Source organism: Populus alba, chromosome 18, assembly GCF_005239225.2.
Source record: "Populus alba chromosome 18, ASM523922v2, whole genome shotgun sequence".
Taxonomy (NCBI): Eukaryota; Viridiplantae; Streptophyta; class Magnoliopsida; order Malpighiales; family Salicaceae; genus Populus; species Populus alba.
The window spans coordinates 11,095,831-11,167,919 of record NC_133301.1 but is presented as its reverse complement, the minus strand read 5'-3'; the positions used below and the strand labels follow the sequence as shown (position 1 = coordinate 11,167,919).

Below are 72,089 nucleotides of genomic sequence, written 5' to 3'. Positions count from 1 at the left end.
GGTAACTCAGATTATGGATGTGGAAGAGTTCCCTCGTCAATTTACCTCTCTTCCATTTGAACTTTGAATTCATACAGGTGGACAATAAAATCCCACGGAGTGGCATGCAATGAGGCAACGTTTATATAATATTTGTCGTATCATCATCATCATTTTATTGGATTCAAGGCTCCCAGCTACTCATTATCATTCAAGAAACAGTATTTTTTTAAAAAAAAAAAAACAATATTTTGAGGAATGGAAATAACTAATGGGGGGAATTCCCTAATTGAAATTGAAAATTAAAAAAAAAAAAAAGAAAAAAAAAAGAGAAATTGATAACCTCCACATCATTCAATTGGAAAACAGCAGTGCTTCCGGGGCCTTCAACAAAATTGAGTTAATTAGACCCAGGAAATTTTTTTTGTTGGACATCATAAACATAATCTTTTCCAGATAATAATTGAAGATTGGTACAAGTTCAAGCTTAGGTTTTGTCCTCATCTTGCTTTAACTTGATCCTTTCATTAGTTTAAGAAACAACACGATAACACGAACTCTTTAGGGTATTGTAGCCAAAAGCAAAACATATGCCATAGCCCATCATTGGTGCGGTAGTGCGGTACAATAGGTGACATGGCTTCTTTATCCTCTTGTCACAAGGAAAGAATTTGAACTCGAGACGAGTACACTCGTTTGCTTGCGACATTATGGCTTCCTTTTCTTTTTATCTTGAAGGAATAATTTTTTATTCTTTGATAGGAGGTATAGACTTGAGACATTTTTTTAGCTGAAAAGCATGTATAAATGCTGTTCATCCAGTGAAATATGAGATATTTAACATATAACTAGATGATGTACTACAACACAACATGAAGAAATCATTTTCCAACAGTAAAATAACTGTTTTGCCCTTTAAGCTAATAAAATATAGCCTTGCTTAAGAGGGTAGTGGAGTCTTTTTTTTTTTTTTATGAACAATCAAAATACTATAATGACCTTGGAACCAAAAATTTATAAGCCTTTGGTTCATGGGTATTATCAATTTTTTCAATTTTAATGTACAAGTGGATTAGGGTTTTGATTTGTGAATAATGAAATTGTCACTAGTCATTGCTATAGAGTTTTGATTTGTGAATAATGAAATTGTCTAATATATTACTTTATTATATTCCAACTATTTTTATAATAACCTATTTTTAAAATATTGTGGTGTATTAATAGTTTATTATTGATACATATGTCTAAGATAAATTAACTGTTATTGGATATTATACTAGAGTGTTGATAAGTGAATAATGAAATTACTTCATAAATCATGTTATTGTGTTTCAAAATATCTTTAAAATGTTTTGTTTTTATAAAAGTTATATATTCCAAAAACAAAAAACAATGATCCTTTTGTTGTATGAATTTGATTTTTTTTTTCATGAGCATGTGTTTTGAATTTATATGTGTATCATTGTTTTAGAATATCTTTTTTTCGATAATGTGAGTTAATTTTTGTTGGGTCAATGTGATAATACATAGACCCATTAAAAGTGAGTGGTAGCCTTCAAGCTTGTCTCAATCGATGTAATCTTGAACATGTTTATACCTATTATTTGTTCTATTGAGGACTTTATCACTAGGCTTAAATTCTAAATCATTATATGAAATCATCATAGTTTTTTACCATTGATAACAAGCACACATATATCAACTGAGACAAACTTGTAACATATATGTAAGCATGTTAAACACTTTTTTTTTCCTTGGAAAACTTTTGATAGATCATTTTATTAGCTCCAGATCAAATTAATAAATATATTAACCAATACATGTACGCTACATGATTAAAAGATTTTTTTTTTTTTTGAAATAAGTGAGGGAAATTTGACTTGGATTCTTTATTATTATTATTATGATTTTTGAAGAAAAAACTTGATTTGCATGTGAGTTTTAACAAAAGATTGGGAGAAAATTGAAGAGGTTCTAACAAAAAGAGGCCATTATTTGGACAAAATTGAAAACCTTTATATTTATAATTTTTCAAAGTAGAAGATGGTGCTAATAAAAGAAAAAACGTATAATTTAGATTTGATATTGCAGTAGTGATTATTTTTTAAATTTTTTATTTTATTTGTAATTGCATTAAAATAATTTTTTCATTAAAATTTTTTTTTATTTTTTAAATTTTATTTTTTTACACTAATATATCAAAACAGTTTAAAAATATCAACAAAAATATAATTAATGTTTTGGCTGCGATGCGAACACTCTAAACAAATAATTATCCATCGCTAAGATTTGCACAACATTCAATTATATTAAGTAAACACATCCAGCTTTGTAGAAGCAAATGCAGAAATTTGAAAAAAAAGGAGGAGGAGGAGGAAACAGCGATACACAACTTCTTTGTCCTAATACTCTATCTGTCATGTAATTAAGTTGAAAGCAACATACATCATAGCCCTACCCTATATATATCTGGGTTTATAAATACAAAATATATTCATCAAATCACTTGCTAATTAATTAAAAAAGCAAAGCAAGAACAAGGGGGTGATGGAAAGTGCATGGCCCTTGTCACGATAATCCAAAACTCAAACTAGTAAGGCCACACCGGTTGTGCCTTATCTGTATTTGAGCTACAAAGGAGAGGGAGGGAGCTAGGGATGCAAAGGGGAAGGAATCTCGGATGCTTGGTAGGGTGCTAGCTAGGCCATTTGACAGCTCAAACTGATCAGAAGACATAAATTAAAGTGTGTTTTCTTGTCTGGTAGGAAAATCTTGAGGGTGGATGCATGGAAATTGCGATAATACTAATTTTGTAAGCAAATTTCTTGTCGATAGGTTTTTACTTTTAGACAAGTCGATCTTCATATGCGAGCATAAAACCTTGTTATAATTGTCTTTCTCAAACAAGATTATTTAAGCCGTTTAAACGGGTCCGAATAGTGTATATATATCCAAGTATTAAGGTAATTTATATTAAGAAAGATGAAGTAATCAGGGGGGAGGGGGGGGGGGTCCATCGTCCTCAATGGTACATATATAAAACCATAAAATTGTATATAGTGAGGCCAAAATAATTGTTCCAAAATCCTCAGTGCTCCGAGCACAGAAAAGGCAGTCTAAGCTCTTAATTAAAGGGAGACGAATACCTTGACCAAGAGGAAAAAAGGGCCGGTGAGATAACATAAAGTGAGATGACGAGCTTTAAGAAGAAAATAATTTACAAGAGGACAGAAACAAAAAACATAGCTATTGTCTACAAGCTTTTTGGATGCGTCCCTTCCCAAACTAAAAAAAAATAAAAAAAATAAATAATAAGAGGAGATTCAATTCAAAATTTTCTGTCCTTTCTTGTCTCTTACATTCTCTCTTAGATGATGCTCTGTCCTTTTGTACCTTTCGGCGCCTATTAGAACCTTACCCCCACCACCCTGCCCGTTTGACCACTGTTTTGACTGTATTATTTGTGGTGATAGTTATTTACTAGCTATGATTCTCACCAACTAGGAAGCCCCCTTAACGTTGATGCACTTTTTAGGTTTTGCTTAGTCTAAGTATTGCATTTTAAAAACTGTGAAAATATTCTTCAGCGATTTTTATTTTTTAAAGACAACTTTTTTGGTCATTTAAAAATCTTTTCCCCTGTAAAAAGACCATTAAAATGGTATTTTTCAAATAGTCTTTTAAGTGGGTATACTTTATTCTATAAGGAAATCATCTTGCAATCTGGTGTACTTTGTATAATGAACAAGATAATGTTTTTTTTTTAAATCATCTGATAGGTAATATAGTAGCAAGAAATTGAGAAAAATAATTTGCTTTCATTATTAAGTTCGAGCCATATGATTACTAATATAATGGTCACTGGAGGCTTACATGGTCGATAATTTTAGAACCCGTGAGATTAGTTGAGATATATACAAGCTAACTTAGACACTCACATTATTATTTTTTTTAATAAAAAAAATAATGTTTTCTTTCTTTCCATCTTCAGAGCTAAGCTTCAAATAGTTAATTAGGCTTAATCATGTGCTTATCTTCTAGAAACCATTATGCCTCATTTATCTCTAATAAGTGGGCAAATGATCCAATCATTTAATTGAGACTGCAACGTTATACAAGGTGGGCATGCAGTATAATGGTTCATCTTCTTTTTTTCTTTTGATAAATTAAATCATGATTGTTCATCTTTAAACGCAATGATATTGAGAATACACTAATTTTCTAAAGCTTTAAAGCATCGATGCATTATTTCAAGACATTTTTAGGAGATATATAGATGATTCTACGATGAACTTAATTATAGTAGTATGATTGAGTATTTTAGTGTTCATTCCTCCGAAATTCTCAACTACTAATATTATCTAATTATCGTAAAAAATAATGCAAATTATCAAATAATCATCTGTGCGCCAAGAAATCTGGCTCATCATAAGCTTTATCCCAACAAGTTGCAAGGCCCTTATAACAATTAAAATATATAAAGTTAATAAACTTTCCTCAATGTCGAAGTGATTCACACAGTCTCTTTCCTTTCGTTTTCCTAGAAAACATCAAGAAGGATACATAAGCATAAACGCACGTCAAGTGAAAATTGTCCAGTGAATATTTAGAAGTTTTTTGAAAGTTGAAGGTTTCAGATGAAAAAAATGAATATCTAGGGGATGGAAGAGCACGATCCATACATTGTGTAGTTCAGACTTCTTGCGTGAAACCTTCCCCCTTCCTCTTCCAGTGTTAAAGAGATTAAAGATAATTATAATATATAATATTTAAGACCAAGCAACTCTATTTAGCTGATTTTTCGTTTCTGACGAGGAGCTCGTAACCAGCTCAGGCCCATTATCAGTTGAAACGAAAACTATACGCAGAAATGCTTGTTTGGCTGATTTATATACAAAACCTTGGTCTGACCATGGAAAAACATAAAGAAACTCAAATCTCCTTGGTCCAAAACACACAAATCTCGTATCTGTTGGAAAGTGATGGTTGTACAGACATGCAAAGTAGAAAATAAGAAGATGTTAACAGAGTAGCTAGATTGTTTGCATTGTTGTTGTACCTAATTGAGCATGTGCCTGGGAACGGTAAACTAAGATATATAAGTAAAATGCATGTGATGCCAAATCTTCCTTCGACTTGGTCTTAGCTAGTGGCTGATCTCCCTGATGCGGCTTCCCTGCATTTCTAGTTAGGCAGATCCTGTCCCGTTCTACTGTTCTTGTCTCATACATCCACCCGTATAAAGTACTGTATATTGTAAATCTGTGCCTGCTATAGTGTTGATATTCTCACAGACATAAACTCCACGTTTCATGTGCGTGATATGTGAACAAGGTTCTTGACCAGAAAGACTAATATCTAAAAACATTCTCACTACTTTTTTAGCATAAAGATAATGTGATCTCTTGATCTAAATGTTTCCATCTGCGTCGATTATCCTTTTTGATGAAAACCAGAAACATGCTAACCTTAAAGTCAATGCATATGTGACTTGGATATACGCATAAAGCAAATGGATTTCACTTCACATATATAGAGAATTAAGACTCTTCGTCATCAGACATGATTAATTAATAAAGTTGTGTAAAAAAATGTGAACACAGAGACACATATGTATATATATGCGTAAAGTTGCTGTAAGAAAACGTGAACACGCGTGTATATGTGTGTGTGCTTGATGAATTTGCCATTTAAACTAACTGGGAAATACAATAAATTTATATATTTAGCTGAGAAAGATTTTCTGCATCATTTTGGATGTCTATCAGAGGGATTGCTGCATGGCCCTCAAATTGAGTTGCAATTGCACAAAGTACTAAATGCATTACTAGCTAAGCTAGCTGGCTAGGGTTTGTCTTCAAAGCAAGGTCAGCACAAGCACATGCCATTTGCTGAGAAGGCTAGGGTTCTAAAGTGAAAAACAAGTATTAGTCAAATGTGATTCTGCAAAAGTTCATTCCTTCGCCTTTTCTTTATCCTCTTTTAAAAACCGGTGGGGAACCCTAATTATTACTTCTTCTCTTTCAGTCTCAATCCATGCTTCCCTTTTGTTTTGCCTGCAAACAAGAGATGTCGGCCACACCACCATGCACCTATTATATAACTTTTTTTCTTGATGTATTGCTTTTTTTTGACTGGTGACTTTCTTAAATGCGCAAAGTGTATCTTAGCAAACAAAACCACGCACTTTTTTTGGCTTGTTATTTAATGATTATGGGATTAGGGCTCTGCTGTCCTGGATGTGAACAAGAAATCGTGATTCAAGGACGCACATTATGGCTTATCAGAAACTTTTGATTTCTTTATGCTTGTAGTTGTCATTATTAAAATCAATAGTGAAATAGTTGTATTTTCCATTAATCATATAGTAATGAGGCCGCACGTTCACGTTGACTGGAGTGACCCGGGAAGCGTGCGGTTGAACGTCTAGAATTTGATTCCCCCATATCTTCATTGTAAAAACTCTTGTTTTTTTTGCCTCCCCTTGATCATCTAAAGAACTTTGTTGTTATTCTAGAGTCAAGATGCTAATCATCTTTATAAAATGCCTTTGGAGCAAAACAGAGATTCTCATTTTTGCTGGCACCCAAGGAGAACAAGATTTTCCATTGGGCTATAGTCGAGAATACGTGTATCAGGGGCCAGTTTCCTTGACCTTGTAATTCGGGTTAAAGCCCCTTAATCGCTGAGATTCAAACCCATTCAGGGAAGGGAAAAAAAGGTGTGGACCAACCAAATTATGTGAGTTGTACATGTGAATTACGAACTGGGCTCATCTGAGACCTATAAACCAAGATCATGTCCATAGGGGGCCTTGCTGCTCGTTTTGTGGAGTGTTAAGCAGCTCCTGTATTCCCAAACTTGTGAGCAACTTAGTCGAGAACACTCAAATTCAGATGGTAATTAAACTAATGAAGTCTCAGCATCTCAGGCCTCCTATCTGTCAAAGAAGCTTGAGATTTAATGAATAAATTAAACTTGCCTGCTACGTTGTTACCTGGTTGGTATTCGAATGAGATGAGCCATTTCAAATGAATGCATTAGTCAAGCAAGTTGCAATCATATAATATAACTGGAAAGAACTTCCGTAAAAGAATCAATTTAATTCAAAAATTTAAATTATTAAATAAAGTCTCAAAACATGAATTTATATTATTTTTTAATGTATCCTCTCAAGTAATTTTTTAAATTTAAAATTTATATAGGCTCACACTACTTTTTATTTAATTTTTATCAAAAATAAAAATGATGAGATTCAAACTCATGAACGCTTGGTCATCAAGGCTGTGTTATTATATCAAAAAATTATTTCAACCCAAAAACTTAAACTATTAGGTAAAATTCTAAAATATAATTTATATTATTATATTACAACCTCAATATAAAATTTGTGGGACTCTAAAAAACATTGGTTCATAACAAATAATTTGCAGAGAATTTATTGAATTTCACAGGAAAAAACACAGCACATATTTGCACGAGAAAGCTAGTTAAAGTTTCCGAGAATCCGATGAGTTTGAGAGGAAAAATCACGATGATGGTTTAGTGGTTTTACCAGTTTCAAGCCCAGCAACCCAATAATATATAGCTCAGACCGTTTGAGATTGCCTAATGACATACAGAAGAAGGAACTATGCTGCTTTCTCAACATTGCACTCATTTAAGATTTTGAATGCTTATTTCTAACATGTATATCATACACACAATCAACTCTTCTTTTAACCCAACTCTCCTCAAACTTAGGAAATTATCTGTCTCTCTTTCTCCTATTTCCATTTCATTGTTTTCTTTTTTTTCAATTCAGATTTTACAAGTTTAAAGCAAAACTTCCGTTTGCTAGTTTTATGTTTTTTCTTTTAATCAATGCTATTTTTTTTTTCCTATAAAAATCTTATGATCTTAATTCTATACAATTATAAAGTGGATTACCTGATACAAAATTTTATTTTAAAAGCAGTCCTAGTCCAACATATTCCCTCCACTATTTCTTTTACTGTTTTCTCCCACTGAATTTGTATTCTTGTTTTACAATGACAAGAAAGAGTTAGATAAAAAGAAAAAGCACTTCATGAGTGAAACATTAGAGAAATAAGAAATTTCATAGTAAGGGATTATTGTCCATTTTTAAGTGCCTTCTTTCTCTCCACCACACTGATTACCAATCCAAATTGAGGTGGAAATACTGTTTATATGAATAAGGAATTATATCAACCTTTTTATTCATTTATATCTTTACTTTCTTCTTATTTGGTTTTTTTACGATATCCCATTTAATGACTAATAGGTGAAATTTATATTAAGAAAAAATAAAAATTAAAAAGAGAGAATTAAAAAATGGGGAAATAATATAGCCAAATTAAAATTCACACGAAAAGTTATTTTGGTCCCAAAATTAATTTTATTGTTTTTTTCAATTCCTAGTATGAAAAAAGAGAAAAACTAACATAAAAATAGCAAATGAAAGAAACAGTTATCAATTTGTCACATTTCAACAACTAAAATGGAAGATATCAATGGGTTCCTCTTCTTAAAAGCGAATCATTGGAGATGTTTTTCAGCCTTTAACTTGTTGAAAAACTTAGAAAAGGAGTGAAGAATAATTATTATTATTTTGTTTGTTTGATTGATTATATGCTTTTAAATGAGTTATAGGGTGTTTTGAGTTACTAAATTAGTTTATGGATATTATAAAAATGTTTGTTAAGTGTTTTAAGTGAAAATATATTAAAAAACCAGATTTTTAAATTAAAAAACCCCAGCTTAATTTTTAACTATTTTTTTAATATCTGAAAACTAGTTGCATCATTTGTCACAATAAACAACACACAATGTTTACCACAATAAATGACATTACATTTGCCTATTATTTTCTTAAACTAAAATGGGTGAATGATTGTCTTTTGTCGCAAAAGATTATACAACGTCTATGTATTTTTAAAAATAAAATAAAATAAAATGAGTATATAACAAGTCGTCCACCTCTTTAGTAAAAAAATAAAAAATAAAAAGGGTCTAGGCACACGATCCTGGCTTTGAAGGCATACACTGAAGGCCCTTATCTCATAATATAGTGCAGGCACAAGGCCATTTGAACATATTCCCTCCACTATCTCTTTTACTGTTTCCCAAATTGCATGTCAAGATACCCATTTGCTTATGCCAAGAATATTGTTCGTTGGTGTATTGCCGAAAGGTTGTTTTTCTTTATTGTTAAAGCTCTTTTAAATTATAATATTCTCTCTTTTTTACATGTCAACATTTATTAGATATGTCTCCTACGATTAAATTTGCTAAAATTACAAAAAAAAAAATTCAATTAAAGATTTCCTTTTGGATTATTTATTTTTGAAGTTTTAGCTTGGCTTCTCATATCATGCTTATTTCTTTTTAATGCACATTAAAACCCTCCATTTTTTCTCACTTACGATTTCTCTTGGTCTCTAATTATATTTACTTTCAAATTATTAATTTCTCTTATTCAACAATATTGGTTAAGGTGAACATTTTCAAATCGACTTAATTTTTATCAAAAAAAAATATCCAAACCAAAATTTTTTTTAAAAAAAAAACTAAACCAAAACAGTTCAAACTAACCAGTTTTGATTCAGTTCGATTTTTTAAGGCAAAAACGATTCAAACTGGTTTGGCTCAGTTTTCTCGGTTTGGTTTAATTTTGGCTCGATTGTGGCTTGATTTTTTCAGTTTGGCTTGGTTTTTTTCAATTCAGCTCGATTTTGTTTCTTGGTTTTTTTTTTAGGTTCAGTTTAGTTTTTTTCGATTTCAAATTTATAAAATCAAACCGATCAGTTTTTTTAAAATTTTAATCAATTTTTTTATGATTTAGTTTTTTTAATTTTATTTTTATTGTCTCAGTTTAATTAATTTTTTAATTTTTTTGATATGTTATTGGACGGCTTGAAGCCATACAACCAATGGAGAAGACACTGGTTCGAGGCCAGGCACTTGAGAATAAAATAGAATTCATTCTATAAAATATTAAGCCCAGCTCATAGTAAGCCCATGAACTGGGTCATTCCTTCCCTAGGCCATTCAAAAGCCCTCGGCCCAATAAAAAAGGATTAACATTTTCGACAAGATGGCCACTTCCTTTTCTTTCTTTCTTTCGTTGGCTAACTTATTAAATTGTTTAATTTAATTTATGAAAAACAAGCCATGAAATCCAGTCGATTCAGTCTCTAATGACCTAAATTAGTTCAAGTAAAACCACCGTTTTGCCTTCGGTTATTCGTGCCCTCGGCTTTTTATTTGTAAATTGTGTTTTACACCGGTGTAAGGTCCCCCACCACTCGACATCATGGGCCCATTCATTTAGCAGGTCTTTGCTTTACGATACTTTTTATCCTCAATATGGAACATTTATTTAGATACTTGATAAGGAATAACGTAGAAAAATATAGTAGTGATGAAATAATGATGGGATGTTACCATTAAAGCGATGATGAAAATGAAGGAGAAGAGGTGGTGATTGAATTGTAACGGTGATTGATGATTACTTGGTGATGATAATTGCACTGATAACGTTAAATATGTTGCCGAGAAATTTATGGGCAAATAAATAGTGTAAAGTTTGTAAAAAAACATCCAAAAGTTGTGACATATTAAACTCGTAATTTTATAAAACAATCATAATTTTATATTAGATAATTCTACAAGTCTAATTTTATAGGAGGGATGGCTCTTTATAAGTAGCTAAGATCTGAAAAACTCTGAAATTTGATTCGTTAGATGTTGTTTATGCTATTTAAATTACTCTACCTAGTTAATTTTGTATATTAATTACATTTTCTATGTAAATTTGGATTCCTTTTAATGAGATAAAAACTAACAAAACGATAATCCTGAAAAATATAATTTAATTGATAAGGTTTTAGGTGTGTTTCTTACAAATTACTAGTTTGAATCTCACAAATTTTAAGGCGATTTAAGATTTACATGGTTGTTAACTTCATAACTGTAAAATTAATTGTGATACGCGCTAACTAATTTAAATAATTATATTAATAATCATAAAAAAATAATATCCAGTTGCAATCTTTCCTTGGCAAGAATCGATAAATTTCCAAAAATTGAAAGCTTTGTTTTGAAAAAGCGGGCTTCTCGCTGTGTTTCAGTTATAAAAGCAAGTGGAGTACTCACGACTTTTCATGCTCCCTATGCGATTCCTTGCACAATAAAGACAACGAAAAGGATTCCTTCTATTTTTTTCAGCGGATGCGATGCATGGGGATGCTTCCTTTCTAAGTCGATTCCAACTTTTTTAGTGACTTCTTATTGATAGCCACGACAATTTCACCTCAGTGTCATCCATTTGTGAATTGCAAGTTTTTATCTTGATTTGACTGGTTAAATTATAGAGGAATAAAATCATATCTACTTTGATTAAAGTCTCCCGAGAGATTATTTGTTTTATGTTTTTAGAGTGTTTTTAAAATCAAATCTAGTAAAAACAATCATGATAAACATGTGAGATTTAAATAGAAAAAACAATTCATTTATAACAAGTAATGAAATTGTATTTCTTTTAAAAAAAAATTATAAGATAAAAGATGTATTAAAATAAGAAAATAATAGATTAGATGATATGATTTAACTCATCAAACTTGTAATTCATATTATAAATTTAATCGAGTTTAATATTTTTTTTAAAACCTATATCTAAAAAACTCAAAAAAAACAAAAAATAGATTATATTTGCGAGCCTTTAAAAAGGAACAACTCAGATCCACACACCCTTTTTTTTTCTCATTTAAAAGGGCAAATGACTTTTCATCCATTTCTTTTTTTTTAAAAAAAAAAAATAGATAGATGACATGTTGTCTACTAGCCTAGATTTTGTCATCATTATAATGGTTGAAAAATCAAAATTGTGAGTTTTAACTCAAAAAACAACTTTTTCAACCAATTTAAAGCTAAAAACACCCTACAAATACTCCTAAAACATGTACAAGCCAATTTAGCAGCGCAATAAACCTAAAAAACTGCTCAAATAAAAAAATCAAACTAAATAAATTTTCTCTTCTATATTGATATTAATTTCAATTATTTTAGTGATCGGAATAAGTGTCAATAATGATTTTCTTTCTCCATGTTGGAATCTAATAAACCTTTCTCCACTCTCATAAAAAATGACTGAAAAATAAAGAAAATGAACTTTGAAATCAAAATTAAATTCTTGAAAACTAAAGGGACCGGTCACCAACAAAATAAAAAAACATAGAAAACTAAAATAAACTTTTTGTATGAAGTTTAAAATTACCATCAATTTTCCCCCTTTTTTTTATTTTAGTCATTTATCTTTCAATTCAACCCTTATTTGAAGAAAAAAAATTAAGTAATTAAACACTAATTTTGATTCAAAATGTTCAATTGTGTAAACAAAATTTAAAAATTAAATTGAGAGTCTAGAAAAAATAAAGTATTCCAATTCATAATAATTGGTGAAAAAATACACTGTGCAAGATATTCAGTAAAATTATCACAGGACTTAGGTTTTGTTTAATTAAAAGTCGATGAATAACACTCTCGAAACAACAAGAAGTAAATTCATTCCACAAGTAAATAACACAAAATTTACCAAGTAAATAGCGATGGCAGTATGGCATCCTGAAGTTTGGACAATGGAAGGGTGCAATATAAACATTGCATAGGTTTAAAGACTTTTTGGTCATTTTTTTTAAGGGCAAAACATCTACGTAAAACGATCAAGAACATGTTTGGTCCCTGTTGTGTCTGATATACCGTGTTGGGCTGTTTTGTATTGCAATATAAGTTTAAATACATCAAATTATTTATTAACAAATTGATATGTTTTGATATGTCTATCAGGGATTGAATTTTATATTTTTTTAATTTAATTTTTATATAGTTATTTTAGTCTTATGACTCGGGCTACAAGTTTCATTGATAAACCAGCAAAAGAAGAAGCAGGATAGATTACGTGCTGCTGTTGCTGTTACCAGTAAAAGAAGAAGAACTGTTGCTGTTAATTATTCCCCCCAGCCTTGTAACAGAATTAGTTACTAATTAACTGATGTGTAACGACTATAACTGATTCTATAACTGATTTGAATCAGTTATAATAACTGTCATGACAGCTGTCATGACAGTTACAATACTTGTAACTATATATACGTGCATACGTATACCATGTGAATATAATTGTGAATACAATCATTCAGAGATACAAGAATTTCCATTTTCTATCTTGGTATCAGAGCCTCTTTCTCTCTTCAAATTCAGCCATGACTTCTGCGTCAAGTCACTCCTCCTTCTCTACCTCTGGCTCTCTTGAACCTCAACAAAATGCAACAATGGCACTCACTGCATCCTATCAACAACTAAATCACACATTACCAGTAAAGCTTGATCGAACCAACTATATTCTGTGGAAATCTCAAATTGATAACATTGTCTTTGCTAATGGATTTGAAGATTTCATAGATGGCTCCTCTGCCTGTCCAGAAAAGGAGCTGAGTGCAGGTGAAATCAATCCTGCATTCATTGCATGGAGAAGACAGGATCGCACAATCCTCAGCTGGATCTATTCATCCCTTACACCAGCTATAATGGCACAAATCATTGGACATACTACCTCCCAGTCTGCTTGGAATGCATTGGAAAAGACTTTCTCTTCGTCTTCAAGAGCCAGAATAATGCAATTAAGACTTGAACTACAGTCCACAAAGAAAGGATCCCTGCCTATAATAGATTATATCATGAAAGTGAAAGGAGCTGCAGACAGCCTGGCAGCCATTGGAGAACCTGTATCAGAACAGGATCAAATCATGAACCTTCTTGGAGGACTAGGCTCCGACTACAATGCAGTGGTTACAGCCATTAATATTAGAGATGATAAAATCTCAGTTGAAGCAATTCACAGCATGCTTCTAGCATTTGAAAATCGACTGGAGCAACAAAGCTCAGCAGATCAAATGTCTGCAATGACAGTCAATTATGCATCTTCCTCTAATAACAGAGGTGGTGGAAGGAGATACAATGGCAGTAGAGGGCATAGCTACTCAAACTTCAATCCAAACACCAACAATTACAACTATAGAAGCCGTGGTCGTAGGGGCAGATATACACAAAATGGAAGAAACAATTCAATCAATCCAGAAAAGCCACAATGCCAGTTGTGTGGCAAGTTTGGTCACACAGTGCATGTCTGTTATCACAGATTTGATATTTCGTATCAAAACTCTTCCAATAATGGTATTAACTCTGTGAATACAAGAAATCAAACCAATATACCTGTTATGGTTGCCTCCTCTAATAATATTGCAGATGACAATTGGTATCTTGACTCTGGAGCAAGCCACCACCTGACTCAGGATGCTGGAAATCTAAGCAACTCTACTCCATACACAGGGACAGACAAGGTGACAGTTGGGAATGGTAAGCACTTGTCTATTTCCAACATTGGCTCTTACCATCTAGTCTCTAACTCTCGGTCATTCCAACTCAAGAAGATTTTTCATGTTCCATTCATCTCAGCAAACTTGATTAGTGTTGCTAAATTCTGCTCAGACAACAATGTCTTGATTGAATTTCGATCTAATAGTTTCACTGTGAAGGATCTGCATACGAAGGAGAAACTAGTACAAGGCAGACTTGAGAATGGACTCTACAAATTTCCAGCACTGATGAACAAGAAGATGGCATATGTTGGCATCAAAGACTTTTCTGTTTTTCATTCCCCAGTCACCAGCTCTACTCAGAATAAAGTAGACATATGGCACCACAGATTAGGCCATGCTGCCACTGAAGTTGTAGCCCAAATATTACAGAGTTGTAATATCCCCTATGAAAAGAATAAAACTGCTCATTGTTCTGCTATATGTTCCTCCTGTCAGCTTGCCAAAAGTCACAGACTGCCAACTCATCTCTCTTCCTCTCGTGCATCCAAACCATTGGAATTAATTCATATGGATATATGGGGACCTGCTTATGAAAAGTCTATTTCTGGTGCTAAGTACTTCATTCTCTTCTTAGATGATTTCTCACGGTACACATGGCTGTATCCACTACATACAAAGGATCAAGCCCTCACCATGTTCCAACAATTCAAACTCCAAGTAGAAAATCAGTTTGATGATAATATAAAAAGCGTGCAGTCTGACAATGGAGGTGAGTTCAAGTCCTTTATCACCTTTCTTCGACAGGTTGGTATTCTGCACCGGTTCTCCTGCCCTTACAACTCATCTCAGAATGGGAGAGTGGAAAGGAAACATAGACATGTTGTGGAGACTGGATTGGCCTTACTAGCTCATGCATCTTTGCCTATGAAGTTCTGGCAATATGCCTTTCAATCGGCCACATTTCTCATCAACAAAATGCCTAGTAAGGTACTCAACAATGCCTCACCTTATCTCATTCTGTTTCAAAAAATGCCTGACTACAAGTCTCTAAGGGTGTTTGGCTGCTTATGTTACCCCTTCATTTGACCCTACAACACTCATAAGCTACAATATCGATCAGTTCAATGCATCTTTATTGGGTATACTGACAGCAACAAGGGTTACCTGTGTCTTGATTACATTACTGGCCGCATTTATATCACACCTCATGTGGTATTTGATGAAACACAATTTCCTCTCACCACTAAAGCTTCTTCTTCCCAACCTGATGACAACTCCTCTGACACTCTGGATTCTGTTTTAATATTTCCATCTAGTGAAATCCCTCACAATCCAACAGAAACACCAACCTCCACACATACTGATTCCATTCTGCCAACTACTGGTTCTGCTTCCTTAAATGAGTCTGCAACCTCTCCAAATTCACCTTCTTCTTCTGCATCAGCTACTGATGCTTTCATTCCTGAATCTAGTCAACTTCCACGAATGAAAACCAGATTAATGAGTGGCATCACTAAAAAGAAGGTTATCCTTAATCTCACTGCTGTAACAGAACCATATACACTCAGTCAGGCTCTAAAGGATCCACATTGGATAAAGGCAATGGATCAAGAGATTGCAGCACTTCATCACAATCACACTTGGGATCTCGTTGCAAAGCCTTCTGATGTCAACATCATAGGATGCAAGTGGGTATACAAATTAAAGCACAAACCAGACGGGAGCATTGACAGGTATAAGGCTAGGCTTGTGGCAAAAGGGTATCATCAAACGCTTGGCCTGGATTATTTTGAGACATTCAGCCCAGTGGTCAAAGCTGCAACTATCCGCATCATTCTCACCATTGCTCTTAGTTATCAATGGGAAGTAAGACAACTTGATGTCCACAATGCGTTTCTGAATGGGGAACTTGAGGAACAAGTTTTCATGACTCAACCTCCTGGCTACGTGGATACCAAATTTCCTGCCAAAGTCTGTCGCCTGAAGAAGGCCTTGTATGGCCTGAAACAAGCTCCACGAGCTTGGTTCCAACGCCTCAGTTCTACTCTTCTACAGTGGGGGTTCAGCAACTCCAGGACTGATAGCTCCATGTTCATCTCCTTTGGCCAATCTACAACCTTGATCGTGCTCATCTATGTCGATGATATTCTTGTAACAGGTAGCTCACATCTGCAAGTCACGTCCCTCATTGCAAAACTGAATTTTGAGTTTGCATTGCGTGACTTGGGAAGACTAACCTACTTCCTAGGGATTGAAGTCTCCTACCATGAAAATTCTATGCATCTCAGTCAGACCAAATACATCTCTGACTTACTGCATAGAACAACTATGTTTGACACGAAACCTGTCAACACTCCTGGTTCTGTTGGACAGAACTTATCCAAATTTGATGGGGAACCTATGGAAGATCCTTTAGTTTATCGCAGTATAGTGGGAGCCCTTCAATACCTCACGATTACTCGACCTGACATTGCCTTCTCTGTGAATAAAGCATGTCAGTTTATGCAACAACCGACATCAGCACATTGGCTATCCGTCAAGCGCATTCTTCGCTATCTACGTGGAACTATGCATGATGGCCTACTTCTCAATTCATCCCCTCAGCTGACAATTGAAGGATTCACCGATGCTGACTGGGCAGCTCAGCCTGATGATCGCAGAAGTGCCAGTGGCTACCTCATTTATCTAGGGGGAATCTCATCTCATGGTCTTCTACCAAACAAAAATTAGTTTCACGTAGCAGTGCAGAATCGGAGTATAGGGGACTGGTTTTAGCAACTGCAGAGATCATCTGGCTTCAAGCTTTGCTGCATGAACTATGTGTTCCTACCCCTGCTGTCCCTATCCTCTGGTATGACAACATCAGTGCCTATCATATGGCCAAACATTCAGTCTTTCACGCCCGAACCAAACATATAGAGATTGATCTACATTTCATTCGTGACCAAGTTCTGCAAGGGAAGATCGAATTGCAATTCGTTCCAACTGAAGACCAACCAGCCGATATCCTTACTAAACATCTTACAAGTTCAAGATTCTTGTTTCTCAAGTCACAGCTGTGTCTCGTACCAAGACCCTTTCACTTGCGGGGGGATGATAAACCAGCAAAAGAAGAAGCAGGATAGATTACGTGCTGTTGTTGCTGTTACCAGTAAAAGAAGAAGAACTGTTGCTGTTAATTATTCCCCCCAGCCTTGTAACAGAATTAGTTACTAATTAACTGATGTGTAACGACTATAACTGATTCTATAACTGATTTGAATCAGTTATAATAACTGTCATGACAGCTGTCATGACAGTTACAATACTTGTAACTATATATACGTGCATACGTATACCATGTGAATATAATTGTGAATACAATCATTCAGAGATACAAGAATTTCCATTTTCTATCTTTCATAAATTAACTTAGTTAATTTAAGTTTTTTTATCCTTTTCTAATTGTTTTTTTCCTTTAATTTTATTTTTTAATATTAGGTTGAATAAAAATTAGATTTTGTGGTATGTTTCAATTTAAATTCTATGAGATTAACTTCATCTCATGATTCGAGTCACAAGTTTAGTGGATTAAGATAAGTTAAATTAGTCATTTTATGTGTCATTTTTAATCATTTTTTTGTATTTCATCTTTCAACATTGAATTAATCGATAATTGAACTTCATAACTTGTTTCAACATGCTTTCTATTGGGTTATCCTGGTCTTATAACCTGAGATGCCGATTTGGTAGATTAATTTATGTTGATTCTAGTAATTTTTTCTAGGTCTTTTTTTATTATATATTTTTTAATTTTATCATGTAATATTAGATTTATTAGAAATTAAATTTTATCATTTGTTTTAATTTATTTTTTATAAAATTATTATGATCCTGTAACTTAAGTCGTGGATTCACAGATTAATCCAGATTAAATTAAGCCAAGTTTAAATATTTATATAAAAAAATCATTTAAAATATTTATTTTAAATTATATTATATTTTTATCGAATCACATCAATCAATTCTCAGTTGATTCAAAAGAAATTTCTGGTGGAGAAACGTCTAACCATTTTTTTATATTAAATTTTTTCTTAATCAACCCCGCGTAATAGCTGACAATCATCTAGTAAGTACTATTTTTCCATGGAAAACATTAACTTAAGCATTAGAAAAGTCGATTAGCGTCTAATGGCGGTGTCGATCTAGCATTGGTGGATCCATAGGAGGATGAGTCATCGATAAATAATTTCATCTCAAGACTGCCTGCCTGGAGCAGATTACAAAAGCTGAAGGCCAATCATGATGAGGGAAATTGACATGGAAGCCCATAATTCACCGAGTAAGACGGCCATGTGATTTAAATGATTATTACCAAGCATTATTAGCCATGTTCGAAATCCAGGTGGCAAATTACTAGAAATAGCATCAGGCGTGTCAGTTCATATTTTCATTTCGTTTTGTTTAAAATTTTTTATCATGTTGGCGGCACCTAATTGGAGATCTCCTTGTCTCTTAAGACTTGAGAGTCTCTTCGCTTTTCGTTAGGCATGACACTTTCTCTCTCTCTTTTTTTTTTTTTTTTTAATACTATTAAAATAACCTAAAAGACTTTGGAATATAAATGTGGATTCACATTTCAAAACATTGTTCACTTGAACAGAATTCTTTTCACGTGTTATATTTATTATTTTCAAATGGAGCCGGAAAAATAAATAATTTTTAATTTTAATTACATAGTAAAATAATTAGAATATTTTAAAAGCAAAAAATTTAAATTTAGTGTCAAAAGTATCTTTATATTTTCATAATAGTTTTTTTATTATTATTATAAGGAGTAATTTAGTATTTTTTCAAAATATAAAAAATAATAAATAACTAAAATATACAGTAAGACAACAAAACTACCTTTAAAGTTAAAAAAAAAAAAAAAAAAAAACCTAAGCATTTGGTCAGCAAGCATTTTTATTTGTTTACGATGATTTTTTAAATTACAAAGTTAGTTCACATGCAATTATATATTTGACTAAAAAAAAATGGCACATGTATGGCTCACTAGGAGGTGCATGAGAGGTGTCCGCACCCTTCGAGTTAAAGGTGTAGTGACTCTCGACATATAAAAATGTCCTTCCATAGTCTTGTTGGAAGATTCGTTGTGTCATTCTCTTGTAGGTGTGATAAGTGTCACCAATTGTGGTCCGGCACCTGTGAGCCCTCTATCTCTCTCTCTCTCTCCACCCCAAAAGTTACAACCTAGCTCTCTATATTATTGATATTTCAACTTCAGTCTTTATTCTTTTAATTTTTATTTTTTTATCTTAATTTTTTTGTAAAATTTTTATTTGTTTTCAATTTCATCCTTCAATCTTAATTTATAAAATATTATATTCTTCACTGTGTTCATCATTCTTTGACTTTCTGAGTGTTTTTTCTTTGGTCATTTTGTAAACATTTTAACGGTGTTCAATTTCATCCTTCAATTTTAATTGTTGGTGTTATATTTTCCAATTTGATCCTTATTATTGTGATTTTTTTTTCTTGATCTCTTTATAAAAGTTATTATTCTTTTTCAATTTCCCCACTTTATTACAATATTTTTATATATTTTTATATATTTTTTATCCTCATTCTTTTTTCCTTTTACTAAATTGATTTTTTTTTAATTTAACCCTTCAAGTAAATATAACATTTATTTTGATTCTTATTTATTTTAATTGTTATTTTTAAAATTCTTTTGTATAATTAATTTTTCAATTTAATCCTTCAGCTTGAGTTTATTTTTATCAGTTTCCTTTTTATGAGGATAACACAACCTCATTATTTGGGTTGTGAATTTGCCATGCTAACTCATATTAGCTTGAGGCTTTTACGTCATTTTATTTTATTTTGTTTTTATGCCAAATTTGATACCTTTTATTTTATTTTTTGCTTCAGATCTCTTTTTTTAATTTTTTTTTTAATTTTATCTTTCAATATTAAATTGGTTGAGAATTAAGCTTCATGATATTTTGTAATGATGTAATCCCGATATCATGACCCGGGTTACGTATATTAAATGTTAACCATGATCGTCGTAAGTCTTTGTTTTTTATACGAATCTTTTTTTCAGGTTCAACCTTCAATATTAGATTTATTAAAGATTGAGCTTTTTTATTTATTTTATTTATTTTTCATGAAGATGACCCGACCTCACAACCTGGATCATGAGTTTTCTATGCTAACTCAGTTTGAGTCAGGGCTATTTTTGTTATTTATTTTATTTTATCTTTTTTAGATTGAGTTATCTTAAAATTCAACGTCATAATTTTTTTTTTGGCTAGTATTTTTTTCATGCAGGTTATTTTTATAACCCTTTTTGTTTTTAGATTCAATATATTTATTATAATTTTTTTTATTATATAATTAAATTAAATTATCTTATTGGATCAAGATGATTTGTAACTCGAATCACAAAATGTTTTTTTTTATTACTTTGAAACATGGTAACAGTGCGAACATCATTTTTTTCAAGTTAAGAATAAAACACGTCACGGGACACCTATATAGTTTCAACTAAATTACATTCCTTCAACAATAAACTATGTTTCAGCTATCAATAAATCATTCGGAGATTCAAATTAATTCATCTTTGTAATGTCGGAAAAAAGCCTTCCACTTTGTGGAAAATAATAGTAGCTACGGTTTTAATAATAATAAAAAAAGTCTGTAGCTTTCGGAGGCACCACCACACCATCATGGAGAAAGTGAAAGCTGTGTACTATTGGATATTCCTAATCTTCCAAGTTATTGGTTTCTTTTGGGATTAACAATAATATACACCCAAGGGTTTAATTGCATTATCCCACCTTTCCACTTAATTATATATTAAATATTTTTGAAAAGAAAATACAATAAAAGAGAAGGAGAGGGATTTTTTTTTATTAATATAGATGTTCGGGTAGTTTGCACGTACCTCGATTAATTTTACAAATTCTGAAATTAACAATCATATAAATCTTTAATTGTTCTAAAATTTATAAGATTTAAACTAATAATTTTTAAAAAATAAATTTATATTTTAATCTAATCAATTAAATTATACCCCTTTAAAAAAAAATTAAGGCATTTTACATTTGCTGAATGAAGATAAAGCACCTACCAAAAAGAAAGCACAACTATTATTATATATTGAGGTCCAATAAAATAACACACACAAAAGGAAATGGTTGGCATGGGGAGCACTATCATTTGTGCATATATGGAACAGACTTTAAGAAATAATGTACGGCCCTGCCTTTTTGGCCTTGTTATATTTCTTGGGGCCACTTGCTTTGAATTGACAAATGTACCCCTCTCATTGCTTCTTGTCCTTGGTGTCAGCAAATCCATTTAATAAATTATCATATATTATCGTTCGACTAAAAGCACCTCCACACCAAATTTCCCTCGTTTTTCTTTTATAGTCTCGAGCTCGACTCCCAAAAAGTAACTGTAATGTAATAACTTGATTTTAATATTGTGTACAAGTTGTGAAAGAAATTATTGTTTAAAATATTTTTTTATATGTTTCAAGCTAAAAAAATTCAAAAGACTTTAAAAGCGTGATTAAACAGTAATGTCAAAGATGCTTAAAGGTTTATTTAAAAACAGGGTAGATATTGATTTTCAAAATATTTTTTTATTTGAAAATGTATCAAAATAATATATATTTTTATTTTTTAAAATTTATTTTTAATTAATATTAACATATTAAAACGATCCAAAAATAAAAAATAAATTAAAACTAAAAAAATTATATATACTTTTTAAAAATCACGATTAAATTAGAATAGACCACAATACCACATCATTTTTAGTTATTATTAATGTTCATAAAGTGTTTATATTTCATCACTTATAGTGTGAATAAAATATTCAAGTCCTATAATTATTAATATGATAGTCATTAAAAATTTATATGATCATTAATTTTAAAATTTTTTAATATTAATCTAGATATATATAAATTAGTAGAATAAATAATATAAAAACATGATAAATTGCTGTAAACAAGAGTAGCATTAATAAAAAAAAAAAAAAAAAAGAAGTTGAAGAAACAGGCAAAAAATGTCACCACAATGAATATGATGACACTGTTAGCCTTGGGACACTAAAGACATGGATGACAGCTGAAGATTTGACACTGGTAGTTAAGTATAGGTAAAGAAGAGTAGCATAAGTCAAGTTATCAACATGTAATTTTCTGTTCGGTCCTATTTGCAATCAGAAGTACTTCTTTCTTTTTACTTTGGATAGAGCTTGAGGATATTGTTCCCGTGCTCGACAGTCATCTCTGTGGCACAACCTTGTATTAGTTATTGCGACTCGACCATATTTGGTTGAAATCATATATATATATATATATATATATATATATATATGAAAAGGAAGAGAAAATAAAAAGAAATATAAAAGGAAAAATATAAAGAAAAGGATAAAATATAAGAAGGGACGAGGGTGGAGAGGGTAGAAAAGAAGATGACATGCAGCCGCATTGCATAGCGCCATCCTTCCATCATTGGACTTGTTTATTTGGAAGACCCTTTATTTCCTCTGCCTCTCGTTCTCTCTCTCGATCTCGATCTCGAACAAAAACAACTCCTCCTCGAATCTCCTTTCACTGCACAGCTTTGGTTTGGGTCCTGAAAACTAAAGGAGGACCCATACACACAGTCACTCACGATAAAAACTACTCCTGCTAGATAGATTGAGAAAGAGAGGGATAATATTGCTCTATCTATTTTTTTTAGACAGCTATATAGAGGAGAGAAGAGTGCGCATGGATTCGCTAGCTGTGGTCGAATTTCCAAGTGCCCTTTCTTTGGGTATCTCCTATCCCCTTCCCCCCCTCCTTTTCTCTCTATGTTACAAAACAAAGGCTTAAATTTCTCTCTTTTTTTATTCTTTTTTATGGGTTTGTTATTTATTGTATATACAAAATTTCTTTTCTTTTCTCCTTTATTTGTGTATTGGTCAGTTTTGTTTTATGTGATGGGGTGTTAGGAATTCTCGCTGTTTTGCAGGTTGGGGTTACGGTGGTAATGTGATGTGCTAAGTGGGTTTTTGTTCTTTCATAATTCTGCAATGGATTTGCCTTTTGAGGGTAAGTTTTATTGTGTTTTGATTTGATTGTGTTTGATTTGATTATTTCTCTTGGGTTTTGGTTTTTTTTTTTGGATTTGGGGGAGATTTATGATGTCAACCATTGAATGTTTCTCTTTTCTGATGTTTATTCACGGGATAAAGTTAAAATCTTGCCGTGGATTTGTAATTTTCATCGTGATTATTCTGCAGAAATATTATTATTTTCGTTTTTAGGATTTGGGTAACGATTAGAGTTTCTTGGGTTTTTTGTTTGTTCCAAAAAAAAATATTGGTTTATGAATGTTGATTAAGAGCCGTTGTTGAGTTTGTGATCACCGGTCTCTTTATTGTTTATCAAAAATATATTTTGGTGGGTGAAACTGCATTATTGTTTGATTTTATAATGCAACTGTTTTCTTTTCTTTCTCCGCATTTTATATATCCGCACTGTGTATGATTGTTGTGTACTGAAGAAGCAAGTTTATATTATATAATGGATTGTTAGTCTTATGGGCACGCTATTTTTTGAAGCGACTCCTGCAATGACTTTTGTGGAAGCCCAGAGGCAGAGGCATTTCAGAGTCAAATCAAGTTTTGTGTGATTCTATGATTCACGCATGTATGATTGGGAATTTTTAATTTATTAGATCAGAGCATTCTTGGTGAAACTGTTGGGATTATTTGATGTAGTTGAAAAGTATTTTTCAATGCAAGTCAACCATTTTTTTTGAATGTTTGGATGTAGCTTATGGAAAAATGGTAACAAGTTGTTTAAATGTATTTAGAGAAAGGAAAAGAAATTTAGATCAAGCTTTCAAATGAGTCTCCTAACTAATGGAAACATGTTGACTTCAACCTGGTTACAAGTGGTTAGTTAAGCTGCCTTCCATTTAAGATCATCATTTCCTCCTGTGTTCTTCCGTTTTGACATATAAAGCAAATGGGTCAAAGAGATTCAAATTTACTGCTAATTTAAGATTTATAATGCTTTCTAATGTAAAGCATGCTTTAATGTGTCTTAAAGCAAGCTCCCCCCCTCCTTTTTTTTTCCCCCCCCATCAAATATAACCATGTCTCCTGATTCTTTGATTCTTCTTATAAATTATTTAAAGTCTGTCCTGAAGCATTTCTTTTTTCTTTTTCATGCTATACAGGAGGCCCTCTTGATCCGTCAAAAAACAGCAAGTTAAGTATTAATGAAAAGAGAGAATTTGTCTATCAATTATCAAAGTGGCCAGGTGCATCTGCAAGGCTACAGTCATGGAGTCGTCAGGAGATTCTGCAGATCCTATGTGCTGAGATGGGTAAAGAAAGAAAATATACAGGATTGACAAAGTTGAAAATCATAGAGCACCTATTGAAAATTGTCTCTGAAAAACAATCTGGGGAGTGTGAGGCCTCACCCGACCTTGAGACTGAAACGTCTCTTGCATCCACTCATAGAGCTTCCAAACGACAGAGGAAAACTGATAACCCATCTCGAGTACCTACTCCATTTAACCATTTTGCAACCAGCAATGGGATCGGTGATCAAGGCAATACTGTATACTGCAAAAACTCAGCATGTAGAGCTATCCTAAGACCAGATGACACATTTTGCAAGAGGTGTTCATGTTGTATCTGTCATCAGTATGATGACAACAAAGATCCCAGCCTGTGGTTAATTTGCAGTTCAGAGCCTCCTTTTCAAGGTGTTGCGTGTTGCATGTCATGCCATCTTGATTGTGCCTTAAAACATGAAAGTTCTGGCATTGGGAAAGATGGACGTCATGGGAGACTTGATGGGAGCTTCCGCTGTTTTGCTTGTGGGAAAGTCAACGATCTGCTAGGGTATTTACTCCCATATTTTGTTTGCATTTCTCATCTGGCTTTTGCACTGTGCTGTATTTGCATTTGGTTGGTGTGTTTCTCTTTTGATACATTTATTGTTGGCTTTTGGTATTTTTGGGACCAGTACTTTCAGCCTGATTCTGTGTCTTCCCCTTCATCAATGAAAATTCTGAATTCTTATGTTGAAATAGTTTGCGGGTATCATGTCACATCTGATAGCAAAGTATAGTGTCTAATCATTTTTTCTTTGCACCACCCCCCAACATCCATTATCAGAGCTCTAAAATAAAAATGCAGTTATGCATGTCATCTTTAACAAACTAATGCCTTATAGCGGTAGTGGTCATTTTACTGGTTGTGGGAAGCTTGTCATTTGATTTTTGGTTGCATGAGCAGCTTGAGACAGCTCTTTTTTTTTGGTTATTGGAGCTGTTAAATTATTTCTCTTGCTTAATACCACCCGCTCTACCCAGCATGAATATCCACAATAGTATCTGATCCTTGGGCATGGGACATTGATAAATAAATTCTTCATGCGACCTGAGAATTATGACTGCCATGAATTTAGAGCAAGTAACAAACCTTCAACCATATGCACTGCTAGTTTTGGAAGATCACAATATAGAATAATTCCCAATATTTCATGTCCTTTCTTTCCAATATCTGATTTTGAATGGCACGTGATAAAACTTCCAAATTAACACAAACATAAATTCCTGAATTTGACAAGAAATTTGGACTGATTGATTTGGTCTCTTGAAATTTTTTTCAGATGCTGGAGAAAACAATTGATGATGGCTAAAGATACCAGGAGGGTGGACATTCTTTGCTATCGTGTGTCCTTGAGTCAGAAACTTCTGAATGGGACTGAAAAGTATCAAAAACTTAATGAGATTGTTGATGAAGCTGCAAAGAAGCTAGAAGCTGAAGTGGGTCCGTTAATTGGCTTACCTGTAAAGATGGGTAGAGGTATTGTCAACAGGCTTTCTTCAGGACCAGAGGTTCAGAAACTATGCACTTTAGCTTTGGAGTCACTGGACAGAATGCTTTCAAACACCATTTTGCATCCGTTGCCTGACCCAAATATGCAAGGTAATCATTGGATCTTGTTTTTTCCATGTTGTGACAAAAGGAATTTCTTGATAGAGAAAAACTAGTTTAATTGGACAATGAAGCAACCTTCTCTAAAACACAATGCATTAGAGAACAGTGCCGAGGAGCACATTTCATGTAAAACATGTAAAATATATTTGATCGTGGAAAAAAGTTAGATTTTAATCTAAAGACTGATGATTCCATATTGCATCATGGACACATGGGTACTTTTGATCATGGAAAGTTGTTAGGTTGTTGGAAATATATTTTCTTTTGTCCAACATTTTGGTTTTTCAGGGTATTGACTTTTCAGGGAAGTTTTAATGACCTTTATGTGTTCTCATGTCCCTTACAGATTCAAAAATGATTGCTCCAGTCACAGTGAACTTTGAAGATGTACGTGCAACTTCCCTTGCTTTGGTTCTGGGTTCTGAAGATTCTTCAACTGATGATATTGTTGGTTATACCTTGTGGCATCGTAATGGTCATGATCTGGATTATCCAGCAGAACCTACTTGCAGACTGTTCTTACCAAACACAACATATGTTGTCGCAGGTCTATCTCCAGCCACAGAGTACCATTTTAAAGTTGTTCCTTTCAATGGTGTAAGAGAATTGCGCATGTGTGAAGTTCAGTGCTCAACCAGCTCAACTGGCATTTCTCAGGACGAAGTCCCAAACTATTCAATAGTTGAAAGAAGTCAAAGCCCAAATACCAATTGTAGCAGCTTCTCTAATCCATCCTCTGTGGAGGATGAAACAAATAACAATCCACCATGCAATGATCAGACTGTCAACCGAGCAGACAATTATCATTCCTATTGCAAGGACACTGATAAAATTGTTTCTGCCAACAAATCTAATGGTGCTTTAAATAGCTCTGACGTCCTAGCAGATGCAATTCCCTTGCTAGACGTGGAACATGCCACACAGGTGGTAAGCTCCAAGCTCAATTCTGATATGCAAATGCTTGATAAGAAGCGCTTGTCAGAGAACCAAATCATCAAGGAGATAATTACAGATAATGGGTCAGATACCCCTGTTCAAATTGCCATGGAAAGCGTGCCATTTGTGAGAAACTCTGAAGCTGGCTTGCCCGTTACTCCCTGCAAGCTGGAAATGCTCAAGGATGGGCAAGGAAGAAATGGAAGGTCCAAATCCAGCAACAAAGACATAGTAAAAGTGTCTGGAAAAGGAGAGGAGCCCCAATATGGCAGCACTTCAAAGAAGAGAAGTGGGGAATGGCGAGACGAGGAGTGTATGGCAAATGGTCATTCAGACAGGGACTTTGAGTATTACGTGAAGATCATCAGATGGTTAGAGTGTGAAGGACATATCGAGAAGAATTTCCGGCAGAAATTCTTGACTTGGTATGGCTTGAGAGCAACAGCTCAAGATGTAAGGGTCGTCAAGACATTCGTCGATACTTTTATTGAAGATCCTGCTTCTCTTGCAGAACAGATCGTAGACACCTTCTCAGAATGTATATCCAGCAGCAGATCATCTGTTGTGCCATCTGGGTTCTGTATGAAGCTCTGGCATTGACAACCTTTGACTAGGTTAAATTAAAGTCCTCGCGCAAAAACCCGCCAAGGGACTGTGTAGCAGTAATTCTTTAATTAGACCCCATTAACATTCTTCATTCAGACTATCATCATTCACATATATCATCAGCATTTGTCATTCTTGTGATGTAAGAATGCCAGAATTCATTGCCTTTTACAATATAGCATCCATCTCATTCATTAATATTTCCCCAAAAATGTTACTTGTTGATTTACTTCACTGTTTAGAAGTTAGAACCTTGGCCGTTTAGACGACGAGCTTCGACAGTGGATAAAATGTTGGAACAGTTCTGGAAGCGGAGATATTGCTGAAGGGTAAGCAGGCGGGGCATTATGGTTCTCAAGTGTCTGGTTCATGGTGACCGTCATTTGGGAGGGCTGTGATCCTATGAGGTCCTCGACATAGTTCAAAAGTTTTTTCTGACTGACATGGCCCATAATATAAATTCAGTAGCCATTTTCGTACTGCTGTGCAACTGAAGTTCATAAAATTTTGATTTTTTTTTAAAAATTCGAATTTTTTAAAATAAAAAATAAAAAAAATGGGATGCTTTATTGTGTAAAGATCAATATAGGCCTTCCATGCAGATGCATAAGCTTGATGGTGAATAACAAGCTAAACCATCCAGTTTCGCTTGCGCTGCAAGCAACTCCAACCCAGGTGATAAATAAAGAGCTAATAAAAAAAAAAAAAAATATTATTTTGTATTTTTCATGCTCTCAGAGAATAGCTAAATAAAATGTTATTTTAGTATTTTTTTTTATAAAAATATTATTTCTACACATCTTGTAAAAATATCAAAACATATTCATTGCAAGAGTATTTTTTTTTTAAATCATAGGGTTGCAGAGTAAGCTGTCGCTTATTATAGGATGTCCTCAAGTGGGGTTGCAGAAACTCAATGTGGGTCCCAAACTTTTTTCTGATACCGTGTGCGTCTCAACCAGGACAAGAAGAAACAGGAAGCCAATGGTGATGATGAAAGCAAAGCTATAGGGCTTAACAAAACTCTCCGTCTCCTTTTAACTATTGTCTCTTCCCTGTGACGACAGCCTTAACAATCCATACATCACCTCACAAACACCGAAGCAAACTTCTTTTGTCCTTTTATCAAACCGCTTCTCTTACCAAAACTATACTGCTGATCAATTTTCCCACTTCTACGACAACCTCTCTTAGCTGTTCTCCCTTAGCAAACAGTTTAAAGAAAATGTCTGCCGGAATCTTTGCAGCTCCTGCAGTGGCTGCTCCTGGTTATCATGGCTTAAGAGCACCCCCCGCAAAGCAGCCGTTTGCTACCAAGAATTCTGTTGCACGGAGCAGCAGAACTGTGTCCAATGGCTCTAAGACTTTTTGTATGAAGGTAATATGACTGAACTGCATATATGTCATCAACCACTGCTTAATTAAATCTGATGTTTGTCTTTTGGTATTACTTGCACGCAATATATATATACTTGCTACTCAAATAGACATGGAACCCAATCAACAACAAAAAGTTCGAGGCTCTGTCCTACCTGCCTCCTCTTTCTGAAGATTCAATTGCGAAGGAGATTGATTACATGATGAAAAATGGATGGATCCCTTGCCTGGAATTCGACGAGGTAAGCCAAAGATTAAGCTTCTCTCCCCAACTTGTATCTGATCTGTGTATTAGTTGCAGATGTATAATCTTTACTTTAACCTCTTTTTATGTGATTTAATGTTCAATGATAGCTGGGGAGCGTACGCAGGGAGCACAGCAGGATGCCGGGATACTACGATGGAAGGTACTGGACATTGTGGAAGCTCCCCATGTTTGGATGCACCGACTCCTCGCAAGTCCTCGAAGAAATCCAGGAGTGCAAAAAGGCATATCCAGATGCTTACATCCGTTGCCTGGCTTTCGACAACAAGCAACAGGCTCAGTGCATGGCTTTTGTCATTCAAAAACCTGGCAACTGAGGCCTTAGTTTGGGTCAGCCACGGTTTTCTTGTCAAGGAAACCTGGTTTTTGCTCTGCTTTTTGCCTCTGTTATTCCCTCTCTTTTCTGCAAATAAAGACGGTGGGAAGTAGGTAAGCTAGGCGGCTGGCTTGTGAAGATACTAAAATAATAATATTTTTGTTGGACTGATTGCTCTGGACTGTGTCGGCGTGCGTTCTTCTTTTTTTTTAAAATATTTTTATATTAATATTTCAAAATAATCTAAAAATATTAATTTTAAAAAATATAAAAGTTTTCATTCTTTTTTAAAATTATTTTTAAAACATGAAGACAAAACACTAAAATCAATAATATCAAAATCAATAATAGTGAATGTTGTTAGCCCATGGTTTTGGTGCAACAGGAAGGAATTACCCCTGGTTTTCCTCCCTCCATTGCCTTCCCACGTGCGGCTGTTTCGTGTTGAGTCACCTATGTACGGAATTCTCAGGTTTATTATTCTTTTTTCTTCGTTTTTTTTAAGCATGGTGGCAGAAAAAATATAAATAAAGCTGGAAGCGCATCTCTTACATGCGTAACCTGTCAGCAAGTCTAAATATCTTGGCACGTGATACACGCGCCAATAGGCCTAAATTTTTGTTGTGGCGGGCACGTGTGATACCTGCACTAGCAAGTTTAAATTTCTTATATCTTCTTCACATTAAGATGCATATTTTTTTATGTCTTATTCCTTTTCTTTTCATTTTTCTCTCTAGGTTATTGTCCCAGCATCTTAATTTTTATATTTAATTATTACAATTATTTTAATAGTTTTTTTTGCAAAAAAACATAACTTATTTTTATTTATGATGGACAATATAGACAGACAGATGAACGTCCCTATATGACCAATCAAACTATGTTAATTTAAAAAATAATTCTAGGACTTTTATTTTTAGCAATTTTATTTTAATATAGATATAAAAAAACGGATAAAATGATTTTAATAATGAAATTAAAGTTCATAAAAATAATTTGATTAAATCAATTAGATCAAGAGTTTAGTTTGATTTTTTTTTTAATTTTATATTTTAATTTTTGATTAATTAAAAATTAAATTTTATAATTTGTTTTGATTTTTTAAGTTACTTTTATCTCATGTCATGAATTTAACATGATTCAAATTATTTTTTAAAATTTTTTTTAATTAATTTTTAAATTTTAATTACATTAACAAAAAAAAAGAAGAAAGAAGAAAGAGATCAATTCACTGTCACTGTCTATGCTGTAAAGCATTGTTAAGGCTGTATTTTTTTTTTTTTTGGCTAGTTTTTGTGTTTGCATCTTACAGTGAAACAAATCCAGTAAAATGTTTAATAATAAATAAAATTATATTTTATACTGCAAAACCTATTAAAATTAAGTTTAAAATATATTTTTTTTGCAGTAATTTTACATTTTTTAAACTAAATTTTATAAAAAAATTTAAAATTCTATTTGTTTTTACGTTTCAAAAACGCTTTTGAAAAAAATTAAAACTTCATTATTTTTACTTCAAATTAATTTTTTTTTAATGTTTTTAAATCATTTTAATATACTATATCATAAATAATTTTTTAAAAAATAAAAAAATATTTTAAAAAACAACCACAATCACTCTCAAACACAACTATTATTTATTTTATACATGTTTTTTAATACATGTAAATTTCAACAATAATTTTTAACAAACATATCTAAATTCAACTAATTATATTTTTTTAAAACTTATTTTTTTCAGACTACAACTACAAAAAAAAAAAAAAAAACTACCTTGAAACACAATCATCCTCTTAAAGATCTCAATCAACTTGCAATTTCATACAAACGCCACCTGCTGCTGCTGCTGAACATTATTTACTAATAGGTTTGGCGAATTGGAGAAGTTGACACCTAAAGAGATGGTATTCAAACCCCCCAGCCATAAAGAGCTCCATTTCCAGAGTCAATCCCCTCTCTCCTTCTCAATGCAATCCATTACTTATTATTATCCTTAGCATTTCCGGTTAGGTACCAGTCTTAATTCAAGATCTCTTAGACCTAGGCTAGAGGGCACTTATCAACCCTTCTGGGAAATTGACCACTGGAGGCCTTGGCCAGTTCCACCAGTAGCACGACAGGTTGAGGAATGAAAAGTCGGATTTCTGGAGCATCACGAAAACGATATGAATGCTCTAGGGTGAAACAATAGCAAAATTTTGAAAGGAATGATTGACCTAGAAGATATCTGATAATATCTGCCAAAACCAATCAGAAAATCCAAATTGACAGGAATTGCATTTTTCAGATCAGACAAACACCAGTTCTGGCGGCGTCAACCACAAAGTGAACTACTCCGTGAAGACCAAACTGGAGAGTAATTATGTAACTTGCTTAACTGCTCATCTGGACACTAAAATTGATTCAAAGACCGTCAAAATCTTTATTCAGAGGTCGTAAATACCATGAAAGAATGTAGTCACCAATTTGTATGAGCATCTACAACCAAAAAAAGCACCATGTCTAGGTGCCAAACCCTCACCAGTGTGGTACTTGGGGCCTTGGGTTCAAAACCCATCTTCATGCTCACACAATACTAGCCATTACCTAGCCAAGTAAATGACAAAAAGTGGTAAAATGATTAGAAAATAAATATCCACATGATATCTATCACTAAGACTCCATTCATCAGAATGCTGACCTGCAATTGCTCTCACCAGAAAACCATCCATATCTACAAACAAAAAGAATTAGCAGCCTCAACAAGTCACTATGGTCCTCAAGGCATTGCACTGTCACAAGCAATGGCAGTTAGAACAATATTTTGGAGTCTAACAGATTCATTCAATAGGGATCAATTCATTTTGCAAACATGTCTTCCACAGGAGATGATCAATCACAAAAGCAATGTCTAAACCAAGCCACACCAAGCACTACTGAACCAGTAATTAATAAGACGTTATATCCATACAAAAATCTCAGTTCATGGTAGAGCAGAAAACTAAAGCAAAAAACTTGAGTCTTACAAGGTCTTTCATCAAGGCCCTACTGATGGAATACAAGCATGATCACAGCACCGCTGAGTCATCTCATGCTAGAAGATATTTGCAATCTGAAAAAACAAAGAAACAGTGATCAGGAGAAAAAAATCAGTAAAATGTTCATTCTTAATCAATTTTTTCTTGCTGTAATGCATGCCAAAGGTGGCAATCATAGTCACAAAGTTCATAGGAATGCAAAAATGTACAAAAAACAGAAAAGAAAAGGTGGGGGAGAGTGCATTATGAGTGGAAACATGTGATAAAGAGGCAAATTAATACACATTCATTAAAACAGGCCTCTGCATAAATTAATAACACCTTTTTATCCACATTGGTGAAGAGACAAATACACTCGTTTCTGTTTCTTTTTCCTTTTGTTTTATTTTTATAAAGGAACACGTACTCATTGATAGGGCATAATAAAAAACCAACAATTCAGATAAAGTTGTGCAACATGAGGAAACAAGATCTTAAAGCAGTAAATAAGAAAAATGGCTCAATTTGAAAGGACAAGGTGTAGTTGGGCTGAGAACAACATGAGCCAAGGCCAAAGAGAAACAACGACTGCCAGAGTTTGGAATTAGATATTGCAGTGGAAAACAGAGTTGTTGCTATTCAGGAAAAAAACCACTCATTTAGCAGTGTTTTATTGTGATAACACACAGACTAAAAACCACCATATGTTTCATCCACACTATTAGTACTTAAAATCTAACCACCATGTATATTAAGCATACATGCCTCTTGTCTAAAGAAAACAATGACAGGTCAATTTTTTCATTCCAACATAATTCATCAAAATGGAACTTAATGTCTACTTGATATGAAATGTCCTATCAAAAACATTATCTTGATGATATGTTCTAAGAAAAGAAAAGGATCCTCTAATTTTTGCATTGTGTCCAGAGAGATAGAGAAGAATACATTTAACAATTGGGAAAAAAAACTATTCACAAACTAAATACATCTCTAAAACCAAATTTCATTTGATGTTCTGAAAATTATTTCATTATTACCTACTACAGCAAATTTGAACTTCAATCTAGCATTCTCCGTTAAGTAGTGAGATTCCGTTTATTTACCAGTGCACAAAGCAATTCGAGTTTGAACTAATATTTCTTAATCAAGACCAAAGTGCACAAATCATGTGCACAAATCATGTGCACATCAAGTAAATCAATAAACAATTAAACTCAATCAAGAACAGTTTCAAGTTTCTTTTTTATTATTATTATGTCTGGAGATTTTGTAAAAAAGAAACAAAATATATACCACCAATCATTAAGACATCCACATGTTCAAAAATCTAAGATAAACATGCTCAAACAGCACCTAAACTATTCACTTTAGGTTGCAACTTGAAAAAAAACAAGCCAATATCAGATTACACTTCAAAAAAGATAAAATAAAATTTCACTAAACACCAAGAGTAACAATAACATTATACTCGATTGAATACAGATAAAAAAGAAATTTCCATTCCAAGAACCTGAGAAAGAATAGCATGCACAAGCACTCAAGCAGTTCACACTTCAGAATACCAAGAAGCTTTTCACTATTTCCATAAAAATCTTGGCTCAATTTTCATATGGCATTACCACATTAAATAAATAAATAAGTATATAAATAAAATAAAATGCAGAACAACCATCTTAGCAAACCAACCAAATCCGAACTTAGTTTGTTGTCATCAGAACTAAATTGCAACAGTGTCAAAACTCAACTCCCTCTCCCCATTGATCACATCAATGTTGGAAAACTATATCTCAAGGATCAACATCAACAATATCATTCAATATGCGTATTTAATACTTAAATTTCATAGATCATTAGAAACATATAAAAGGAATCACTACATTATCCAATCCAGTCAAATTGAAGTAATAGATAATAAATAAATAAACAAGCAATTCTTCCTGCAAAATCCTCGAAAACGAAACAAAAGAGCAGAAAATCAATAAAACCTAAACTAACAGAAAATGAATTAAAATCCCGCACCTTGTGAAAACAGTATCAGCGATTCCGCTCCAGGGGCAAGGGCCGATTAAACCCTCCTCTACGATTCATATACTGCCTAGGCTGCCGTTTCGTAACGGCTTTAACTCCACTAACATCCGCACCAGGCACCGGCTTCCCTTTCGTCGAATCAAACCCCGTTGGAATCCCTAATTTCTTCATCATCTCCATCTCATCCTCATCCATCAAAACCCCACCCTCTCCCATTCCATTATCATTATTATCACTTTCGTTCTTCTCTAATTGCTCTCTCGCTATCCCGTCTACAAAATCGAAAGCCGCCGCTCTTTGCTTTTCCCTCTCTCTATCGTCATCGCTCTCGGGTCGATGTCGCTTTCGCGGCGGTGACGAGGATGGGGTCCTCTGGTGGCGGTGGCGGCGGTGAGATCTATGAGACCGGTCTGGAGAGCGAGAACGAGAGCGCCTGTGTCGGGGACGCGTGCGGTCCGGTGAGCGCGTGCGAGAGCGGGTAATTCGGGTCCGGTCCCGGTCGCGGTCTTCTTTATCGCGGCGTCTTTCTCGGTCTCGGTCTCGGTCTCGGTCGCGGTCTCTTTCACGGTCGCGATCGGTGAGTCTGTCTCTGTCTCCCATGGGTAGTTAGGGTAACTGGGGAATTGCAGAGATTATGATTTATTTCCCAAGAGTGTGAGGTTTTTAATAAACTTGGTTGAAGATTGGACTCAGTTTCCCAGTGGGAGTGACGGTTTCAGGGGGTTGTTTGGCATGTAGTTAAATTTGAGTTTTGAAAAATTTTATTTTTATATATATTTTAAAATTATTTTAATATATTAATATTAATATTAAAAAATAAAAATTATTGTTTTAATATTTATTTTAAAAAATATTTCGAAATATAATTTTTACTATCAATCTCTTAATAGAATTTACCATCTCTTCTAATATTTTAAAAAACATGGCATTAAATTATAAAATAATTTAAATTATAAAAATCATAAACATTATACTTTAATAAAAAATAAACATTAACAGTTGAGTCTTATAAATTTTAGTATTACTAAAATTTTATATGGTAGTTAACTTCAATATTTGTGTAATTAATTAAAATACATATAATTAATTTAAATATCTACATTAATAAAAAAAATACTAAAGATGTATAATTAAAAAAAAAACTAAAAAGTAAAAAAAATAATAATAAAAAATAATAAAATCTTTCTATATATTCATATTGAAATGAACTTTATTTATAGATCAAAAGATGCATGAGTACTAAATTTATATATAAATCTATTTACGAGGGATAAATGATTGCTATTTGTTTCGACACTAATCTCCTTTTGTTTTCTTTTTCGTCTTTTCTTTATCCTCATCAAATTATATGCTAGCTTCTTCAAAATTCAGACCAGTATCTTTAAAAAATAATTTCTTGACATTTAATTCATTGTTTTTAATAATTTATAAAATTAAATTTTTTTTTTAACTTCACCCCTCTTTATTTTTTTCCCCCCAAACTTAGTTTTTTTTCTAATTACTATTTGTTTTGTTCGGGACATCTTTCAAATTATTATTTTTTCTATTAGATTATATTCATATATTTTTTTATTGCTATGTTTTTTTTTTTTGAAAAGTTTTTTTAAATTGGTCAGGAACACAGTATCTTGATTGAACTCGGGCCTAAAATTTTACGAGTTTTCAATGTTAAAGATTCAACCAGGTTTAAAATGTTCGCTAAGTTTTCTTAATTTTTTTTTTATTTTCTTTACTTAAGCTATTTTTTTCATCGCTAAGCATATATTCAATTGGAGACTTGTTCAGTTTATCTTTATCTTTAGTTTTTTATTTATCAATTTTTTTGTGTTTTGTTTTTTTGTTAATTATTTAAATTGATATATTTTTTTTCATTTCATAATTTAATAATTGGAATGAATTTTTAAGAAAATTTATAAGATTAGAATTCTTTTTTCTATTTAATCCCCATTTAAATTTTTTAATATTTTGAATTTAGTCCTTATTCTTTTTGATTTCTATTTGTTTGATTAAAGATCAATTTTTATATTTATTTTCTTACATTTTTATCCTCTTTAACCTTTTTCCTTTACAAATCTGATTATCGTTCTTTTTATTACTATTTCCTTTTTAACTTTGGCAAACTTATTAAATTCATATATTTTTTCAATCCCATTATTTTATATTAAAATGATTAGAATTGAACTTCTTGACTAAACTTAAGTCTAGAATTTCTTGGACTGTGAGTTTTAGAGATTAACCAAGGTTCTCTTGAGTTTGCTTATTTTTCTCCATTTCTTTAAGCTCATATTTTTTAAATTTCATCATTCAATATTTATTCAATCTGAGATCGGTTTTCATTATTTTTATTTATTTGCTTTCTGTAGGATCTTTTTATCGATTTTAAAAATAACCCGGTTTTTTTATTTGTTGTTCTTTGTTTAATTTACTTTGGCTAATCAATATTAAATTGGTTGAGAACTTAGTTTCTTGATTTAACTTGGGGCTAGAATTTAATGGGTTACGAGTTTAAGACCTCTATTCAGGTTTAAAAGATTCACTTGAGTTTTTTTTGTTTATTTTTTTTAAGCTGATATGTTTTCAATCTCATCATTCATTATTTATATCATTAGTTATTAGGCTCTATTTGTTTCTTTATTTGCTTTCTATATGTTTTTTTTTTTTATGAATTTTTAAAATGACGTGGATTATTTTGTGTCTTTTTATTGGTTTTTCTTTGAAAAAGCTTTTAAGTTGATTTTTTTTCTTCTAATCTCATCCTTTAACATTGTATTGGTTGTGAATTATTATTTTTTGTTCTATCCTTTAAGGTTGAGGTTTTTTTTATATTGGGCTTCGTGATCTTTTCCAATTTTCTTTTTATTCGTTTATCTTAGTCTCATTACTTGGATCACGAGTTTGCTTGGGTTGACTTGATTTTTTAGGGTCAATCTTTTGAAATTTAATATTTTTTGCATTCCGTCTTTCAACATTATATTGTTTTGGAATTGAGTTGTATGATATTTCCATGTTTGTATTCTATTTGATTATCTCATTCAAATGATCTAAATAACAAAGTTTGGTTTGCTTAGTCTTTTTTACTTTCTTTTCAAATTCATTTTTTAACACTTGATTAATTTGAGATTCAACATTGACTTTTTTTTTTATTTGCTTATCCTGCTTTTACGACTTGACTTGTATATTTGCCATGCCCAGTCAGGTTGACCAAGGTCATTTTTTTTTTTCTTTTTCCTTTTGTTCTTCTACATTTGATTGACTGGATCTTAACTTCTTCGTCTTTTTTAAGTTATTCTTTTTTTACAAGTTCCCATGATTTTTTTTTAAAAGTTGGTCCATATATCAATCTTTTTTTATCAGTTAAGTCTATGCCCTGAGTCATATTTTCTTAAAACTTTTTAAAGTATACTTGCTTTGCCCATGTCACTTCTTTTACCAATAAAAAAAAAAATGTTCTCATCTATGGCGTAATGCGAGCCCATAAATCTACTTAGAGTTAAACCTCATTTGAAAAACATTGTCCAGCTAAATCTATTTGCATAGTTCACTGGAACAATATAATTGTGATTTTTTTATTTTTTTTTTATCCAATTTTGCCCCGCTGTTATTTAATGGGCTAAGAAGTGAGCTATATTATTTGTTATTTAAAAAAAATGTATTTCCACATTATCATTATCATTTGTTTTTAAAATTTGGTCCATCTTTATCAACTGATTAAAACAAAATCAACTTATTTGACACAATCCTTCAATGACTTAAGTTTTTTTTTTTTAAGTTTTATGCTACTTGAACATCATTTTTAGTGCAAAATAAAAAACTCATAGCGTAGCACAGTATACGATTAGTCTTTACTAAACAATTATTTTGAACTTGTAATTTCTTTGCTTTAAAACTAGAAAAGCAAAGAGTAAAAAAAGCTCTTAGTAGTAGAAAATGCTTTCACAATTTTGCATGATTTTTTATTTACCATACATAAAGATATTTCTTTCTTTGTCTTGTTTTTTTACCATGCATACGTCTCCTTCTTTTTCTTGATGTATTTTTGTTTTTTTAATGATATAAAACTTATACTTTTTTTATTTGTGAACTGATTTATATGAGAAATTTAATAAATTTTGTAACATATGGAATTCATAGATATTGATCATGTTTTATTAATGTGGTTTTTTGTTCAAAGATAAGATTCTTTTTAATAAAAAAATGAATTTTTTTTACATCTTAAATTTGTTGAATCCAATATAAAAGTGTCTTAATATCTTACAAAAAATAGAAAAAGTTCTGATCTATTTATGTCCAAAAAAAATAAAAAAAACTAGTAAAACATCAAGCTTTTACTATTCATTTTATTGTTCATTTATTGTAACCATAGATATAAATGCATTATGAATTATTACAATGCAAAAGTTATCATTCCTTGTATGCGTAAAAATATAACTTAATCTCTTTGTTTTCTTCATATTTGATCCCTATAGTATTAGAAATTTATATTTTGATCTTAAACTTTAATTTTATTAAATTTTAGTTCTGGAATGTTGAGAGGAGAAATATACAGTGATTGAAAAATGAGAGGAGAGAGAAAGTTTTTGATTTATCACATTCTAATGACAAAAATGTCAAACTTGGTGTTGATGGGTTCAACTTGAAGAAAGAAAGCATGAGTATTTCTTTCATTATCTTGTTTTGTTTTACCATGCATTTGTCTTCTTTTTTTACTTGGAGTGTTTTTTTTTTTCTTTCTTTTTTTAAGAATATAAAACTTATGCTTTTTTTAATGATGAACTAATTTATATGAGAAATTTAATAAATTTTGTAACATATGGGATTTATAGATATTTATCATGTTAACGTAATTCTTGGTTCAAAGATAAGATTCTTTTTAATAAAAAAAAACTAAATGTCTTTTATGTCTCAAATTTGTAAGAGCCAGTATAAAAGTGTCTCAATATCTTGTAAAAAATAGAAAAAGTCTTGTACATATATCTGCATTCAAAAATATTAAAATAACCAGTAAAACATCAAGCTTTTACTATTAATTTTACTATAACCATAGATATAAATGCATTGTGGATTACAACAATGCATTTATAGTGCAAAAGTTATTGTTCCTTATAAGTGTAAAAATGTTACTTGATTTTTTTTCTTCATATTTGGTCCCTAGCCTTGTCTTTCAAGTGTTGATTATCGGGTAGTATAATCAATTAATATATATGATCAATGAATTATTTGTTTCTATTATTTATTAATTGACCCAAGATGGTATGGTCCAATATTAGACCCTATTATTTAGATGTCTATAAATAAATAATAATATCAATTAATACATGATCTTTAGGGTGTTAATTAATAAAATTTTTGTTCACCATATAATAATTCCATCTCAAAATTTCAAAAATCAATTTGATATTCCTATTATTTGTTAAGTAGCCTATGATGGAATGGTCCAATAGCATACCTTGTTCTTTGGACGTTGCGTAATAGATAATATGAAATTTTCAAATTGTAATAAGTCTCATATATAAGTGTTCCTATCATATTCTAAATAACCTATAATGGAATGATCTAATGCTAGACCTTATTTTTTGGATATTGTTTAGTATATAGTCATTTAGACCATGACCATATGTATTAATTTTTGTATGTTAAAGTATCCTATTGCATGATAAATAACTTTGGATGGAATGGTCCAACGTTAAGGCCCTATCCTTTGGATGTTAGTTAACAAATGATATAGCCAATTAATATAGCCTTATTATTCACCAAAATAACCTTAGAATGGTAAGGTCCAATATTGGACCCTATTTTTAGATGTTGTTTAATGAATAATAAGGACAATACCCAAATAATATACAAGTTTAGGCATCCCCCCCCCCACATATCATTGAAAATATATAACAATACAACTTATCTTAAGTAGGATGTATAAAATGATGTCTATCTTTTTTATTACATAATCAGTCCCTTACCCAAAACCTCTATAGACCAGTCAAGATTTTTAGTTACAACAAAACTAAATGTTGACTCTTTTTTCTATTTTACCCCCTTTACACATAACTCATATTGATGTCCTTTATTATATTGGATGAAGGTATTTTCAGAGTAAAAAATAATAGGAAAAAGAAGCTAGTTCCACCATGCTCTTCATAGAGGGTTTGTAAACATAATTGTCAAACCCAACCCAACTTGATGGGTTGATTTAAGAAATCCAAGATCTGGAGTCTAACTTGGATCGAGTTGTTAGTTTAATTGACCAAGACTTTGACTCTGTAGTGATATAAAAAACAATCATATGATCGATCACTAACTAATTAGTTGATAAAATCATTAATTCTCTTATCAATATGTTATCTATTCTTCATTTCTTCCTCCCAACTAAAGATAAACTATAGTTAGAAACTCAATCTTGAGAAAAAGATTGATGATGGCCTTGTAAATTCAAATAGAGCATGGGTGTTTTAAGACTTTAAACCTTAAGAAAGGTAAATACAAGAACAAGAAAAAATAACATTTGTAAGAATGTAAATGAAAACTTGATAAAGGAAAGTAAATAAAAGCAATGCTGGAAAAAATATTTAATAAAATTATAGATGAAACCATTATTCCTGGTAATTAAATGACCTATTTATATTGGTACAATATTTAAGTTTTATATAAATATCATATTATAATTATATGCAGACTATTTATGTTAGATACAAAGTTTACACATTGAATCCTAATACAATCTAAACTTTTTTTTCTTTTTGATAATTACGTGAATCTTAACTAATTTGCAACCCTAGCTAGGTTAATCCGTTGAGGACTTATGTTTTGAAGAGGATTGGATCTTTTGGTTATTTGTGCACACTCAAACTCTTGTGATCAATTTCTTTTTCTTGGTTGATCATACTTTTAAATGTCTTGTCAACCACTCTCTAATTCCCTTAGTAGATTAAGACTTTTTAAGCTTGGTTGATTCTACTATTTTTATATTCTTATTTGATTAACAAGTGAATATTTATTTTCCCTTATATTCCTTTACTTTTTGAATGAAGGAATATTCCCCTAACGTAGTTATATTGAAATTGACTATGAATGATTTGGCAAGTGACATTGTTTGTCTAAAAATGTCAACCATGCTTTTATTTCCTATTTAACATGTCAACCAATTATTTATTTTTAGAAATCACTTTTGCTTTAGCTTTTAGACATGGCATTTAGAAATCCTTGCAATATTTAAATCATAATTAGTTTATCAACTTTTCAATCAATGCCCAATTCATTCGTTATTTCTATAAAATCTCTAACTCTCCTTTAATAGAAACCATAAATTCTTAGAAAAGAAATGAACCAAGAAACCTAGGGGTTATTCAATATTGGAGATAATTAAATTTATGACCTTGTTGTGTGGCTTTTATCAAGATTCAAATGATCAAGTCCCATTTTTTTTATTACCACATCCTTTAAGGCAAGTTTTTGCATTTAAAGGTGTTACTTAGGGGTAATGATTATTTTTGCTTCATAAATAAATATTGTCCCCAACAATAAGGACCAGATTGTAAAAAATAATATAACATAAATTTAGATTAAAGAATGAAATTAAAAACCAATAAAACTTCTATAAAAGGGTAAATAAAAAGAAATAAAAAAGAATAAAGATTAAAAATATATATATGATAAAAGAAGTTAAAAAAAAAAAGAAGATGTTAACCCATATTTACTTTCCAAACATGTGGCTCAAATAGAGGGAGAATTGACCTGACATAATCTGACCAAAAAATCAGGTTGACCTGTAACCTCATTAACCCTAACTTGTGACCTTCTTCTTTCTTAATCTTTTTTGTTCAAAATGATTTCATTTTTACTTGTATATAAAATAAAATAAAAATATTTTTTGGTTACCTAACCAATGACTCGGGACTAGCCCCAAGTCAACCTCCAAGTCAGGTTTGAAACCTATGCTATAGATAACTTTTAAAACATGTGACATGGGTCATTAGACCATATACATGAAAAAGCCAAAAAGTTAAACCTTTATGGAATCAAATGTAGAAGGATGAAATCGAGAAGAAAAAAACAATCAAACAGAGGGATCTAAAATAAATAAAAATAGCAAATAAGGGAATGGGGGTGAAGATTGAAATAAAAAATATATTAGAGGGAAATAACAGTTCTTTGATCGAAGGGTTAAATTGAAAATAAAAAAGATTTAACAAAAGTAAAAAAAAAATAATCAACAGTGTGAGGACCATATTAGAAAAAATAAAACACAACAAACTTGGATTAAAGAATAAAATTAAAAACCACCAAAATCTTGATAAAAGAACAAATTAAAAAAAAAATTAGAAATTAAAATAAGAAGGATCAAATTGATAAGTATGATATAAGACAAATTAAAATAGAGGATTAAATTGAAAGTAAACAAAAATTTTACAAAATGGTTAAGGAAAAAATTCAAAACAATAAGGACCAAATTGAAAAAAAATATATGACTAATTGGAATTAAAGGAAAAAATTGAGTAAAATATAACTTATATAAAAAGGAAAAAAATAGAAATAAAAAGATTAAGGATTGAAATTTAAATACTAAAAACAAAGAGGACAAACCTGTATTTTTTAGGGAATAAGAGAAAAGAAGAAAAAAAAGGTCAACTTGTAACAAATTTCCTTATTGATGACAACACGCGTTGCACTTGAAGAAAAAAGACGTGACCACGCATTCGACTACACGACATAAAGGCTGGTTTGGCCACCAGGAGGCGCCGAATGCACTGTCCAAAGAGCATGAACTACCCTCACACGTTGCACTTGAATAAAAAAGACATGATGACGCATTTGACTACACAACATAAAAGCTGGTTTGGCCACCAGGAGGTGCTGAATGCACTGTTCAAAAAGCATGAACTACCCTCACGTGTTGCCAAGTGGTAAGAACATGCCAATAACTTTATTGATTAAAAAAACATATTTCATGATAAAAAGAGCAAATTTCCCTCTATATTTATGAAATTTACCATAAATCTGTTTGAAAATATCATAAAGCCTTTAGGTCCATGGTTCATTTTACCTTGACTACAAGGGTAAAGTTGATTTTTTACTATATTTTAAAAAAAACACAAATATGCTTGGTTAACACCTTTAATATTTTATTGAAATTAAAGGCAATTAAGTCTTTTAAAATTTTTAAAAATTATGGAAAAGATATTTATACCCTCGTACAATAATTAAGTGACTAATAAACCAAGTACAAAGATCAAAATTTGTCAGATTCAAAGGCTATTAGTTTTTTTGGGAAGGGTAAAAACATAAATCTACTGTTCTAGAGAATAGTAAAATGTGTGTGGGTATACAATGAATATGCCTTGCATTTTAGTTGTTTTGTTATTACAGGGTCATCTCAAACTAGTATCCATAATATTCATAACATACATCAATGATCAAGAAAAGCCTATGAACACATAGGATTTAGGAGAGATCATTGTACGAATCCACAATGAATTGTGATGATCTCCAAAAATCCAATATACTCAGGAATAAGGTTTTAGTGTTTTGACAATAGATGATCATACATTTACATCAATATTCAATTTCTAAGAACTGAAAGAGCATAGAGTTGGTGGTTGAGGTCTCAGTTCCTGTAAAACAATTCATTCTGTGAACTTTTAGGACCCTCCAATGATTAAGTCAAAGACTTTATAGCAAGAGATTGTAATAAATGAAAAAAATAAGCTTTCAAGTCTAGAAGTAAGAATTTGTGTTCTAAGTCTTTTATGTTAAATGCTTTGAGAATATATAATAAGAGAATGAAGATCTTGATCATTTTACCTGAGTGGTTTTGAGGGTATTTATAGCCCTTGCATTACAGACCATGTCTTTTCTCTTAAAGGGTTTGAAAGTCTTTTCCTCTTGAATATCTTAGTGAAGAAGAAATCTTTTACATCAACATTAGTACTAATGGAAATGTCTCTTATACAATATTAATATTGATGTAAATAACCTTTTCACATCATTAGTTCTAACACACAAATAGTATAACTATATAACACTTTTATATCTTATTTGGCATGCAACATTAATGTTGATGGGAATATCCCTCTTATAACATTAGTATTGATTGAAATACAACTGGCTCTTAGAGAACTTTCATGCACCTAGGTGTGTAGGGAAATAACTATCCTAAGCTCTTATCATTGAGGGTTCTAAAGATAACCTCACGACCCACTATGAGGCCAATAAAGACCATTGACTTAAAGTTTGGATATTTAATGATTTTAAACCCAAAGATGTTGAGTCTGTTATCTTTGTAAACCCATGGATGCTTGGACTCAACGCATAGCGGTGCTTAAAATAATTGGGTCATATTAGACCCACAAGTGTTTGGGCTTAGGGCGTAGCCAAGCCTAGGGGAGTTTAGTCTAGCACCATACCAGACCCACAAGTGTTTGGACTCAGCTCGTAGTAGAGTCCAAGAGAGTAAGATTTTGCACCATACAAGACCTGCTAGAACTTAGGCTCGGCTCGTGACTAAGCCCAAAGGAATTTGATCTAGCTTCTTACCAGACCCATAAGTATTTAGGCTCAGCATATGACTGAGTCCTAAGGAGTTTGGTCTGGCATCTTGCCAGATCCACAAGCATTTTGGCTCAACATGTAGTCGAGTCTAATTGAGTTGGATTTGACATCTCGTCAGACCCATCAGCGTTTAGGCTAAACACATAGCCGAACCTAATAAAGTTGGGTTTGGTACTTCTTCAGACCTACAAGTGTTTGGGCTCAGCACGTAGCTCAACGCGAGGGTGTAAGGTTCTCACCTTGTCTTCGACCCTTCTACTCATGGGTCTTTCAAAGAAAAAATGGTTTGTGCAAAATATATTGATCCATTAAATTGTCTCACAATCCACAGTAAAACCACAAACTCTTTTATTTTTTTATTTAATTATTATATTCATGTATAGGTATAACATATTAATATTTTTTACAAGATAGAGAAAAAGCAACAAAAACAATCATTAAGAAGTACATTTTTGAGGACATGAATAATGTATATCCATGAATGGTGGTTTTGAAGTCCCATAGATATTCGCAACCATGGTAACCATCAATGGGTGGCTGAGTTGGTAAAGTGGATAAGAGCCAAGAAGTATGTTTTCGATGTGGTTTCTAGTTCGACTCCCTTTACCTACTAATATTGATGGCCACGAGCCACAGGGTGTAAGTCGTGTGTTGCATACCTTGTTCAGGGTGTAGGGATTTAGTTTGATACGTATAAACTTGCCCGAGATACCCTACCTATCAAAATTATATATATAAACCATGATCACTAGTTCACTATATTTGATAATCTTTTTGTGTGTGTCTTTGTTAAACTTCTAAGTAAATAATATTAATGATTTTCAATTAAAAATTCTAATTAGTCATTATAAAGTACAAACACATCATTAATTTTATTTCAATAGACATTACATGATTATCTTTTTTTCTTTCTTTCTTTCTATAGAGCTCCACCCAAGTTATTCATACTTATAATGTCCATAAGAATCTGTTTACAACTTTACTCGTACAAGAAACAAAACTAAATATGTAGCCGTTTTATTTCATAAAAATAAGAAGTTGTATAGATCAATCAATTTCTTTTTCACAAATATAAGAATTAAACTAGATTGAAAGCAACGGGTTTTACAAGGAGTTTTAAAAAAATTCGGTCAAAAAGCTAGTTGTAACTCGTTGATTATTATTATTATTTTTTTTTATCAAAATAATATCATTTTGATTTTAAGAAAAATTTAGAATCGATCATCATCGGGTTGGATTTAATAATATTGTACAATACTTGTAATGGTATGATAACTGATGAGTATAACGTAACATAACACGATAAAATCGTCGTTACATGACCTTTGTTAGTGGCCGTTTGTTTAGGAGGTTGTGTGTGCGTTTGAAGCAAAACGCAAGCATAACCTGTTTGGTAATCCCAAAACATAATTTATTGTGCATGGGGGATCCATGTAGATTTAAAAAAAAACACAAGTTTGCGGAAAGTAGCTTTTAGGTGCTTTCCGCAAACCTGCGAACTTGTTCAGTGGAGAGTTTCACTCTCTACTGTTCCGGCTAGACCGGGTTCAGTCCAAAGCTAAATGCATTGAATCGGGTCCGATCCAGTAAAAAAAAAAAATTTGTAGGAGATCGTTTGATGACGTAACATTTGTAGAATTTGATCGTAATTTTAATTTTGTTCTTGCCGGGTCCGACCCAGTTAAAAAAATCAATTTTTTATTTTATTTTTAATTGTGTTTTATTCAAAAAAAATAAAAGGAGATCGCTTGATGATGTGACATTTGTAGAATTTTATCGCAATCCCAATTTTCTTCTTTATGATATTTTACCTGATGTTGTTGCGTGCTTAAAAAATCAAGAAAACTGTAGTCCTTGTTGAATGGATTGGGTACGTGATGAAATTGTAGATCGTTTAATGGAAAATAAAAAATATTTGATATTAATATTATTTATTTCATGATGTAATAGCAGTAGTTAAATCTACAATATTTAAATTAAAAACCATCAATATATATATATATATAACCTCAATTTGAAAAGCATTTTTTTAATCTGAATATATCAAACTACCTTTTGTTTTACCTCAATTTCAACCACAGTTTTAACGAAATATATATAAATACTAAACCAATCTTAATTAAAAGAACTTTTTGTAAAATAATTTTTTCAAATTATAATCACAAAAATTACCACAATACCAAACATATTTTTACACACCATTCATTATCTAAAACCATGCTTATAACACATGGAGCCAAAAATAAAAAATACAACACATGATAAGAACCCTTCACTTGCCTAATTAGGCAAGGAAATGTTAAGTATTACAATGACCATGAGTTATTATATTTTTAAGAAAAGATAAATAGTTGAGGATAATTGAAAAATGAAAAATAAAAAATAAAAAATAATTTTTAAATAATAAAAATTTCAATTTAGCTTGTGTCATGCAATAATTAGGGGTGTTTGCCTCGTGTTTTTATAAATTTTAATTTTTTCATTTTATATTATTTATTTATATTTTTATATTATTTTAATTCACTAGTATAAAAAATAAATTTTAAAAAAATAAAAATAATTATATAAATATTTTAATAAAGTCTATGCCATGTAATAGTTAGGGGTGTCTGGTCTCGAGTTTTCAATTAGAGTTTTTAAAAAAATTTGAATATTTTTGGCTTCAAGATAATTGTTTTTTTATATTTTTATATTATTCTGATATAATAATATTAAAAATATATTTTTATATATTTTATAAATAAAAAATAATTCTAAAAAGTAAAAACAACCACACTATTATTGTTATCTCGAACATCCCTTTGAACTTTTGGTTTATATTGGACTACGGCTAGTGAGGTTCTAACTATGGCCTACTATGATGAGTTCACGATTCAAAAAGGCTTTGGGTTTTCACATATATCGGGTTGAATATTATAATTTCTATGGGCTTCGAACAGTTATATGTTTGTTGGGTTTCTAATTATCTAAGGCCTTAGGTTTCCTACAATTATAATTGGGCTTTTAGGCCCACGTCTATACTATTTTGGCCTTTGTTTAAATGGAAACTCTCCGCCTTCAAAGAAGTCTATTTTGACTCCCTAATTTCACCAAATAAAAAGTAATTTCCAACGGATATTATTCTGTAGATAACTTGTTTAAAAAATATTTTTTTATGAACGGTAAGTGAAATTATCTTCATTATCTCAATTCAATATTAAATTGTTCAATAAAATCAAAGAATAGTTTTACATTAATTTTCTAAACACAAGCATTTTTGTACTCCAAACTTTCACAAATGTTGAAATTTTTTATTTTCTAATTAGAAGGATGAAGATGATAAAATAAAAAATTCATAACCACTTAATTATTAAAACTCTAATATAATATTAAATCATTATAATAAAAACACCTAACAAATAATTGTATTAAAAACATATTATAACTTATATATAAACAAGAACCTTGTTTGAAAAGATATATATATATATATATATATATATATATATATATATATTTTTATTTTTTTTTTTAGAATTTTCATGTAAAGGATAAATGATTTAACGATTCAATTTGGATTTTTCTCTTTTATGTAGTGGGAGGATCAATTTGATACAAATCCATAAAAAAACATTAAAAAATATAATGAAAATATATTCATGGAAACAAAATAATTCAAAATTCATTCATAAAACATTTTTGAAATTATATTAGGAAACACATTTGAAATTGTATTCTCAAGATACATCCATGTACTTTGCAAATCATTTATCCTGCTTAATCCTTTTAATTTATAAATAAAAAGATTTATGAAAAAAAAACTCATTTGATACCTGCCTCTTGAAATGTTTCTATCCTCTTGAAATGCAAATCCAAAAAATTCTCAAAGTCAATAAAAAACACTCCAAGCATCCTAATAATAATAACTTAAATCAATATTAATATGATTTTTTTTTGGTTCTTAACTTAAACACCACACTTTTAACTCTTGAGTTGATTGTGCACAATCTATCTAATTAATTGATCGTAATTCTCTCTAGAAACCTGAAAATTATAATTTAATTTTTTTTTTGCTAGAATCTATACTCAATTACCTTTTCACTTATATAAAAAATTTTTAGTATGTCCCTCTATATAAATTTCAATTAATCTCATAATTATTTTTAAAAAATACGCATAGTAGCCAACACATCCTTTTATCTTAGAGAATGTTTGTTTGTGAGATACGTTGTGCGAGATATCTTTTAAATAAACACACTTTTAATCTATATAATTTAAGTTTGATAGTAGAAAACTTCAATTCCTAGAATTTTCTTAATCATCTTGAAATGCATCCAAAAACTCAATAAAAATAATAGAAAAACTCACTTTAGAGTTGATTAAATACGTGTATCTTTGTAGCTCAAGGTTACTAACTAGAATAATTATTCTTTTAATTATTGAATATTTACAAAAATACCCCGTATTTGTATGAAACCAGTAAATTAAATCCTATATGAATAATTTGACGTATTCGACCATGTGTTCGTTAAATCTAGGCAATCCATTATAACTGTCCTTGGTTCCCGACAAACAGAAATTATTAGCCACAATGCCCACAACTTTGACTAAAATGCCCTATCCTAATTATTAAGCACATTAATTTTATTCATTTCTTTAATTTTTTAAACGAATTTATTGGTAATGAATTTTTTTAATTCAAGAGTTTGGTCATGTGTCAAATGTTTGTAACGTATGCAAGTTTTTGGATGTTTATTAAAAATTTAAAACAGTTGAATCAAATTGTTGAAATAATTCTAATATAAAGCCAAATTTCTCAAATTATTTATGCAAGTTTAATTTGTTGATTTCATAAAACCAAGAGTTTTAACTTCTATTGAAAAATGTGATAAATATTATTTTTAATTTTTTTTATATTTAGAAATATATTAAAATAATATTTTTTAAAATTTATTTTTAATATTAGAATCTAAAATTATAAAAAAATTAATTTAAATCTATATTTTTTTTAGTTTTATTTTTAAAAAGTATAGTTTAACTATAATAACAAACAACCTTTTAAAATGTATTTATTTTTTCGGGGTTTGGGTTTTCACAAACTTTGCTTTCGAATATATAAATTAGTAGTTGCATGCGTGCACGATAATCGTAAAAGCAGTTAAATCATAAATGTAAATACCACTGCCACATAGAAATACGATTGGAAGTACTCGCACGTGTCAGTTTCTTCGATGTAAAAGACAAGCTTTTGTGAAAAGCACCAAAAGCAAACATTAATAACGACAACATCTACAGTTGAAGTCTTTTTTATGACCTCCCTTGTCTTGTGTGTACTTTGAGAGATGCTATAGTTTTTTCATCCCCTCCCCGAGGTACATCGTAGAAGAGGCCAAGAATTTGCCTCGTTTAATGAGCTTCCTTAACACTTTTTATTTTTATTTTTTATATCTAGGTTAATTTATGCGCATCTTAATTAATTTTACAGGCTCTGAAGTTAATAATTATGAAAGTTTTCAGTGATTTTAAGATTTGTGAAACTTAAATTAATAATTTTTAAAAAGCAAATTTTAAAACTTGACTAGTTGAGCTACACCTCTTAAAATTGCTCTGTTTACACTCTTAAAGTCTAAATCAGTGTTATTGGTTCATCGATTTTTTTTTTTTTTATAGGTAATCAAGTCATTTCACTATACTTTGAAAATATTAAAAGACCATTATGACCTCGATCAATTTTTATAATGGCAAATTAACCTTGTGGAAAAGATCATTTTACTGTAATAACTAGTTCATTATTCTTTTTTTTTTGTGAAGGAAAAAATTGTCATTTTACTTTTGTAATTTTTTTCTTCATAGGTTTTATATATATATATATATATATATATATATATATATATATATATATATATATATATATATATATATATATATATATATATATATCCCCTCCACAATTTACATGTACATATCCCTTAACGCATTATGTATACATGTAGCAAGTCAATATACAACTTTTAAGTCATTATTTATGAATATAGGAAGTGATAAATCTATTTTTAACGAGTTAAAAAAACCTCTCATGACCCTCTTCCTTTGGGCGTGCCTAAGGGAATAAGCATACTTGAAGTAAGGGTTTGGCAGTATGCCTAGCCCAACCACACTAGGTCTAACGTCAGCTAAACCTAGATGTTTTTTGAACTTGGTAGTGTGTCAAGCCCAACATGTGGTATTAACAATTAACCAAGTCCAGTGTAATGTGAGTTTGACAAACTTGCCAGACCTAAGACATTTGGATTTGGCATTCCATCAAGTCTAAAGTAGTTGGACTCGGTAGTCAGCTATGTCCAAAGCAGTTGGGCTTGATAGTTAGTCAAGTCTAGGGTAATGTGGCTCTGCCAAATATGTCAGATCCAAAGCACTTGGACTTGACAATCAACCAAGTCTAGAGTAAAGTTGGTCTGACAAACATGTCAGACTCAAGACACTTGGACTTGGCAGTCAACCATGTCTAAGGTAACGTGGGCCCGATAAAAATGTCAAACCCAAGGCACTTGAACTTAGCAATCTGCGAAGTCCGATGCATTTGGAGTTCAAGACAACATGGGTTTGGCAAAGATGCCAGATAAAAGGCATTTGGACTTAGCAGTTAGTCAAATTCAAAGTAACAACTATCCTCTCTTGGCATGTCTATATGAATGACCATCCTTCATTGGGTCTAACCTTGAGGAAGAACTTAGTTTCCATGGACTTAACAACATTTGATGTCTTAAACTCTAATCTCCCTACACCTTTTTAGGTGCATAAAAGTTCTTTAAGGATCCACTATATTTTCAGCAAACATTAATACAAATATAAGAAATATTTATTCCTCATTAAATGTTATTAGAGTAATTACGCTGCAAACCCTCCTCTTCATAAAAGGACAAGATCATGTGCTATAAATACACCATGAGATATTTGGAATAAAGATTCACAATCTTCATTCTTTACTGTAAATATATTTTTTGAGCATCTTTCTCTAGAGTATTTTTGTATTTTTTTCTCTCTAAAAAGTTACTTATTTAAGTATTGGAGAGTCCTCACCTCCATCAAAAGTAACCTTTTGCAGGTACTAATCACAAGAAACTTTGGCTTATCAAGAATTAAGTATAAGCTGTCAATTACTTTAGTTAGGAAGAATGAACAAAATTACTAGGATCAATTAATTAATCGATTGTCCAATCTGAAAATCCTATTCCCGACTTGAAACATCATCTTGAAGAGCACTAACAATGCAAAGCCCTTCCAAAAAAAAAATACTAATAATTCTGGCTGTGCCTTTCACAAATTATTTAAAACCACACTTAAATTGGTGGCCTTCACTCCGTGGATGGAGGCAGCCAAATTAAACAATCATTGACCCGAGAAAAGTTTAGGCAAAGCCGCCCCATGAGGGAGGAAAAAACCAATTTCTTGCCGATTTTCAAAATCAAATCAACAGTTTCACTACCCAACCAATTGTTTTGCTACCCATGCACTTGAAATTCACATAAAAGAGCAACAGAGACGCACACACATGGCAAGTGCTAGTTGAATAGTTAGCTAGCATTTAAAACGCTCCTACCTCTCCTAACACTCTTGTCTTGTATTGTATGTAAAGCAATTATAACATGCACACACACCCACCATCTCTCTCCTAGTCCCCTACCCCTCCAGTCTAAACCAATAAAAACACAAAACATCCCTTTGAGCTTTGACTCCTCTTCGATGTCTTAACTCTATTATGTTTCCTTAAAATCATTTTTCATAGACGGCAGAGTCAGTAATAGTCTTTCTTCTCTCTCTCTCTTTGCATGAAACAGAGTGCTCTGCTTCACTTGATACTGTTACAATGAAGTACATAAGAACCAACAGCTTGCGAAGACTTTTCTCATTGAAAAGACGAAGTCTTGAGGATATAGTTTACACAGATGAAGAAGGAAAAAACAATGAGAACTCCAAGATTGTTCTGGAACCGCAGTATTCTCCAAGACCCTCTTGGAAATGCTTTTCTTTTGAAGAAATATCTGATGCCACCAATAGCTTTAGCCCAGGTTCGCTTCACCTTCATTGCAGGGTTCTAAATTATAATATACCTGTACAACCTGTACACATGTTTTGCAATTAATTTGTTATCTTGGCGTGTTAGAGAATCTGGTGGGGAGAGGAGGCTATGCAGAGGTGTACAAAGGGGTGTTAGGTAATGGAGAGGAGATTGCAATAAAGAGGCTAACAAAAGCTTGTAGGGATGAGAGGAAAGAGAAGGAGTTCTTAACAGAGATTGGGACCATTGGTCATGTCTGTCATCCTAACGTGCTGTCCTTGTTGGGTTGTTGCACAGACAATGGGCTTTATCTCATCTTTCATTTCTCCTCCAGAGGCTCTGTTGCTTCCCTTCTTCATGGTACAGAAATATAAGCTTGTTTTGTTTGCAGTATCAGTAATTAATGATGTGTTTCTTATTGTATCTGGATTTTGTTAGTTCTTGCAATGTTTTGATGTGTAATGCCTTGATGTTTCTTAATGTAGATGAGAATCTGCCAGTGATGGATTGGAAAATAAGGTACAAGATTGCCATTGGGACTGCTAGAGGCCTCCATTACTTGCATAAGGGGTGCCAAAGAAGGATAATTCACCGTGACATTAAATCTTCAAATATTCTCCTGACAGCAGATTTTGAGCCATTGGTAAGGTATCCAATCTCAGTCCAGTAAATTTTAGTTGCTATAATGAGTTTGGCATTAGTGTTGTTTTTCTTTGAATGTTACAGATATCTGATTTTGGATTAGCAAAATGGCTCCCATCTCAATGGACTCACCATTCAATCGCTCCGATTGAAGGAACATTTGGGTAGGGTATCTAGGACCCAATTTTTTTACATTGGAGGTATGATTGTCGTCGCAATGTACTTGGACTGAACTGAAACTTAAAATGATGCATATTCTTTTGCAGGCACTTAGCGCCCGAGTACTATATGCATGGAATAGTGGATGAGAAAACAGATGTGTTTGCGTTTGGAGTCTTTTTGCTGGAGATCATTTCTGGCAGGAAACCTGTTGATGGTTCTCACCAAAGCATACATGTATGGGTAAGAAATTTGCCATTAATTTACTATATCAAATGATTGCCGTCTTCATTAAGCAATCCCTTAATTAATTACGTGTCTTAGACTTCATTAAGCAATCCCTTAATTAATTACTAGTAAATTAAGTTAATTGGACTAGTGGGTTTCTGCTGATTAATTATCAGGCTAAACCAATATTGAACCAAGGAGAGATTGAAAAGCTGGTGGATCCAAGGCTTGGAGGGACGTATGATGCTACACAGCAGAAAAGACTTGGCTTTGCTGCATCCCTTTGCATACGGGCATCTTCAACATGGCGCCCTACAATGAGTGAGGTAGCTATTTGCTTTGCTGTCTGTATATTTGGTTGCGTATAACTACACATTTAGTCAATGATTCTTATTAGACTAATTGGAGGATGATTTTGGTGTTAATTATTCTCAAACAAAATGATGCTAACGTAATGCAACTTCTTTTTCCATCAGAAAATCTTCATAAACTGCCAAATTACACTGAACTTGTTGATAAGGTAGATCATTGCATCATGTTTAATTGTATGTTGGGTTCATGATTCCAATAAATTAACTTTAGTTGACTGGCCGAGGGACCGATTTTCAGGGTCCAAAGATGTAAGTTTCTGCTATTGAAATCACCATAAAAAAGGTTAGATATGGGAGCAGAGTGTAAGCTTTTTTGATTGTTTTCGTGTGGCGACTTTGCTCGTCCTGTTCAGCAATTAAGAAGACTTCAACATATAAACTTAGATCTGATCCTTTAGGTAAAGGTAGCTAGCTTGCAGGGTATTTGAGTTTTTTCACGCAATTCCAACAGGCAGAGGATGTTCTATCCTACCTAACATAAATCTTTTGGCCAAAACACTAAATTATGGATCTCCCATGTGATTAGAAGATGATAATCTGATTATTAAAATCATTGAGAGAGCAGGTCCAGTTTCTTACTCATTATTGTAATAAAAATATCCTGAATATACGTTGTACCAAGTCTACAGGCCTATTCCAAGGTATTGATTTGTTTACGTTTTTGGACTTGGACAAGTGTGTTTGTTCCACCCTTTTGAATCAATTGCAGTGGCAGGATATTAATTGCTTAACAAAAAATTCTTATACATCAAGTTGCAAGGTCCTCTCAAGATTAATTAAGTTCTAGTACAGACATTTACCAAGATAAACTAATGATATAAACTTCTTATTATTGCGTTTGTGAGCTAATCTCAAACAAGAAATCATATGAAATAGATATTGAATTGGTAACTTTTTAGTGGTTGAAAACAGTTTCTTGTTTTTTATAGAAGAATGGGATGCAGAATATGCTTTTCAAATAGCATGATTTCTTCTACCAAACGAAATGATGTTGCTTCAGAACTTTTAGAGCTAATATTTTATGAAGTCAAAAGCCTGGTAATACCAGATGATGAGCTCTTGTGAGGTTTACAGATCTTGCTCTGTATACTGGCAGGTATTGGAAGTAATGCTAGAAGAGGAGATGGATAAGGAAAGGTGGAAGATACCCAAGGAAGACGAGCAAGAACAGTTCTGGGGCTTTGAAGATCTAGAACACGAGTGTGACAGTTCCTGCTCAGTTTCTCCACAAGATTCAATCTCTACAAGAAGCACTATGACCATTGTAGATTAGCTGCTCAGGTCCACCCTAACCACCACTTTCTTTGACATGTAAATACAGTATGTACGTATCTCCACCATCAATGATCAGTATGAACCAAGCTGTTTACAGGCACCAACACCTCTTCGTAATCAATATCTAACTCTAACTTGTTGGCGGCCATGATTATCAATGATTAGAACCGATTTGGCTTTCCACAACTCATCGCACAGTGTTCAAGGAATTTACGAAAAAATCCCAACTTTCTTTATGCTTTTTGAAAATGTCAATAGAAGGAAAAAAGATGGCTTGCTTTACCACTCAATCACTAACCAATAATTTGGCTTTGTATTCTTGCTAACCCTGCATAGTTCGATTCAAGATTTAAATAAACTAATAATAATCAAAGCTTTGTTTGATTATACGTCCAATCGGTGTTGCGTTTATGATGAAGATAACTTTTTTTCTTGTATATATATCAAAACCATAGAAAATCCCATGAAAAGTCAACAAAATACCAGATGTATTTTTAAATGGAAAGTTGTTTCTGTCCAGCAGTAACGCTAGAATTTGAAAAATAAAGTTTTGAGTTCTCAAAAAGTGCTTAATCAAATAAAGATGGCCACCAACTCTACTAATTGAAGCACTAAAATAGCTAAATCTGGACTGCTAAACACAACGAGCATCGCTAGCTCCTGTTCATATTCACAGGATTTGCAGGCATGTATTAGTTAATAATTGCAATGTGATCCTAAGAGGGAGCTAAGAACAAATTGGCTGATTCATCACTGTCATGCAAGTAGCCAGGCGTGATGTGCCAACAGTGAAGCAGTACAAGGTAGATCCCATGGCAGACAAGAACTTTAAATAATGAATCCCTTTTTATGAATTCTGGACAGTATGGGGTCCTCCTCAGCATAATTTTCATTCATTGTTTATAGTTTTTCACACATATACTTTCCCTGGATAAACCTTTAAAATCTTGCAACGCTTTCTTTCCTTGTCAAGCTATCCACATGAAAATGCTTGCATTATTATTATTATGAAATTGTTATATTGTTTTCAAAGCTCTTATTGTTGTAATTGTTCTTTATACACGTAAAGACAGGGCGACAGAGGCAAGTGGAGGATTCTCACAACTGGCTGGGTTCTTGAGCCTGACAAGATCATCTCAACTAACTAGAAAACTAACGATAATTATATAAAGATACGAAGGGGAAGGATGCACCATGCGCATGCATGCAGAACAGTACTGAATGCATTTCAGATTACAGTATTAACTACATATTTTACCCGCGCCCTGATTAAATATTTTTATTTTTCAATAAAATAAAACTCTGTTCTGCTTCCTTCAGCTCACCAACTGTAGCATAGGGTGGAACCACTATAAGCTCACCAGGCTCCCTCGTCAACTCATATTTTCCCGAGTCGCCAACTCAACCAATTTTGATTCCGGGTAACCCAATACAATAGTAGTACATTTGTATACAAGTAGACGACATCACTGTAAACATCAGCCCCAGGCACTAGAGCAGGTACTGGAAGTGGCTCAGGAGACTTTTTTAAAACGTTTTTGTATTTAGAAAATTCTAAGAAAAAATAAAAAAGTTTATAAATACATATAATTAAATAAACCAAAAACTATGTATGTTAAAAAGTGAGAAAAACTATAAATGATGACTAAAAATAAAAATTGAAAAAATCAAGAGATATATACATATCAATATATATAATTTCATAAGATGTAACATTTATATGGTTGAGTTTGCTAAATTTGTTAATTAAAATAATTTTTTTATGCAATCAAACAATAATAAAAATACACACATATATTAAATTGATTGAATAAAATAAAAGAAAAAAATTAATATGCAAGGCTGCACATATTAAAAATATTATTTGAAAATAAATTTCCTTTTATTTTCAAAAATAAAATTCATCCATACAAAAGATTATAAAAAATATAGATTAATTTAAAAAATCTCCTCAAAAATTAAATGTATATTTAAAAAAATAATCATCATTTCAAATAGGCTTTATAAATAATATAAAAGAGACAAGAGATATTAATCTAAATATAAATAATAATAAAATTAAGATTAATTTTAAAAAAAACTGAAACAAAAAAAAATGAATAAAGCCATCCACACTAAAACTTGTGAGGTGAATTTGGATCATTAACTTAACCAGATTTAATATTGTTTTTCCTTATACCAAACTTTAAAAAAGTAAATAATATTGTCAACGGTAAAACATGAGGGGATGAATAATATAACTATACAATATTCACCTTACACATTTCCCCTTTAAATTTATAGGTTTTTTTATATATATAAACAATAACCAATACAATAAAAGATAAGGGGGTGAACGGCATTCACAATGCAATGCACAATATTCCCTCACACACTTTAGATTATAAAAAAATAAGTAATCAATAAATGAAACTTATTTAATTTCATAGACTATGATTTATTTAATTTCATAGGCTATGATTCTGTACCAAGTTCATTACACCATACGATCAATCCTCTCTCAGGCATGTATTAGAAGGCATGAAAAGGAGCAAGGAAATGGTGGTTGACGAAACAGGTAGGCTCCGGGGCGGAACCAGAAAAAAATATTAAAAGGGGTCAAAATGCTAGTTGTTTTATAATTTAAGTTAAATATATTAATATTATGAAGGAAGGGGCTGGAAAAAAAATTCCTTGCAGGCCCCTCCTGTCTCCGCTCCTGGGTAGGCTTGCTCCTGATAATATATATATTAATGGCGTCGGCAAATTAAATACTTATTGCTCGAAACAGGGCTTCAATGAGACATATGAAACATGTTAGTTAAACAGCTGCGTTTTCCATGCCCGGTTTGTGTTCTTCCTTGGGCCCTGTTTATGTGATGGAAGCATCTCAGCCCTTATTTTAATGTTGCTTCAAGAATTGATTAGTGGTTTTTAAACTTGAAAGACCTCGAGGGGCTGGTAGGGCAACGACAACCACCACCGAGAGAGAGGCGTGGCGATTTCAAGAGGAATAATATATGGTGGTGGGTGTGGGGGAAGTGATGAACACGGTGGAGTACAGTAAGTTTGAAAAATCTTCCCTGTTTTTGAAGACTGCTGGATTTGTTAGAACTAATTATGAAAGATCCAAATTATAGATTTGAAGGGATTCGATCCACAAAGAACAGAAAGGTCACCCAGACTCTAGTCTAGGAAGGCACTTCTCTACCTAATTCTCACGTATGCAGAATGTATTCATGCATAATTTGCAGTGTTAAATAAAAAAATCAATCCAAATCCAGTTTCGTGTTTCAAAATGTTTGTTTTAGAAAATATTTAAAATAATTTTTTTTTAATTTTTAATATCAGTACAAAAAAAAATTCAAAATTTTGATGGTGAAAAAAAAATGAAAAAAAAAGTCTACAAAGATCCCAAAACCTGTATAGAGCTGTAATATCGATGGTGAAAAATCCATAAACAAAAATTCCGTTGCCGGGAATCGAACCCGGGTCTCCTGGGTGAAAGCCAGATATCCTAACCGCTGGACGACAACGGAAGCTTTGTTTAATCGGTCCCTTTTATTTAGTTATAAATAACAAACGTATATTTTATTTTCTGCTCACGTCCTCTTCCACCCCCTGATTTAAATTGGATTTTGAGGGGTTTTTTTTATTTTATTTTATAAATTTTCCGAGTTCTTGTTGCATAATTAATTCTTTTGCTAATGTATAGCAAATATAATAACCAAATCAATGGATTTCTTTATCATTACACTTCCTTTGAAAATAACCTTTTTATTTATTTATTGATATAGGTAGATAGTTAGCTTATACACAAAAGCTATTTATGCCATCTACCTAATTCTATATGGCATGATTAATATATGTTGATTCATAAGAGGAGATCAAGAAAACTTGATTTATCTATTTATATTTTGTTGATTTTAAGCTATTTATGCCTCGTGACTTTGTTTTTTGTGATATTATGTTGTATTTATTGCATAACTATATAACAAAAAGTTGAACATATAATCCAAATGGTTGGTTGATATAAAAAGGGTATAATCTTGATTAAATAATATTTTTTTTATTCCCATTTAAATTCGAAGTTTAAATATCTCTATTAAATAATATCTTAATTGATTAATAAATTTTTATGGTATTAAGGTGTTAATTACAGAGGTTTAAATGAATGTATGTTTTTTTCTTAAATTTTCTTAGTTTAAACTCTAAGACCAGCGTTCAATAAAATTTATTAAATTCTTTTTTAATGCATCAGACCAATATAAAAGATGTGTATTTGAGATCATTTTGAAAATAAAGTTAAATATCAATTGATGCACAAACTAAACTAAAATATCTTTTACCGTTAAATAAAAAAATTGGTTCACTAATTTATTTATGTTTTCATATACAAAACTGAAAAAAGGTCATCACCCACTTAGAAAAGCTACTATACATGGACCAGCACTATATCATGGGGCTATATAATTTTTTTTTTTTTATGGAAAAAAATAATGTTTAGGCATTACAAACAAGTTTAAAAAGGGAAAAAATATGACTTGGATTACAAACATGACTAGATCAAATAAATTGGTTTTATTTTAATTAAATAAAAAAAAATATGACAATAAAAGGACCAAATATATATATATATATATAATATATATATATATATATATATCACAATAAGATGGGAAAAAAAATCTTTTTTCAAAAGGGAAAAATTGATATAACTTAATTTCAAACTCATTAAATACATAATGATAATTGGGTTAAAAAAAACAAAAAAAAATCATCTTGAATCAACTCAGGTTAGCATGACAAACCTATAACTCTAGTAATAATAGTTGAGTCAACCTAAGTTAACCCGCTAAACTCAATGTCCAAGTCATGATATCGGGAGAACCCAATAAAAAAAAAAGGAAAAAAGAAATCATAAAGCTCATTTAAAAAAAAAAAACTAATGTTGAATGATGAAAACTCGAAAAAAAAATATCAACCTGCATTAATCTTTCAAGCTCGTGGTTTGGTTCATTAGACTACGAGCATCTTATCTGAAAAAACCATAAAGCTCAATTATCAATCAATCAAATATTAAAAGATGTAATTAAAAAAGAAGAAGAATTCAAGTATACCAAAGAACCCGAAACATAAAAATAATAATTAAAAGAAAAGGGATTGAAGTTGAAATTAAATTAAAATTAAATGACAACTACAAATTCTGAATTGAAGGATGAAATTGAAAGGAAAAATTATTTTAATAAAAGAACAAAAAAAATACAATAAGAAGAATAAAGATCAAATTAAAAAAAAATTATATATTACAAATTGTGATTGAAGGGTGAAAAAAAACAAACTAAAATTTTATAAAAAAAAAATGAACGAAAATTAAAAATCAAAAGAATAAAAAAACGAAGTTGAGAACCATAAATAAGAGGGTAATTTTGAAATTTTGAATGACCAATCTCGAAGGTAGGAAAGAGTAAAAAAAAAAAAGAAAAAAAAAGAAATCATGATTGACATCAAACCACCTCACCAATATCACCACGGCCACTGTAATTGGAAGAATACATTGTAATGATTCCAACAACATAGCATAAGAGAATTTTCATCCACCATGAGATGTTGAAAGTGCTGCCAGAAAAATACATGCACATGCAAGCACCAATAATTTTTTGTTTTCTTAATTATATTTTATATTTATTAAAATACTAATTTATCATTCATTTAACTGGATAATAACTAAAAAATCAGTATAAAATATAAAAAAAAACCCTTAGATGCAAACCACTTTTAATTTTTTAATTATATTTTATATTTATTAAAAATATCAAATTACCCTTCATTCAGCCTAATAATAAAGTCTCTGAACATCAATATATTTTTTTAATGATAATTTAATCATTCCACCTTGCTAAATGTATAATCATCAAGTTGTCTTCAATCAATATAATAATTATCAATTGGTCTTATAAAAAAGATTATACTGCCCATTTCTTGCCTCTCGGGTGGGGTGACTTGCGGCAGAGCATCGAGTACTGTTAAACACACAATCCATTGCAATTTGGCATTAATTAGTGTTGCTTTAGAGTGCAAAGGAAGCTAAAAGCATTCATCGTCTTCTTCTTCTCCTCATTTTTTATTCAATAATTTATAATTCTCCAAATTTCTTAAGGAGCCATCCATGGATGCAATAGTTAATGATCAAAGCTGGAAAATGAAATTGAAAAAATGATTTTCAAATCTGCTGTCTCCAAATTTATTTTAGAGAATTTGTGAGTTTAGTGGAGAAAATGGGTTCTCGGCAACATATCTATTTATTAGCCCAGCCAAGTTCAACCTGCTATAAAAATCATAGTTTAGATTTGTCTGCGAGTCTAATAGGATTTGGACTATTCCCCTTACTGGATCATGGGTGAAGAAGCATCACCATGTGAGCTACAAGGCAAGGACTCTATCGAATGGTTCCTTATAAACATGCTTGTTAAAGTTTATTATTTTATTTTTAAAATTAGCTCAGTTTAATAAAATATTTTGCAAGATAGCGCATGCTAAAAACGTATTTGAAAAATAACACAGTTTTAGCAAACACATGATTAAGAATGGTGATTTTGATCAAAAAGATCAAAATTTTAAAAACAAACCCTAAATAAATATAATTAAATCTTTTGGGCTTTTTTGGTTTTTTATTTTTTATTTTTTCTTTCAATTTTAACATTTAATATGGAGTTTTTATTGAATTTTTATTTTTCAGTATTGGGTTAAAGGTAAACTCTCAAAAAACAAAAAAAGATTAAAAAAAAAAGCTAAAAAATCAAAAGATTTTATTATATTTAGTTAGAATTTGTTTTTTAGGGTTATTAATTAGTGTTTATTTTTAGAGTTAGTGATTAGTGTTAGTGTATAGGGTTTGTTTTTTAGATTTAGGGTTAGGGTAATATTTAGAGTTTGTATTTGGGTTAGAATTAGGGTTAGTGTATGATTTTTTTTTTTTTTTTTTATCAAAGTTATTTCCGATCATGTCTTTGTTAAAATTATGCTATTTCTTAAATAATTTTTTTTTATATGTGCTACTTTGCCAAAAACTTTTGGTCAAATGTTATGGAAAGGAAAAATACCCAATTTATTATTTTTAGCTTCACAACTTAAGGTTTGCTGCTTGAGCACAAACCCAAAGCTTGATAATTTTTATGAACATTGATCAATTCAATATAAATGGTTGATATGTTCATGTTTATTTTCCGTAAAAAAGTATTATTATTTATATAAAAAATAAACAATTATTTATCAACAAAATAAAAATATTTTTATTTTATTAATTGATTGACTGATCTTATTTTAATTGCACAAAAAGTAAAAAGAATTGAGTACCCTAATAGATTGATGACAACCAGCCACAAGGAAGGTATGCCTGAAAAAGATTTTAAGAATTGTATTTAGACGCAATGGTATTACTTTTTTAAAATATTTTTTAAAAATATATCAAAATAATTTTATTTTATTTTTAATATCAACATATCAAAATCATCTAAAAATATATAAATATATATTTTAAAAAAAAATATTAAAATTTAAGCAAAACCGTAAGAATATCAAACAAGGGTTCGATCACATTAACAATGAAGAGTGTTGCAATAACAATAGTGATGTCTGTTACCACGCTCATGCAACATCAGTTTCACAGAAGATCAACTTAACCGAGAATCTTCGGTCTACGAAGTCCAAATTCCTGAGGGGCAGTGCAGCTGCATACATCCAAATACGATACTCTTTCGTGTTTTTGATGCCTCTTAACATAAAAACTTCTAATGAATCAATAATCAAGCCAGCAAACTTGGACGAGTTGATTGTTAGAACTTAGATGTTAAGGTAAATCAAGTAAAGGTTAATCCACGTAAAATTATGATACTTTTTCTTTCGTGAAATGACAGTTCATACAATAATCATCAATATGACCATCTTTTTTCTACCAACGAAATGTGACAAAATTATCTAACCCTAGCTTTCTCCATGTAATAACACAACTTTTCTTGATTACGGCATTTAAGGAAAAAGAAAGACAGAAAGAAACGATAAGAGAAAGAACAATCTTCTAATTAACATTTGCCCTATTGACGCCACAAAAGATTACCTTGAGAATATTAAAAAGTTTCAGACATGATTCCTGCCAAAATCTCAACAGCCAAATACGAGGCTCCCTGTCTGAAGTAGGAAAATTTCATCACAAAATGCTGATCCAGTAAGAAGCATTCGATTTTACCATTTTTGGCAGGGATTCTCAGCATAGTGTTGGCACAACTTCAAGGCTTTCCCGTCTTTTTGAATGGGCATGAAACAGGACTGATCCTCTTGGACTGTCTATAATCAATCAAGTTAAAGCTTGAACAGCATTGGGACCCAACATCTTCCCTAGACGTCACTCTACAATGTCTGTCCTCTTCTCAAACAAAGATTCCAAAAATGCTGAACATAATTTGGTAAGGGGTGGAAGATTATGTGATGATCCACTAAATATGGTCTCCCAAGGCCTCTCCAATGGTGCAGATGGAACCCGTGAAGCCTGTTTCCTCTTTGGGTCAAACTGTGGGAGCTCTCCATAGATAGACTCATACCCAAATTTCCCTACATAAAAGATGGATGCAATTTAATTTTTATTTGTGCAATAAAATTTAGCAGTAGTCAAGTGCAAATGAATGTAAAGATACATAAATCAAAAAGGTTGACAACTGTTACCAAGAAAGGGTAAAACAATAATGAGATAACGAACAGATATAGTTTCCTTTCTTATCAACTATAATCATCAACTGAAATTCAGTACAAACTAAAAGAATATGAGCAGACATATGCCTTGACTATTTACTGAAGAAATCACACTTCAAAAGACCTCGTTAATCGCAGATAATCCATACACCATAAGCAAATGTAAGAATTCTTGAAACTTTTCACCTTACGCACCTTTTAGCTTTCCTAATCTGTTTAAACTTTTCCAATATTGCAATAATAAAAAAAAAATTTAAAACTAGGCCTCAATCACAAACTAGTTGGGGTTGGCTATGAGATATACAAATTTATTCCTCCAGAAATATTGAAATAACCAAAAAGAAAAATAAATGTAAAGTTCTATTGCAATGTACCAACTTCAATGTTTTTTTTAAATGAGAACAGAAAAAAATGTTTTTTTTCTTTTGTGATAAAGTAAATTTAATGTGCATTGCATGTGATTAAATATTAGAAAAATAATGGATGATCATGTTAAGGGAACCCACCTGATTCTTCAAGGTCACTGAGACCCTCACGTCTAATGGCGCTAAATTCATTTGTTTCTTTCCCTTCTGGGTCAAATAGTAAATACTCACGATCACCATTTATATATGCAAGCAATGATTGAGGTGGTTTTCCATCTAGTTCATTTTCATCAATAGATAACTGATTTCCTTGAATAAAAGAAACAGCCCCTCCCTTGGCCTGTACAAAAAATAGAGAATCAGAACACGAAACCATTCTGGTCTCATGCATCCAGTGAATAACAAAACCTTCGGGCATTAGTTCATTATATCAAATCCAAAAAAAAAAAAAAAAAGGAAAGGAAAGGAAACAAGAAAAGCAACAGCAAGTCCTTTCTTTCTTTATTTTTTATTTACCAATCCAAAGTACTTGATCCATCAAGGACACATGAAGGGAAGAACAGTTGCTGCAACAACAGTATTTGATATTGCTACATATTAAATCACACTAGCATTTCTGCTAGATTCATGGGGGTAATCACTACAATGTTTATTTTTTTGGCTATAAAACTGTTAAATAACAGGACTCTACATAAGTGATGAGTAAAAGCTTCATCACCTGGTGTCATATGTAGCTTTTCTGTTTAAAGTTTAACGACCATCCCAGAACCATTTGAGGGTAGTTACCACACCAATATCATTTTCCATCAGAACTGCTTCTAATTGAAAAATGCATACCATCACGTTTTAAGGAGCGGCAAAATCCATAGGTATCAAGATTTTATAGTATGACTAACAAAAAACACACATAAAAGATACAAAAAAGTCCTATCTTTATTGTTGTAATAAAATCTAAAAATAATTTTATAGCCTAGAAATTATGCCAGTACAAAAGGTTTGTGAAAGAATTGATGAGAAAACCTCCCATGTTGAACTGAATTAAGCAAATTTACCATAAGGGTTTGACAAAACAAGTCAACAGACCACGCTCAATCCCAAGAAAATTTTTTCAGAAGAAAAAAGCATTTTATGATAAACAAAAGGTCTGATTGGTCCAGTCAGACCATGAGTTTAGGTTTCAAATATGCTGCCTTAATGTAAAGGTACTATGAAGGCAATAGTCAATTGGATTCAGCCAGGTATATGGTAGGGACAGAGACAGATACCCAGTTGAGGCAATAGGTCAATTATATTTAACCATGCGTATGGCTAGAGGACTAGTACAGATCTTATCTTACCTTATTCACTGACCAGGTAGAAACAGGAACAGGATCGGCTGCATTGAATAATAAAATTACACCATCTCTTCCTTTAAATGATGTTTCATTGCATTTTGACGATTCAGGAAGAAGTGCAAGAACAGCAAAAGATGAAATGTCTTCTGCACTAGCTATAGCTGCACAAGACAGACAACATGACATCAAACACATAATAAGGACGGAGCTGAAAAGTATTGCTGCTCCATTAACAGTTGCAAACAAGAAAAAAAGGAAGTCATTTAAATTACTCAAGAAAATCAAATTTGGCAGGCTGGGACATTGCAATTTTAAGGATTATGCAATGAAAAGCACAAAGAAAGTGTTGCAAAAAGCAGGCATCGCAGTTTAGAGTTTCAGCATCATTGAAAACAACACTTGTAGGCTTGTTTGAAGCTGTGGTCATTGTACATACTACCACTAGTCAAAGCAAGAAACATGGAAACATGGCGAGAAACAATTAGCATAGCCTTTAATTTTCATATCATGTTTCCTCATATAGAAATGGTTTTGAAGTATTCACTGGCAACAATTTAGCAGTTTAAAGCAAGAATGAAGAAGCAGCGGGCATCATAGTTTAGCAATAGCAGCATCCTAACATTTATGGCCAGTTTAAAGCTGTGGTGACCATATCGTAACCAGTAGCCAAAGCAATAAATGCCACTAGAACAGTTACTGTAGCCTTTATTTTCTTACCATGGTTCCTCAAATAGAAATGGTTTTGAAGTACTCATTGCAACAAATTAGTAGTTTGAAGCAAGAATGTTAAGCAGGCATCATATTTTAGCTATTCAAGCACCATTAAAACACAACTCTTATCGCCTGTTTGAAGCTGTGGTGACTATATTGTAACCAACAGCCAAAGCAAGAAATACCATTAGAATGAGTTATTTTAGCCTTGAGTTTTCATATCATGGTTCTTCATATAGAAATGGTTTGAAAATGCTCATTTGTACATAAGAACAAAGCAGCAAACAAGAATGCACAAATTTTGTGGACATCCAACAGGGGAGATAGAGGAATATAAAAACACTTGCTCATCAGCATGTGCAACATGCATGCATTTGCATGTGGTCATGATTTTTACAATATTTTAAGTAAATTGAATCATGCTACACATCAGACTATTTCACGTTATGAAATGAAAGGGTAGCTTTTATTGATGGTGCAGCTGATCAGGAAAAAACTATTGCGCTAAGTTCAATCATATAGAACATCCTCTTAGAAAAAGACAGGTCAGCCAATGGCAGGAAGGAAGGCGTGCTATTTATGTTTTATTTACAGTCAAGCAAGGTTAGCATGACCCCTGACTCAAATACAAAAGATTGATTATGATACTTCTCATCAAGTAGTGAGATCACCGAGTTGCGTCCGGTTGAAAATGTTGATTTTGTTCATACTATATGTATTGCGCAAGGTATATGTGCATTCCTAACTTATTTGCCAGTTAATACCGAAATACACTCATCTTTATATATCAGTGTACTAAAACTTCAAAAGCCAACTGAGCTTCCTCAACATTAGAAGGCAAGCAATTTCACCTTTCCATGAAACCATATTATACAATAACTTTAAAGGTCTCTTTGAAGTTCAAAAACATTATGAAAGAAAATGAAAGGATAATTCATATCAGGAGGAAAATAAATTCCATCTTTTTGTTTCTAAAAAAGGATGAATTTCTGCATGCCAATCACAAGATCAGGAATATTCAAGGAAACTCACAAACAAGAAAAAGCCCAAGAATCTGTTCAAGAGAAGAGAGGATTTTTCACCTTCTACATGAAGCATGTATGACCATGCTAAAGACAGCTTTGACATACTCCAAACGGATAATTGCGGCTTCAAACCCCAAGATGCAGAAACAAGATACTCTGACGTTCCAGCAAATGAGAGGTTCACAATAGGCTGTAAAAGGTTCCCGGCAAAATAATTACGAATAAAACCACAAAGAGATAGGAGAGATTCGTGAATGCAGAAGCCATGCTAAAAAAATACATCATGAAACCTAAATATGCCCAGACCGAAGCATTTGTTCTTACAGCCTTTTTTTGCTTTATTTGTTTTTACTGGCCTACTAAATTAATATTTCAGTTATTAAAATTTTCTTGTTAAGCAGTTGCACAAAAGCAACAAAGTTTTTTTGCTCCAAACTTAGTTCCACACAGCAATCTTGAACAACATAGATATGTTCATTATTTGTTACTTAAAGCAAATCAAAGACAGTCATAACTGGACACTAAACATCAGAAACATCGCAAAAGGGAACAGACCAATTAAAACAAACGACCTAATCCTACAAAGCCGCACAGTTTTATCCTTTAAATAGTTATGCACCACAATATAAGCTTAAGAGCAAAAGAGAGTGGTCAGAGATATTTGTTATTTCCTTAGTCTTGATACATGGCATATGCACTCAGAGAATGGAAGTCAGGATTTCAAAGAATCACCGTCAGAGTGTCCCCAATCACAGCCACTAGAATATTCTTATCTGCATCCCACAATGTGATAACAGTTTCAGCTGCAACAGCAAGAACAGAACCATCGGAAGAAAATGTGGCAGCTGTCATTGACTTTTTTCTGCAAGGAAAATTATAAATAATCTAAATAACCACAAATTTGTGAGTTTAAATCACAGGCATAATACCAAGCACCTGATTTCATAGGCTTTAAGTTTCAACACAAGTACACATATCCAACAAACAAAGCTTTATTAATTTGAAGGGGAAGAAAAACAGGCATGAGAAAGAGGGAAATTTAGGTATAACTTAAGGTGTTGAAAATTCAGATAAAAGTAAAACAAAGAGACACAGAAAAGCCAATAGAAAAAGTTAGGACTAAATAACATGAAATTATTCACAGTACTTCCGTATTCACCAGAAAATTATTTCCTTAAAAGCCCACCAAGGAACAGTGAATCTAACAAGAATTATAGTATCAGCAAACCAGGATCATACTTATATGAGCCAACAGCATGACAAGTCCATCCAGAATTTGGGAGTGGTTCATCCACCTGCCGAATCCCCTTGTTACAAATCCAAACCTGAAGCATCCAAAAGGAAATGTAAATTTCATGCGAAACAGAGTACTAAAAAATTAAATTTTTTGTGTTCCAAACTTACCTTGAAGTCCCCACCATAAGAAGAACTGACAGCCATGGGGCGGGTAGGATGAAAAGCAATAGCTGAAATGCCAGCATCCCTATATAAAAAGGAATAACATGATCACCAATCCTGTGCTTAATAAAAGCATAATCATATCTTCACATTCCATTTCAATGAAAATGTGTAAAAGAGCACACATTGAGAGAGTAAATAAACAAATAATGAGCCAAAAAACAAGTTCACTAGACAGTATGAACTTTACATGTGATGCTTAAAAAGGACTACCCTTTATTTTATTTTTTTCTCTTGCAATTCATAAAAATTGAAGACAATTCAGTGTTTAACTTTACATGGGGTCAGAGTGCCTGGCACTGACTAAAAATTCTTCATATCTCATTTTCATTTCCCCTAACAAACTATGTCAAAGGTCAAACCTGTGGGGCTCATAAACAATGGTAGACAAACTGAACTCCTTTTGTGATCCAAATGCCCAAAACTTCAGGCAAACTAATCCTCCCAAACCCTCCTCAGGAAGCTTCACTTCAGCAGTACTCATCATTGAGCCATCTAAGGAGAGAACAGCTAATGTCACTACTACCTGTAACCAAAACATTCAAGATGTGTTATGATTTTACATATTTCAGAAACTATTAGTAAATGTAACAGAATCAAATTAGTAAAAAAAAAAAGTGTCAAAATATAGATGATCAGAAATGTAATTTGAATACGCAAAATTATGAAAGAGCAACTTGATTACCGTGACTTCATCACCCGGTTGATGGTTTCTCTCACAAACTTGAACCTGAGAGGGAGAGGAATTCAAATTTCACCTTGATGCAAATTATAGTCAACAAGTTTCTAATGAAATATTTATTCCCACCCAGAGCACACAAGGTGTGCATCAAAATGGTCTGGGCACACTATGTGAAATAGCATACCCAGTATGCCCAATACCAGCAAATTGAAAACTATAGATCTCATCAAACAAACTAACATTGTAGAAATGGATTAATTTACAAAATAAATAGCAATGATGGAGTGGTTACATTGCTTGAATAAAAAGTTGCCAAAAATATCCAGCACTGAAACAAAACCGCCTCTGGTAACATTCCACCCCAAAGTGGGGGACCAGAATAGGAGAAAGTACTATGCAAGTCTAACAATGAACACGACCAACATTGTAACTCAGTAAATCAAAAACCATTTCCTGGGGAATCATAATGGTCATTTGATTACTACAGCATAGAATAAAAAGCTGCGAGCATTGGAAATGAAAACCACCTATCAGGTGAAAAGACTGAGAAAACAAGACAATAAGCTAAACCAAACTCAAATAGGCTCACTAAACTAAATAGAGACTAAATGAAACGTCAAAAAAAAAAAAAGAATTCATATTCTTCAAATTCATCCCAGACATTTACTTCTTCCAAGGAATACATTCTCTTCATCTAGGAAAAAAAAATAATTACCTCAGAAATTCCTCGGTCATCAAATAGGCTGTATAATTGGATACAATAGTTTTCGGTAGGCAAGGCAACTAACCCTGCATTACGGTCAAAGGCAATCCCACTTCGTAAGCTATTGTACTTCTCTGGAAATGAACAAGGAAGCTGAAAAATACAACGCCATGTTTTTCAATAGATAAGAACTAGTTTCCAGATAAAACAGCATCAGAACATCGAAAGCAGCTTATAAGAGGATTTCATTCACATAAGAATTAGATGAAGCTTGTAAGGCCTGACTCTAAGCAAACCAAAGTCATAGATATCAGTCCAATAAAAATTGGATTGGAATTTTCCTCACATACTAACATGCCAATGAATTGTCACAGCATGCTTTCTGAAAGGCAGTTCTGAAACTTAAAGGCTAAACATGTTAACCAAGGATTTCATTATGAACACCCCTCAAGTGCACCAGCTGCCATGATTGATATAAGACTCAAAGAAGGCAACTTTCACAGCGTTTAAATTTGATTTCTTAATAACAAATGGTATCTGACTTGCTAATAATCACCATATACTTAAGGTTAGTATTAGTGGTTTTCCTGATAATTAGGGTTTTGTAGTGCTGATGCATGGGATTAGATCCTCACGATATGCTTAAAAAATTGAAAATCTCTACAAATCCCTCTCTCTATATATCGATGTGCTGTTCTTGCTTCCATAAATTTATGAATACACTGGCCATTATTTATGATAGTAGGAGTTGAAGAGTGAAGGAGTTTCAAATGCACAAATTGGTATGGTAGGCATACGGATACTTAAAATGTACATTAGAAAAACAATATACAAAGTTTTTGAAAGGCTGATTCGAAAACAACGCAAAGGTGACACCTGTTCGAAATTCAATATAGACAAGATGCAATGGTGAAGTGAACTGGATCAAAGCAG

General features: G+C 31.9%; 5 protein-coding genes and 1 non-coding gene across 15 annotated transcripts in view; 3 read left to right on the top strand and 3 right to left on the bottom strand.

Moving 5' to 3' along the window:
• The first annotated feature begins 22,812 nt into the window (after positions 1-22,812).
• On the top strand, positions 22,813-28,112 carry LOC118051574 (VIN3-like protein 2). Of its 6 annotated transcripts, none has more exons than XM_035062239.2 (5): positions 22,814-23,179; positions 23,378-23,457; positions 24,593-25,268; positions 26,041-26,360; positions 26,719-28,112. In XM_035062239.2, exons 2-5 carry the CDS (start codon positions 23,439-23,441, stop codon positions 27,906-27,908), a joined length of 2,205 nt encoding a protein of 734 aa, XP_034918130.1. In that variant the 5' UTR covers positions 22,814-23,179; positions 23,378-23,438; the 3' UTR covers positions 27,909-28,112. The 6 variants fall into 6 exon arrangements, with proteins under 6 accessions (XP_034918129.1, XP_034918130.1, XP_073262319.1 ...); XM_073406218.1 differs by having other exon boundaries at positions 23,358-23,457; XM_073406219.1 differs by lacking the exon at positions 22,814-23,179 and adding an exon at positions 23,214-23,232.
• Positions 28,113-28,959: 847 nt separating this feature from the next.
• On the top strand, positions 28,960-30,041 carry LOC118051575 (ribulose bisphosphate carboxylase small subunit, chloroplastic). Its single transcript, XM_035062242.2, has 3 exons — positions 28,960-29,292; positions 29,402-29,533; positions 29,646-30,041. The coding sequence occupies exons 1-3, from the start codon at positions 29,140-29,142 to the stop codon at positions 29,871-29,873; spliced, it is 513 nt and encodes a 170-aa protein (XP_034918133.1). The 5' UTR covers positions 28,960-29,139; the 3' UTR covers positions 29,874-30,041.
• Positions 30,042-32,270: 2,229 nt separating this feature from the next.
• LOC118051576 (uncharacterized) lies at positions 32,271-35,629 on the bottom strand. 4 transcript variants are annotated; one of them, XR_004688055.2, is made up of 4 exons: positions 34,891-35,629; positions 32,878-32,963; positions 32,553-32,643; positions 32,271-32,458 (listed from the first exon to the last, which is right to left on the bottom strand). XR_004688055.2 is itself a non-coding variant. In XM_035062243.2 (2 exons), exon 1 carries the CDS (start codon positions 35,497-35,499, stop codon positions 34,906-34,908), a length of 594 nt encoding a protein of 197 aa, XP_034918134.1. In that variant the 5' UTR covers positions 35,500-35,628; the 3' UTR covers positions 32,764-32,963; positions 34,891-34,905. The 4 variants fall into 4 exon arrangements, 1 of the variants encoding a protein (XP_034918134.1); XR_004688056.2 differs by having other exon boundaries at positions 32,553-32,585; XR_012168574.1 differs by having other exon boundaries at positions 32,271-32,585.
• A 17,460-nt stretch (positions 35,630-53,089) lies between these two features.
• LOC118051577 (probable receptor-like serine/threonine-protein kinase At5g57670) lies at positions 53,090-56,254 on the top strand. 2 transcript variants are annotated; one of them, XM_035062245.2, is made up of 7 exons: positions 53,090-53,489; positions 53,585-53,839; positions 53,965-54,122; positions 54,206-54,285; positions 54,388-54,517; positions 54,685-54,834; positions 55,976-56,254. In XM_035062245.2, the coding sequence occupies exons 1-7, from the start codon at positions 53,288-53,290 to the stop codon at positions 56,150-56,152; spliced, it is 1,152 nt and encodes a 383-aa protein (XP_034918136.1). In that variant the 5' UTR covers positions 53,090-53,287; the 3' UTR covers positions 56,153-56,254. The 2 variants fall into 2 exon arrangements, with proteins under 2 accessions (XP_034918136.1, XP_034918135.1); XM_035062244.2 differs by having other exon boundaries at positions 53,094-53,489; positions 54,388-54,523.
• A 3,346-nt stretch (positions 56,255-59,600) lies between these two features.
• On the bottom strand, positions 59,601-59,672 carry TRNAE-UUC (transfer RNA glutamic acid (anticodon UUC)). Its single transcript has one exon. It is a non-coding gene; the product is annotated as a tRNA-Glu (tRNA).
• A 4,331-nt stretch (positions 59,673-64,003) lies between these two features.
• The window catches only part of LOC118051578 (uncharacterized), a 10,498-nt gene continuing 2,412 nt past the window's right edge, over positions 64,004-72,089 (bottom strand). Inside the window, exons 7-16 of the mRNA XM_035062246.2 lie at positions 71,169-71,309; positions 70,457-70,501; positions 70,134-70,297; positions 69,718-69,796; positions 69,553-69,638; positions 69,046-69,175; positions 68,371-68,503; positions 66,581-66,738; positions 65,385-65,583; positions 64,004-64,740 (exon numbers count right to left, since the gene is read on the bottom strand). Coding sequence (XP_034918137.1) covers positions 64,535-64,740; positions 65,385-65,583; positions 66,581-66,738; positions 68,371-68,503; positions 69,046-69,175; positions 69,553-69,638; positions 69,718-69,796; positions 70,134-70,297; positions 70,457-70,501; positions 71,169-71,309 — 1,341 coding nt within the window. The 3' untranslated portion in view covers positions 64,004-64,534. The remainder of the gene's footprint in view (positions 64,741-65,384; positions 65,584-66,580; positions 66,739-68,370; positions 68,504-69,045; positions 69,176-69,552; positions 69,639-69,717; positions 69,797-70,133; positions 70,298-70,456; positions 70,502-71,168; positions 71,310-72,089) is intronic.

Bases quoted from the DNA above. Each gene is read 5' to 3' on its own strand.
- LOC118051576 (XM_035062243.2), bottom strand. From the start codon at position 35,499: ATGGGAGACAGAGACAGACTCACCGATCGCGACCGTGAAAGAGACCGC.
- LOC118051575 (XM_035062242.2), top strand. From the start codon at position 29,140: ATGTCTGCCGGAATCTTTGCAGCTCCTGCAGTGGCTGCTCCTGGTTAT. The intron at 29,293-29,401 runs GTAATATGACTG...CTACTCAAATAG, and splicing joins CTAAGACTTTTTGTATGAAG to ACATGGAACCCAATCAACAA. The intron at 29,534-29,645 runs GTAAGCCAAAGA...GTTCAATGATAG, and splicing joins CTTGCCTGGAATTCGACGAG to CTGGGGAGCGTACGCAGGGA.
- LOC118051574 (XM_035062238.2), top strand. From the start codon at position 23,134: ATGGATTCGCTAGCTGTGGTCGAATTTCCAAGTGCCCTTTCTTTGG. The intron at 23,180-24,592 runs GTATCTCCTATC...CATGCTATACAG, and splicing joins TCCAAGTGCCCTTTCTTTGG to GAGGCCCTCTTGATCCGTCA. The intron at 25,269-26,040 runs GTATTTACTCCC...AATTTTTTTCAG, and splicing joins AAAGTCAACGATCTGCTAGG to ATGCTGGAGAAAACAATTGA.
- LOC118051577 (XM_035062244.2), top strand. From the start codon at position 53,288: ATGAAGTACATAAGAACCAACAGCTTGCGAAGACTTTTCTCATTGAAA. The intron at 53,840-53,964 runs GTACAGAAATAT...TTCTTAATGTAG, and splicing joins TGTTGCTTCCCTTCTTCATG to ATGAGAATCTGCCAGTGATG. The intron at 54,835-55,975 runs GTAGCTATTTGC...GTATACTGGCAG, and splicing joins GGCGCCCTACAATGAGTGAG to GTATTGGAAGTAATGCTAGA.